The sequence below is a fragment of the Chrysemys picta genome, chromosome 4 (assembly GCF_011386835.1).
Source record: "Chrysemys picta bellii isolate R12L10 chromosome 4, ASM1138683v2, whole genome shotgun sequence".
NCBI lineage: Eukaryota > Metazoa > Chordata > Testudines > Emydidae > Chrysemys > Chrysemys picta.
In genome coordinates this window covers 28240707-28312795 of record NC_088794.1, presented here as the reverse complement: position 1 = coordinate 28312795, position 72089 = coordinate 28240707, and the positions used below count along the sequence as shown (strand labels likewise).

The window sequence follows — 72089 nt, the reverse complement described above, 5'->3', positions numbered from 1 at the left end:
CTCCATCTCTCTCTTGTGGGCCTCCTCTTTGGCTTTCTCCTCTCTGTCTCTCAGCTCTATCTCTCTCTTGTGGGCCTCCTCTTTGGCTTTTTCTTCTTTGGTAGTCATTTTCCTGTTTTCTTGTGCTGGGTCACCCCCTTTGCAGTTGACAAACTGGGAAGTTCTCAGCTCTGGCTGCTGCAGAGTTAACAGTAACTTTCTAACTAGCTACTCCCGAGGATGTAAAAAGAAAAAAAAAAAACAATTCAGCTTGTAAATACCTTTTACCAGTCATTTGCTAATTGAACCCTTCTCTTAACAAAGGACCTGTAAAAAAAACTTAACACCTCTGCCTTCAGGCAAGGAGAGATAAGATATGCATCTATCTACTTCCAGCTCGGCTTTCCAAGCAGCTAGAAGGAAAAAAAAAATCTCACTGGCTTTTGGGTTTAAAATGATCCCACCGCTATTCACCATGTCAGGACTGAGATCCCCACTTTGAACTTTAGGGTACAAATGTAGGGGCCTGCATGAAAAACTTCTAAGCTTAACTACCAGCTTAGCTCTGGTTCGGCTGCCACCATCAATGGATTCCCTCCCTGGGAAGCCTTGAAAAACCCTCACCAAATCCCTGGTGAAAACAAATCCAAAACCCCTTGGATCTTAAAACAAGGAGAAATTAACCATTCCCCTCCTTCCTCCCACCAACTCCTGGTGAATCAAGATCCAAAACCCCTTTGGATCTAAAACAAGGAAAAATCAATCAGGTTCTTAAAAAGAAGGTTTTTAATTAAAGAAAAAGGTAAAAATCATCTCTGTAAAATCAGTATGGAAATTAACCTTACAGGGTAATCAAACTTAAAGAGCTCAGAGGACTCCCCTCTAGTCTCAGGTTCAAAGTACAGCAAACAAAGATAAACACTCTAGTAAAAGGTACATTCACAAGTTGAGAAAAACAAAGGAAAACTAACACGCCTTGCCTGGCTATTTACTTACAAGTTTGAAATAGGAGAGACTTGCTTAGAAAGATGTGGAGAACCTGGATTGATGTCTGGTCCCTCTCAGTCCCCGAGAACGAACACACTCCCAAAAAACAAAGAACACAAACAAAAGCCTTCCCCCCCCAAGATTTGAAAGTATCTTGTCCCCTTATTGGTCCTTTAGGTCAGATGCCAGCCAGGTTACCTGAGCTTCTTAACCCTTTACAGGGAAAAGGATTTTGGAGTCTCTGGCCAGGAGGGATTTATAGTACTGTACACAGGACAGCTATTACCCTTCCCTTTATAGTTATGACAGCCCCCGCATGTCTTTATGAAACCCTCCTGTCGAAAACTGCGTAGCAAGGGTGTCATGGCTGTAGTTCAAAATTAGCTCTATCAGGGCTCTGTAAGGGTAACAATTGTTGCTCTGGCTGAAAAGACGGTTGCCTAAAGTGACATCCAGCTGGTTAAAAAGGGTGGTGATGGGGTAGTTTGTTAGAGCCACCCTGGCATCATCATCAAGGTCTGACCCATCTTCTTTTACCACCTTGCAGCACACATATAGCAGCATGTTGTTAAGGTCTAAGTAATGATCCCCATGTCCCGAAATACAAAATTCGAGAGGGGCATTCACCGTTAAAGCGGCCAAAGGCAGCACCTCTACATAAAAGCTATTCTCAATACTGGTTTGTGTGGGGGCTATGTGGTGCTATTTACCACAGGTGACGCATCACTTCCTCTTCTTAGGGCGCCTTTTAGGTTTATGGCTAAGGCGTCTTCTGACAGCTTTTTTTTTTAAAAGGCCTAGGAGGGCCCTTTAAACGGCTGGCGCAATGCTGCTCTTTTTCTCCTCATCACCACTAAACCGGAACATTCCTGTGGTGTGCGTGCTCCTATTTTGTTTATAACGGCGCTAGAGACATGGTATACTACGTCTCTGGTTATATTTTTTGCAGGTGTTTTCATATGGGGTTTCATAATTTCAAAACCCCTTCTCAAAAGCGGCACGGCTTTTCTAAAAAGACTGCGAAATATCCCTCCTAAACCAGCCCTGTACATAACGTATGAACGTATCCTTTAAACGTATACTTGATAAACCCTGTAAGCCATAACCAGCCTGGGCCTTGTAGTAGTTCCTATACAAAAAGGGGTCCCCGTAGTTTTTCATAGTTACCATTCTTCAACTTTTCTGGGGCACAAACGTAGTTCAACAATCACCTTCCCAAAACTAAATGAAACATGTTCATTCTTATCTGTCTTTATTTCAACAATAATGTTCCCGATATGCTGCTTACTCACGGGGACGTAATGCGGTTTGTCATACGTGATGGTAATAAATTCGTTGTTGCTATCGCAGATGGGAACGCAGCGCAACAGCGGCACGTAGTAGTCCCCCACTAACTGATGTTCCGCTATGTCTGTGTACACATATAAAGAGTTAAATCCGCCCGTAATGTCTGAACGGTACGGCGCTATCCTACACGGATAATCCGGAAGCATTCCCAATATTGTTGCCAATTTTCCCCGTTAGGAAAAAAAGTAATTTTCATCATTTGCTTTTAACCAAACCCTTCTAGTCACTAAGCTGTAACTGACGCTGACCTTTGGTTTTTCAGTATCTTTGTCGATATTCTTGTTGATGTTCTCTATTAAATGGTGAATGCTTGAATAATAGCTGGCGTCTATGTTGTAGGTTCGGATTTCTTTTTTCGACGCTAACATAAATGGTATATCGTAAAAGAGTGTGTTCCACGAGTGACAATAATGAATTTCCGATAAAGCGACATCCCACTGACCTATCAAATTTAAAGGCTTGGCTAGTTGTATTGTAAAATTGAAACTAGTATTTTGAGGAAAAGCCCCCACAGAGGAGTTGCTTGGTAAGCTAATGAAAAACTCTGTTCAGTCATTTTTTCCCCGCTTTATTAAAGGTCTTGCACTTGAGACACTTTAACCCAACTGTTAAATTTTTTAGGCCAACCTTTCCATTTCACAAAAAAATATTCGTTCCTTCCCCAGCCTTTTTTCACTAAAATCTTTTCTACCCTGTAAACGCGGCCCTGGTTAGGGTTTACTTTTTGTAATTCTTCAGGGTAAAAAGAGCCTGCGACTTCCTCCTCTCCGTAATCTTGTAATGCGTACACAGGCCTCTGTCCTCGTAATAAAACGCCTGACACGATAAATATTTCATCAGTAAAGCTTTGCTGATATCTCTTTTCAAAAGTACCATTTGTTTTAGATACCCTTACATGATCCCCTTTCTTAAAAATCACACGCGGCACCTTTATTTTAAAACTATCTCCGTATACGGTTTTTCACATGCTCAGCGCATTAATATGTGTCACATCAATCGGGCGTCCTCTAATAGTTCTGTGATAACTTCTGTTGTAGCCATCTATGAAGGCCTGCAGCACATCGATGTAGCGAAAGGTGCTATGGGCAGTAAAATACCTCCACATCTTTGATTTTAAAGTTCTGTTAAACCTCTCCACAACCCCGGCTTTGACTTCATTATTGGTAACAAAATGGTGTACCCCATGTTGCTTAAACAAAGTCTTTAAAGCTTTGTTTAAAAACTCTTTTCCTCGGTCTGTTTGTAATTTTTGAGGCACACGGCCTTGTGTAAAAATAGCTTCAAACGCCTTTGCCACCTCTTCCCCGGTCTTATTCTTTAGGGTTACTGCCCAGGCGTATTTAGACAAAATATCTATCACCGTCAAAATATATTTACGACCATCGTTGTGGTTAGAATAGGAGGCCATGTCAACCAAATCCGCCTGCCATTGCGCGTCCACATCAGACACAACCATTTTATTTCTTTTAAATTTAAGCCTTGCCAGTTTATGTAAAGTGTCAGCATCTTGATCCGCAAGCCAAGTGGCAACCTGCTTTCTGTTTAAAGTTTTATGGTGTCTTTTAGCGGCCTGAAAGAAGGGTGTTACACCCCCAAAACTCCCAACTTCTCTGGGAGAGTAATAAATTTTCTTTAGCAACCTCACCATGTCTAACCCGTCTTGCTTTAAAAAACACAAGATCCAGTTTTTGCTTTTGTTTTTATTTAATACAGAAGCGTCTATACACGTCTTACTTTTTTTTAAAAAAAAAAAGACAAGCTTTTAATGCAGCAGCAAAGTAATATACGGTACAACTAAATACATTTATTTAATGCATAAACAAAATAATATAGAAAATAGTAATACACACTTTTTTATTTTATTTTACAATACATCTTAATCAATATATTTTTTTAAGCCTTTAGGGTAAGAAGATGGCATGTAAAAAGTTTTATAATCCATTTTATGAACCCTGCTACACGATCGGCCAATATTGGCTGCCACCTCGTTTGACAGGTCTCTACAACCTCCCTAAGAATTTTAACAACTTCAGTTATAGTTTCAGTGGTTATGTTAAGCTTTTTCAGTTTGTAGCCTTCGGCTATAATTATACTTAGGAGCTGGGCCATATTCAGTTTAGAAGAAATAAGTCTAATCTGATGAAATACTTCTGAGCGACCCCAAGAGATACAAGGGTGACTAAAAGGGTTGGGCTCGTTTACCGTGCAGGCTGCACAGTTTTCCAAAAGTTGTTTTTTCTAACAGTGGTAAATGGCTGTTACTACAACGGCCCTAATAATATCGGCCATAACATCATCTTTGCAGCTCTGTTGGTCACCCTCCTTACTTTTTACAGACTTTTAAAAAAAAATCTTGCTTCATGCAAAAACAACAGGTGCATATCACGGTTATTCTGCTCAAAGGCCGCCTCTCTTTATCCTCTTCATCCTCTGAAGATGTCTGTCAAAAACAAAGTAAAAACATGTTTTAAATTCTTTGTTGCAAACCTTTAAAAATAAAAAAGACCTACACTTTATTCGTGCTACCTCAATCGTACCCTCATCTGATTCTGAATTATCATCATTATCATCCCTGGCTGACGCACCGTCGGGCCCCGTGGCACCTTCCTGTTATTAAACACAAACATATAGCTTTGTTTAACCTCCCTTATATAAGTTTATGTTTATATTTCTTTCAAGATTTTCTAAGTAACTTTTACCTCATCATGTTCTTTTGGTTTTACAGTTGACAACCGCTCGCTGCACACCCTGTTTGTATCATTTGTTTATGAATCACCACTGGTGGGGGCTCCATCGATCATTGTTTCAGCAACCTATTATTAGCACAACCGTATAGTAACGTTTAACCAGTGGCTTACATAGATATATTTCTTTTCTTTCAAATAATTTAAGATGTTTTTACCTCATCATGTGCTTCTGGCTCTGCACTTGTTGACCACTCATCACATACCAGAGCAGTAATCTTGTACGGACCCGGCTTGGTTATCTGTCCAAAAAACAAAAAAATCATTTTTAAGCACGTAAATGTAATAATTTTTTTCACAACTGGTAAAGCTTTTGCTTGCTTTTACCGTAACAATGTCGCCGTCTTTCCATGACTCGGGGTCTATCGGGTGATTCTCGACATCGCTATCCTCCAATGGTCCCTCAGTTGCCATGTCCTCATATACAGGCTCTTCTTCCATTCCTACCTATTAAAAAACAAAAAAATATTTAACCATCAATATTTATAAAACATTTGTAATATTTCATTAATTTGTTATAACAACAGTCTTACCTTTGCCTTCGAGTCAGCTTTCTCCAAATCCGAAAACAATTTATTTCCGCACTTTATCCTTTTTCTCTTTTACAAATGGCCATGGCTCCATAAAGTCTTCCTCTTTCTTGGGTTCAATTTCATGATGAAACACAGGGTTCGGCAACGAGCCTTTCTCATTAGCAAAATAAGCGTAAAGAGGCCTTCTCTTCTGAACACGTACTGGTGCATCCAGGGGCAATTCCGGCTCCTTGGCTTCTGTAAGCGTCTTGTACATGGACATGTCTTTGTGTCTAGGCTCCCAGTTTTAAAACCCCACTCGCAAAAATACGTGTTTTTATATACACTTGGCCAAATGTTCATTGGTTAGAGTTTTTCAAATAACCCACCATGCAGTAGTTCATTTCTAAAAGGCTCTTGTTTAAAATCTTGGTACTACAGGATTGGTTTAACAAGTGCATTCTGTGACCTAGCTGTAAAACAACCACTGATTGGTCCACTGAAAGGAGGGGCTAGCTCGCTAGGCTCACCACCCAGAACAGCTATCATTTCACTACCGACAGTCGCTGGGGTAGGATGTTTCGCTCTGCATGTGTTCAGTAACACAGATTCTCTTACTGCTTTATTTTCTCCTCTCTTTCTATTCTTGAATAACCTGCCTTTACCATCCTCTCTCCTTTCTTGAATAACTTACCTCTCTTCTTTCAAATTTACTTTTTTTCTCTAAACTTTACTCAAACTTTCTTTTTTCATCTTTAAACTCTCTCACTCTCTTCTTTCAACCTTTTTCTCTCACTTTACCCAAGCACAAACACACACAACACTTCCCCTAGTCAAACACACACACACCCACATTTTTTTTTCAAAATGTCTGACGGCGCCAAACTTTGGCGCCAACAGAAACGGTGTGGGAAGGCCGGATATAAACCCTAAACGGGGCGTGGAAACCTGTCAAAAAATGCATGGTGATGAATGCTATTGAGTGGCATACTACTGGTACTAGCTCAAGCAAGGCTAGCACATATCTGACTACCCATGTTGGGAATTATACTTCCCAGCTGTAGTATAGACTTGCCCAAAATGTGTTTCTTTTCGGCTAGTTGTACACCTTTGGTCGCTAACTTAAGCTTTTGTGCTTTCAGTTCAGTGACGCGGTGCAGTCAGACAGTGTGAGCTGCTGTGCTAGTGAAAAAGGACCAGGGAGAGTGAAAAAAGAGAAGCGCAAAACTGCAACGGTTGACCCTGACTTGGCCAGGGTATGGTCTTAAATGTGCCAAATGGCTTCAAACACAAACAGGAAGTGGGCCAAGCACCTGCCTGCATCATCTCTCAGACTCATAGACTTTGAGGGCAGAAGGGGCCATTATAATCATCTAGTCTGATCTGCACATCGCAGGCCACAGAACCTCACCCACCCACTCCTATCATAGACCCCTAACCTCTGGCTGAGTTACTGAAGTCCTCAAATCATGATATAAAGACTTCAAGTTAAATAGAACCCACCATTTACATTAGTTTAAACCTGAAAGTGACCTGAAGCAGGAATGAATGTTACAAAGCCATTCAGTGTGGTGTGCACACAATGTTTGCGTGGGGAATGGAGGGAGTAGAAACAGGTTTGAAAAAGTATAGAACATGGCAGCTTGTTATAGTTTGCCATAGACACACAGCAGTGACAAACAGCACTAGAGAGCCAGCATTCCAGATGGAGGCACACTACGGCCCTTGTTCTGAACAGTCTTACTTATAGTTTGAATATAAGCATCAGGTGGAAGCTGAGAGCAGAGCTTATTTAGACACCAATCCTGTAAAGGTTTATGTACATACTTAACTTTATGCTGTGTAAGTAGTGCCATCAATGGGGCTACTGTTGGAATAATTTTTATTTATGCAGGATATTACCACGACACTAATTTAACCATAAATTCCTTTATTAAATACAAAGGTTGAATGGTATTGATACAATTTCTCTCATCATGCCTCAAAAGCCTAAATAATAAGCAATTTATGGCATCCAAACAGTAAACAAAACATTTATAAGCATTTGATCAAGATACTTACAAATGGGCTAAACCCAGAGTGCTTAACCCATATTGGTCTGCTCCAACTTGCTTAGGCAGGTATTAGCAATGAACCCTTTAAGAGTTTAAATTTTTATATCCTTTAACCAGTGATGTCATTGCCTTAGCTAAGGGCAGATGAAGGAATTTCTTATCTAGTCACTTATTTACTGCACCTGTTAATCATGTTTTATTTCTATGGCTTCGTCTCAAACCATAAATAAAGAAAATGCTGGTATTTGAAAAAGTCACTACAAGTTTAACACAACAACTCTTCTTTCTCATGATCCCATTCTTTTTGGTAATATGCTGGGCCTATGGCTATGCTAATATTCCAGCTTAATTTAAAACCATAGTTCACCCTAATCTAACGCTGGCCTATATTCCTACATTTACTTGCAATGCCTCAAGTTAAAGCATGCATGTAAGTCTTTGCGGGACTGGGCCTAAGAGAGCTCTGCTTTCAGCTTCCAACAGATAATTGTATTTAAGATTATTTTTTGTTCTAATGGAAATGTCGTTCCACCATATATACACCTTGTATAATATAATAAATACTGTATAGTATCATAATATAATATATTCTTTACAAGTTGCTTGGTTATAGAAATGGAACCAGGTTACCATTCTGTAGACATGGCTGCTCAGTAGAGAATTCTGCCAGCCCCTTATGCTGTATGAAGGTTCTAGGTGAAAGTCTCTGAAAGGCAGGACCCGAAAAAGTTTGATGTTGGCAGCAAGAAAACACTTCACAGTGTGTTACTGGAACATACTCAATAAACATAAAAGATCTCACAGATCATGAGGGAGATGGACAGGTATGGATTTGAAATCCTGGGCATCAGTGAGAGCAGACTGACTGGTTTTGATGAGAAGCACTTCCAGCAAGACAAGAAACATCTAATCTATTCAGGTAGTAGTGACAATGTACACTCAGAGGGACTAGCACTCATTATGACAGATTCTATGGAAAAAGCACTTAAGAACTGGGAACCTGTCAACCAATGTATCATATATGTCAGATTCCAAACCAAATTCCCAAAGATGTCTATCATACAGTGCAATGCTCTGACAGAGGAACCTAGTGACAAAAATAAAGATAAGTTCTACAACTGCCTCCTAAGTTTTTCTTCCAAATCAGGAAGACTAGGTGGAAGAGACATTTATACAATAAATAACAAATAAAAGAAGTATCCAAAACAAAAGGCCTGATAGAAATGGGGGACTTAAATTACCCAGACATCTGTTGGAAAAGTAATATGGTAAAACACAAAATTTCCAGTAATTTCTTGGAATGTATTGGGGACAAGTTTTTGTTTCAGAGAGTGGAGAAAGTAACCAGGAGGGCAGCCATTTGAGACTTGGTTCTGACCAACAGGGTGGAACTGTTAGCGAATCTAAAGGTGGAAAGGGCAATTTTGGTGAAATGATAGATTTCATGTCTGTAAGAAAAGGAAAGGACAACAGCAGCAGAATAAAGAGAATAGACTTTAAAAAAGCAGACTTTAACCAACTCAGAGAACTGGTAGTTAAGGTCTTATGGAGAGACAGTCTAAGGGAAAAGTTTTCCAGGAGAGCTGTCAGTTTCTGAAAGACACATTATTAAAGACACAACTGCATATTATCCCACTGTAAAGAAAGATAGGTAGAATAGTAGGAGGTCAATATGGCTCCATTAGGAGCTCATTAATGACCTGAAAATCAAAAAAGAATCCTACAAAAAGTGGAAAGATGGACAAATTGCTAAGGAGGAGTACAGAAGAATAGCAGAAGCATGTAGGGACAAAATCTAAGGCTAAAGCATAAAATGAGTGACACCTAGCAAGTGATATAGAAGACAAGAAGAAGTGATTCTATAAATACATTAAGATCAAGAGAAAGATGAAGGAAAGTGCAGGTCCTCTACTTAGCAGGGAAGGACAGCTAATAACTGATGACGTGAAGAAGACTAAGATGTTTAATGCTTATTTTGCTTCAGTCTTCACTAAAAAGGTTAATGGTGAGCAGACACTCAACACAATTAATATTAACAACAAGGAGGAAGGAAAATAAGCCAAAATAGGGAAAGAACAGGTTAAAGGATGTTCAGATCTGTTAGATGTATTCAAGTCAGCAGGGCCTGATGAAATTCATCCTAATGTACTTAACAAACTAGCTGATCCAAACTTGAAACGGTTAGCAATTATCTTCAACTCAAGGAGGACAGTTGAGGTCCCAGCAGGGCCGGCTTCAGGCACCAGCCAAGCAAGCTCGTGCTTGGGGCGGCAGATTGTACGAGGCGGCATTCTGCCCAATCCTAGGGCGGCACGACCGCATTTTTTTTGTTGTTGTTCCACTCCGGCTGCCCTGTAGGGGGCGGTGGCGCGGAGGACGGGATATCCCTGCAGCAAGCCCGGCAGGGCAGTCCTCGTCCTTCCCTCCCAGCCAACTGGAGCGGCGTGGAGCCCACGCAGCAGGCGGCGCGGCGGGAGGGGCCACGTGGCAGCGCCCCGCTGAAGCCCTGGCCTCCCTCCTTCTCTCTCCTCCCTCCTCCCCCCCAGTAGCCGGGGCACATCTGCAGCACTGCAGGGTTGTTTTTGTTTGTTTTTTTGCTTTGTCGTTCTGGCCGCACCATTTTTTTGTTTGGCTGGGTTTTTTTTTGCTTGGGGCAGCAAAAAAGCCAGAGCCCGCCCTGGGTCCCAGATGACAGGAGAAGGAACACACAGTACCTGTCTTTAAAAGGGGGAACAAAGATGACCCAGGGAATTATAGACCATTCCACCTAACTTCAATACCTGAAAAGATATTAGAACAAATTATGAAAGAATCAATATGTAAGCACCTGAGAGATGATAGGGTTATAGGTAATAGCCAACATGGATTTGTCAAGCAGAAATCATGTCAAACCAATCTAATTTCCTTCTTTGATGGGTTACTGGTCATGGGGATGGGGAGAAGCAGTAGACAGGATATATCTTGATTTTAGTAAGGCTTTTGACTCAGTCCCATATGACATTCTCATAAGCAAATTACAGAAATATGATCTAGATGAAATTACTTACAGGTGGGCGCATAACTGATTGAAAGTCTACATTTAAAGAGTAGTTATCAATGGTTGGCTATCAAATGTGAAGGGCATTCTAGTGGGGTTCCACATAAATAAATCGTGGGTCCAGGACTGTTCAATATTTTCATTATGACTTGGATAATGGAGTGGAGAGTCCCCTTATAAAATGTGCATATGACACCAAGCTGGGTGGGGATGCCAGCACACTGGAGGACAGGATTAGAATTCAAAACTATCTTGACAAATCGGTCTGAATTCATCAAGATGAAATTCAATAAAGATAAATCCAAACTACTTTGTTTTGGAAGGTATCAAATGCACAACTACAAAATGAGGAATAACTGGCTAAGTAGCAGTACTACTGAAAAGGATCTGGTGGTTATAGTGGATCACAAACTGAAAAGCACTGAAAGGAAATCTGAATGCTAAGACCAAGGAAATAGTGGAGAAAAAAAAATAGAACAAGAATGCAGACAAAGCAGCGAAAAGCAATGCAAGGAAAGATTAATGGAGATGTGCTGCAGACCAGGCAGCTGAAGCTTCTGCTCTTCTATGAAACCAAAGAGTCAGTAAAGTCAGTAAAATAGTGTGTGGAAATCTCAAAACAGGAAATGGGCCAATAAAAATCCAAGATTGAGAAATGCTTACAACTGAGGTAGGAAAAAAGAAACAGATTGGAATAGCATTTCAAAGACAGACCTACATGCAAATCTGATCAACTTGATATTAACATTGGTCCAATAGAGATGTCAGAAGCACAAGCTGCAATCAAGAAGCTGAAAAACAAAAAGTGGTGGGAGATAATCAAACCACAGCACAAATGCCCATGGGCCATGTCTCCTGGCTGCAGTACAGATGCTCCCCGGGTTACGCAAGACCCGAGTTACACAAATCCGCACTTATGGAAAAAGTTGGAGGGTGGTTGTGGGGTTGGTTTTTTTTTTTTTTTGCGTAATGGCGGGTATACATTTCCAACTTACGCAAGACGTTCCAGAATGGAACGATTGCATAAGTCGGGGAGTCTCTGTACTCCAACCCCCTCCCCTACCCCCACCGGGAGATATAAAATACTGTTGAGGACCTTCCTTTTGAGGGACCCAAGTCGTTTCCTGGAAGTTAGCTAATGTAACGCCAATATTTAAAAAGGGCTCTAGAGGTGATCCCGGCAATTACAGACCGGTAAGTCTAACGTCGGTACTGGGCAAATTAGTCGAAACAATAGTAAAGAATAAAATTGTCAGACACATAGAAGAACATAAACTGTTGAGCAATAGTCAACATGGTTTCTGTAAAGGGAAATCGTGTCTTACTAATCTATTAGAGTTCTTTGAAGGGGTCAACAAACATGTGGACAAGGTGGATCCAGTGGACATAGCGTACTTAGATTTCCAGAAAGCCTTTGACAAGGTCCCTCACCAAAGGCTCTTACTTAAATTAAGTTGTCAAGGGATAAAAGGGAAGGTCCTTTCATGGATTGAGAACTGGTTAAAAGACCAGGAACCTTTGTAGGAATTAATGGTAAATTCTCAGAATGGAGAGGGGTAACTAGTGGTGTTCCCCAAGGGTCAGTCCTCGGACCAATCCTATTCAACTTATTTATAAATGATCTGTAGAAAGGGGTAAACAGTGAGGTGGCAAAGTTTGCAGATGATACTAAACTGCTCAAGATAGTTAAGACCAAAGCAGACTGTGATGAACTTCAAAAAGATCTCACAAAACTAAGTGATTGGGCAACAAAATGGCAAATGAAATGTAATGTGGATAAATATAAAGTAATGCACATTGGAAAAAATAACCCCAACTATACATACAATATGATGGGGGCTAATTTAGCTACAATGAGTCAGGAAAAAGATCTTGGAGACATCGTGGATAGTTCTCTGAAGATGTCCGCGCAGTGTGCAGAGGCAGTCAAAAAAGCAAACAGGATGTTAGGGATCACTAAAAAGGGGATAGAGAATAAGACTGAGAATATATTATTGCCCTTATATAAATCGATGGTACGCCCACATCTCGAATACTGCGTACAGATGTGGTCTCCTCATCTAAAAAAAGATATACTGGCATTAGAAAAGGTTCAGAAAAGGGCAACCAAAATGATTAGGGATTTGGAATGGGTCCCATATGAGGAGAGATTAAAGAGGCTAGGACTCTTCAGCTTGGAAAAGAGGAGACTAAGGGGGGATATGATAGAGGTATATAAAATCATGAGTGATGTGGAGAAAGTGGATAAGGAAAAGTTATTTACTTATTCCCATAATACAAGAACTAGGGGTCACCAAATGAAATTAATAGGCAGCAGGTTTAAAACAAATACAAGGAAGTTCTTCTTCACGCAGCGCACAGTCAACTTGTGGAACTCCTTACCTGAGGAGGTTGTGAAGGCTAGGACTATAACAGCATTTAAAAGAGAACTGGATACATTCATGGTGGTTAAGTCCATTAATGGCTATTAGCCAGGATGGGTAAGGAATGGTGTCCCTAGCCTCTGTTTGTCAGAGGATGGAGATGGATGGCAGGAGAGAGATCACTTGATCATTGCCTGTTGGTCCACTCCCTCTGGGACACCTGGCATTGGCCACTGTTGGTAGACAGGATATTGGGCTAGATGGACCTTTGGTCTGACCCGGTATGGCTGTTCTTATGTTCTTATGTTTAGTTCTCTCCAAGACACTACAATCTCTGGGCAGTTATACACCTGAAGCAAAAGGAAAATACAGAAGGCTGCAGATGGCTCAATGATCTCTTCTGGTCCACTACAAGCTGTGCCACCAGGAGAAAACCCAGACTCCCTAAGAAAGGATCCATCTCTTCAGGAACCTCACAACCACCAACAGCCTCAAAATGTCAATTTTGACCCCCTGGTCAAGGGTCACAAACTACCTGCTCCAGATCTTATGTTGTACCAGTGCCCTGCTTTCATCTGTATGAAGATCGTCTTTCCCATTTTCTACCTTCCTAGGAGCCCATCACCTCAGACAGATGGTTGCTGACGCTGTTTTCCACAGGCTATTCCATCCAATTCAGCTCTTACCACCCCCTCCACCTCCTTCCTGTCCCTCTTCAGGGACCCTTCTCACAAGGATCTCTTGAAACAGGAGGTACAATCCCTCCTAACACTGAGGTGATTGAACCCGTTCTACTGGACTTCATCCGAAAAGGGTGCTATTCTTGTTACTTCTTGGTCCCTAAGAAAAATGGGGGGAGAGAAAGAAGGGAAGACCAATTCTGGACCTCAGGACTTTAAACACCTTTGTCCGCTCTCACCAGTTCAGAATGGTCACCCTAGCAACAATAATTCCCTCTCAGATCCAGGAGATTGGTTTGTTTCCCTCGAACTTCAGGATGCTTATTTTCACGTTGCCAATCATTCTCTGGGTCTCCACCTCAGTGTGGGAAAGTCTACCCTAAAACTCTCACAATGTATAGATTTTTATCATGGCCACACTAGATTCCTCTTCCATCAGAGTGTACTTACCCAGGGACAGATTTACCACTTTTTACTTATTAATTAACCCAAAGTATGTATTAATACCTGGGGGGGGGGGGCAAACCGCTGTGCATATCTCTCTATCAGTGTTATAGAGGGCGAACGATTTATGAGTTTATCCTGTATAAGCTTTATACAGAGTACAACAGATTTATTTGGGGTTTGGACCCCACTGGGAACTGGGTACCTAGGTGTTGGAGACAGGAACACTTCTTAAGCTGTTTTCAGTTAAGGCTACAGCTTTTAGGGGACATGGTTCAGACCTGGGTCTGTGTTTGCAGCAGGCAAGCGTGTCTGGCTCAAACAAGGCTGTTACCAGCTTTGCCCATTACTTTGGGGTATGCTCATTTATTTGGGTTACTCTTCTGGGGGGAGGCCAGGGTGTTCTGTAATTCTATCAATGTACTGCTTGTGTCACTTGTGTTTTTATGTGGAGCTTTACTTCTCCCTTCTGCAAGTCCCCTCCCAATGGAGCTATCCTGCAGGACCTAGGTTCCCTCGGGCTGGGTTCCTCCAGCCCCAGAACCGGATGAACACACCCACATCCACACATACATTAACAGAGCAAGTCTGAGCGGACTGGGTCAATCAGCACTGTCAAGCTGACCCCTTATATGTCTTTGGACTCACTGGGCTGGAGGAAGCAGCACTTTCAAGCTGCCTCTCCTTATATGCCTTTGGGCTCCATGGATTGGGTCAAGCAGCACTTTCAAGCTGTTACCCTTATGCGTCCAAGATTCAGCACATCCCTATCCCCACTCTCACATCACAATTGTACTGGCAGTAACCTACTTGATGAGCAAACCCACAGTATTTTGGGCGCTGCAGGGATCTTTAGCTTAGGTAAAAGAAGTGTTGCTGTAGAGTGAATGGGGGAAACTAAAAACACAAAAGAGTAGAGTTCAGCAAGTGAGAGGGAAGCAACCAACTTAACCATAAAAGTTATTTATTGAATAATAGTGATAACTACACAAGGAGGGCTAAACCAACAAAACATACATTATTAAAGGTTAATACCTAAGGTAGAAAGGAAAACAGAGAGAGAGAGAGAGAGAAGGGGATCTCACCACTCCCTGAAGCTTAAACTGGTCGGGGTTCCCAGGTTATGGTGGTAGCTGAGGGCAGGAGACAGGCAGAGTCCCCAGCATGATCAATCAGGAGAATATGGAGTCCCAGTGGAACTCATGCATAGTTTGGATCTAAGCATCAGAACCCTGACTAGAGGGTGAGCAGGGATTTTTGTAGAGAAAATACAATGGTTCAAGGGAGAACACTAGATTTGTTTATGGGTAAACTGATGACTCAAGGTGTTTCTTTAGGCTAGACAATAGGATCTGATCACTCTTGGCTATGGGTGGTGTTTTCTTCCAGGGAGCTCACAATGCAACTAGGCTGCTTCAGTGTTTTGGATATCAATCAAGGATTCATTACTAGAATTGGTCTGATAATTGCTGAGCTGGGTTGTGCAGGCGTAGGTTCATTAGCATCTGCAGCAGAGATTCCCATGATGCAGTACTTTTCTGCTTTTTCTGGTCCCAGAGTTTAGTGCGGTTCTGTGTTCTCCATTCTGTATGCAAATTGATATGTCTCCCTGTCCCATCTTGCATGCAGATGAGGCTAGGGGAGTTGTCTCTGTTCTTCATTCTGTATGCTAATGGAGATGTCTTAATCTTGTCACGCTTGTCAGGAGGGGTCTAGGTGTGTCTCCCACTGCCCTTCACTGTTCTCTGCAAATTTTTTCCTCTGATGGGTTTTGGTTTAAGCAGAGGCTGGGCGGGGGGTGTCTTTCATGAGTCAGGCTGGTTACTGCACGCTGGTTCCCCAAGAACACAGAGCTGACTGGTAACAAGGCAAGGTACTGGAGTCCCAAGCTGGCAGGGAAAATGGGCTTAGGGGTAGTCTCAGCACATCAGTTGGCAGTCCCAAGGGGGTTTCTGTGATCCAACCCATCACAGCGTGACAAAGCATCACTCTTAATATGAGACATACATGGACCAGGATATAAAAAACAATATTCTGTGGTTAATATTTTCAATTCTTCATCCACAAAATGTAAAAAGGACAATCTCTTCTTCAAATTTATGATTAGAAGGGATGATTGAGGCTGGCTATCCTAGAGGGAAAGAATCAACATTGCCTGGGCCAGCCTGTGCTTTCCCATAATTTCTATTTGATGCTTTTTAAAGTGGAATTTTAACTTTGAATTTTCATGTTGTCAAAAATTTGTCAAGGGGGGTGGCTTCTTTTAAAGAAGAAGTTGCTGGTATATTTGCAGACTCTTAAATATGTTTTACAGATGTCTGTTTCCTTGCAATATGAAACAATTTTACATAAGATGCACACCAAATATTTTTCTAAATGTTAATTACGTTTTCCAGTATTACAGTACATTTCACCAAGTTGCAGGTGAAGGGTTTGCTTGTGTTCATTTTGGATAAAATGTGGTTTGCAGCGTGCTTATGCATAGGGAAGCATGCTGTGGCTCACCACCCTAGGAACATTCTAGAGAGGTCAGGGGGAGGGGGTGAGCTCAACATGTGGAGTGAAGAAGTATAAGCATGTGATGAACAAATCCATATATAGAAATGTTAAATCTGATTGGTTAGAGGTTTGTGTTATGGAACTTGTTATGTAAGTGCCATGTGCTATAAAATAGCAATGGGAGGGGCTCCTTGCTGGAGGGACTCTGCCTGATTTTTGTACCAGGGGCTCTCTCTTTGTGCACATTGAATAAAGCCTTGTTGAATTGAATCGCATCGAATTGAATCGCATCACATCGAATCGAAGTCCCTTGATTCTGCCCAGCATCTGACTCATTGGGAACCACAAAATCCCAACACAGGACAAAACATAAGATCTTGGTAGACTTTTTGTCTCCAGGATCTCAGCTGGAAATATTTTCCAAGAGAGAGACTGAGATTATAAAAAGGAGGAATAAACACCACAAGCCACGTCCACCCCCTCTCCATGCCCATCACATTCACCGCACCTGAAGCGACAAGACAAAGGAAGCATTTGCTGGATTCTTGGGAGAAGGGGTCCTGACCTAAGAAGTCTGGTCAGTGAGACTGCTGAAGCATGTGGTGAGAGGACTTGACTTTGAATCTAATGTAGCTTCTTAAGTAAGGCAACAGTAAACATTTTATCTCTATTTTTCTTGTAACCATTTCTGACTTTTATGCCTCATTACTCGTACTCATTTAAAATCTTCTTTTATTGTTCTATCTAATCCAGTGTATTTAAATTGAAGTGTTTGGGAAATTCCACTTGGACTGGCAAGATATGAGCATATTATTAATGATTAAGTATTAATTATTATTATTCTACATAATTATTTCTGTGGGAACTTTAGAATTATTAAACAGCTAAAGTGAATTTTAAGCTACTCCATGAATAGGAAGATTTCCTAGAATGGATGAAGCTGAAAGAAATCTGAGCTAGCTCTATTATTGCTATAATACAATGAACTTGTACAGTTCGGTGACTGCTTTGAGATTCAGAAATGTGCCGATCTGCAGCCTGCCCAGGTGCCCGAAGGATTCATTTCTGTCTTTCAAAAGGAGCAGAGACCTGAAAAGAGAAATGTGTCACTTTTAAGAATAAAGAGTTTCAAATATGGTGTTCGATTGCCACTGGTCAACAATAATTTGCTAATACTGCAAAACCTGGGTGAAAATCATTATGCTTTGCTGGTTACACTCCCAATGCCAGTATGGCACAGCGTCAAGAGTGTGCATGGCCCCATGATATTAGCACTTGTGCAACAAACAGACCCGGGAATTGAAGAGGAATTAGATACCTTATTCACAGAAATGAAGTTATGTCCCAGTTTCAGAGACAACTGCAACTTTGATCCTCCTCCTGGTCTTCTTTGAGGGCACCCACTTAAGGTTCAGGCTCCCAGCCATCACCTCCCTCAGGAAGAGACCTGTGTCTCTCTCCCACCAAACTGAGGTTAGGTATTTCAGTGCCACTGCACTTCACTTGATTTCCCCAGCAGGTCTGCCTGGAATCCAGCACTTGTGGTTAACCTTTTTTGAGGGGCAACTACGACATATACCTGTTACCAACCAATCTTCCAAAAGCAAAGCACATTTGTTCCTAGGGTGAAAGCATTACAGAAGAAACGTATACAAAACAATAACAGTCCCTATACACATGCTAAAAGCTTATCAGAGGTCATCCTCAGTCTTATGGGGTCCTAGTAAGCCCAAGTCTTTCCAGCCCTTCTGCAAGGGTCAGTGCCCCCTTGGGCAGAAAGCCCTGTCCATTTGCTGGATCAAAAGAGGACAAAAGAAGGCTGGATTAGTTCAGATTCAGCCTTTTGATGCCAAAAGCCCTTTCCTTGTCTGTTGGTCTCTGGAAAACCCAGTTGGTGACAGCACATTCAGACCTCCCCAGGGGGTGGGACCTCTCTGGATGTTTTTACAGCCTGAGTGATTCACCTCAATGACCCCCAACCCCCCACTGATTATAGTTCCTGGAGCAGCTGAGGTGACCCCTCCCCTCGGAGTTGCAGACAATCCTTGGCCCACAGTGATACATAAACAATTCACAACCTTAATACAATATGGTCCCCAAACATGCTGCATCCATTTGCAATGTTTGTCAAGGTGACGACTGATACTAATAAATGATTTGTTTCCCAACCCTACAAACATTTAGGATTAAGGCCTTAATCCCTCTGCAATGTCTTTGCACTCTTGAATCACTCCCATTACTCCCGGCAAGTCCAGGGGCTCACTAATTCCAGCGCAGGTGTCCTGCTTTTCCTATACTGAAGGAGCATCTCTCTTTGGCTAACTGCTCTTTAATGTCTCTCTAAACCTTCCAAATGCCTGTTGTTACATTCAGCTGCCATATTTTATGTTCCTTTCCATTGACTTCATTGGAGTTGGAAATCGGCTTGTTTAGTTTGAAAAACCTCTTGATTCTTGGCATTTAACCCTTCCTGCTTCCTTTCTGGTTTAGGGCTATGCACGCCTTCTGCACTCAACGGTATAGGTGACTAACCTCCATGCTGAATCTAAGGATTGTAATTCCCTCACTTTTGGCTGTAGGGTCTTTACTGTGAGCTTCCCCATTTTTAACAACCTCACTCCCTCCAAATGTCAGTGTCATCAGGATAGTTCTGGCAGAATCTCTCCCCTAAAGATGTTACATGCAGTGTTGTAGTCACTGAACCAACTTCTTTCAGTCAGCTAGGACTAAATTGAGAACAGCCTCTCCACTCATGTCTCCTGGAACTGGCATTTACGGTTACAGAAATGTCCAATCCCCTCAACCAGGTTGGAGCCTCACCATTCTCTCTGGGACTCTAAGCAAGGACTTGCTATAATGAGCTTCGTATCTCTCTGGTCATTTTAAGTTTAGCTGGGCAAAGAAGAAGCTTTCAGCAAGAGTTGCTTTAACTGATAAATAGAGTCCTCAATGTACAGAGCAGAGATTCTGTTTCAGCATAAACCCCCCATGGATTGGGGGAATTAACCCTTCGTCTCTCATTGACACCTATGGTGTGTCTCAAACTCAGTCTTTAGAAGGGGCTGAATTTCCTTGTTAAATTATGGTCCTTGGGTCAGGAAATAAATGTCAGACTCCACACTCCCCTCGGTCCACAGCAGAGCTCCCACTGATGGCAACAGGAGGTTGGCACAGAGATCCAGGGTAGATGGTGGCCTTTAAGTAGATACCAACCAATGAAAAGTTCTGTTATTATTTCTTCAGTATCTTCCTGTCACATTCAGTATCACTACTGGGTAAATCTCCTCTCCTTTAGGACTAGTTCTTATTTCTGTCCTTTGTTTAGCTCCCCCCTTCACTGTGCGTCTCCTCTTTTTTAACTTGTATATTTCTTTCCCTGTATTAACTCCCTGTGACACTCTGTACCTCAAAATAGCACCCTGGAACCCCTGTATGCACAACTGTGATATGATTATACTATACTTTGTACAAAGTATGCTTTGTGAGGTATTATTTAAAAAGTCTTGATCTGTTGAGCATTACTATCCTGTTAAAGGTATGTACTATCATTGCATGCGTAGAAAACTCATGCCTCCTGAGACTGTGTGGGCACAATGTAAAGGGGAGGACATATGACCACTCTATATGTCTCCTGTGGGAGTACCTTCCAGCCTTCCCTGGGCAATTCCTGGGGTCACAGGAGCAGGGAGCATGTGCCTCTGGCCCCAGCTAGGCAGAAGCCTGGGAACCTGCTTCCAGCACCTTCCCCAGCAACCTCCCAGCATGCGACCAGCCGGGGACTGCTGCTCTCTCCCCACCCCACTAGAGTTACCTACAGGGAGGGGTCTCTGTCCTGCTCCCACTATGCCTCCCCTGAGCACATTTGGCACATTGAATAAAGCCTTGTTGAATTGAATTGCATCAAATTGAATCGCATCACATCGAATCGAAGTCCCTTGATTCTGCCCAGCATCTGACTCATTGGGAACCACAAAATCCCAACACAGGACAAAACATAAGATCTTGATAGACTTTTTGTCTCCAGGATCTCAGCTGGAAATCTTTTCCAAGAGAGAGACTGATATTATAAAAAGGAGGAATAAACACCACAAGCCATGTCCACCCCCTCTCCATGCCCATCACATTCACTGCACCTGAAGCGACAAGACAAAGGAAGCATTTGCTGGATTCTTGGGAGAACGGGTCCTGACCTAAGAAGTCTGGTCAGTGAGACTGCTGAAGCATGTGGTGAGAAGACTTGACTTTGAATCTAATGTAGCTTCATTTTGCTTGTTCCCAGCAACCAGGCCCAGGCGGGAAGCACAGAGCACTGGAGCGGCTGGCATGAAAAGTGGCTGGTCCTGCCCCTTCCACTCCCTGCCGTCCCCACTGCCAGGGGCCAAGCATGCTGGGGGGCAGGCAGAGCCCCTCTCCCTACCTCCCCAGCACACCAAGCAGAAATCTGAGGGGCACTTGACCCCGCATGCCCCTTGTACACATCATCTATGAAATTTGTATGAGAAGTTATGAAGTATTGCTATATGTTTGTTACTGAAATATGTGGTAAGTGGAAAATGCCCACAGCCAGCCTTCCAGTGGCAACAAAGGAGCAACTAACACTGACAAGACAGATTTACATCTAGATTGGCCAGACAGGAGTTGATGGCCCATCAAGAAGAATCCACTCTCCCAGGGACTCCTCAGAGATGGCACGTATGCAATGGGGGCGGCCCAACCTCCATGTCACAGCCAGGATCTTTCTAGCACTTGGAGAGAAAGGCTAAGTGAGGGTTGATGACATCACTGCTTGGCCTCTCTCCTCCCCCATGTCAACACCTGGGAGGTTGTTTGGAAGACAAAGACTTTGAACTGGGGAGATTGGTCCCAGGCTGAGAAGGGAATTCAGCCTGTCTGTTAAGAACTGTAAACTGCCTGGAACAGCCAGTGAGGTGAGAAAAGCTGTTTGCTTCAAATCTTGTTTAGTTTAGTAAAGTTTAGGATTTAGCCTGCAATTCTATTTTTATTTCTTATGTAAGCAACTTTGACCTCTGTGTCTAACACTTAGAAAGATTTGAAGTGTTTATTTCTGTAGCTAAAAAACTTTTTTTAATGTTTTAACCTTACTAATGAGTTTGTCTAAAGTGCTTGGGGAATCTCTTCAGATTACAAAGACTGGTATGTGTCCACTTTCCTTTAATGAAGTGGTGAACTAATTAATGTGCTTGCACTGTTCAAGAGAAGGTCTTGAGCAGTATAAGATGGTATATCACCAGAGTGCAACGCAGGTGGGGCTGGAGAGATTGGCTGGGATCTCTCTGTGTATAATTCATGAGTGGCTTAGAGAAAATTCATGCAACTCAGCTGGGTGTTGACGTCCACGTGTTGATGGCTGAGTGATCACAGCACTTGGAGGGGTTTGCGGCTTATCACTAGCACAGCATGATAAGAAATAGAGCAGGTTAAAGAGATTAAGGGGACTCAGTGGTCCCACAGTTCCAGATTGTGCCCTGGGGGGATGTCACTCACCCCTGCCACACATATAAGCCTGCTTTCAGTGGTGCAAGTAGGGCGGTCCGGTCAGGTACACCGCATACCAGTAACCTATTTATAGCCAGTACGACATACCGGAAAGACACAGGAGGAGCTGCCCATGCTGGCACTCCTCCAGCATGGCTGTACCACCCCCAGCCCTACCACAAAGCTGCAGGCCTGCGCCTCTTGTCTGGGGTCTGTACAGCAGTCCAACCAGAGGACAGGGCTGGGAGGGGCGGAGCTGGGGGTGGTAAAGCCGCACTGGAGCAGCTGCCAGCGTGGGGCTGCCTGGGAACCACAATAGCGAAAAGAGCAGAACCCCACGCCGGCAGCTCCTCCGGCACAGCCATACCAACCCAGCTCCGTCCCCAGCCCTGTCCTCTTGCGGGGCTGCTGTACAGACCCTGGACAGGACTCAGCAGATGCAGCTGTCTGGAAGGGCTGGGGGCGGGGCGCTACACTCCAGAGAAGCTGCCGGTGTGGGGCTCGGTTGCCAGCATGTCTGAAAAAAATATTCTCTGCTGTCAGAGGGAGCTGGTTTGAAGCTCTTCTGCTGGCAATTCCCAAAGCAGGTGTGACTGTGACCCGGCTATTGTTCAGACAGCAAGCCCTCCTCTCCTTTTACCAGCCCACACAGCAGCTGTGCCATGTCCACCGACTGGGAACGCTCCCCACTCCCCCCAGGGGTCACTTGAGGCAGCCACATACCGCTCCCTCCTTTAGCTGGTGCAGCGTACCAGTAAGAAATGATTTCTACTTGCATCACTGCCTGCTTCCCACCTGTTTCCCCATTTCATCCCCTAAAATGATCAGCAATGAAATAGTTCACGTTGACATTGAATTGGGGATTAAGAACTAACACCCCAGAGAGATTAATGAGGGGGAGGGTTAGCATTAGTATTCACACCTCCCAAGGTCCTCAGGCCATCTGCAGACTTAATCAGACATCACTGCTTCAGTGACACTAGTTTCACATACAGGAAATTCTTGGCCTCACAGTTATGAAGAAAATGTTATTTTTAAAAAGTCAATAAAGAAAAGCTAAGATACCATAGAATCTGAGTATGTGATGCAGCAACAAAAATACATCACATGGGCCAGGAGTTTAACACCCCAGCTTTAAAAGGGAAATCAATTCCCCCTTAAAATCTTTTACACCATTAAGATTCCTTTAAGGGAATCAAAAACTGTCTCAAGATTTGTTAATCCTCTATATGGCCTTTTATCAATCAGTGAAGCCAATATGTAGCAATGATTAACAGCAGAACAAGTCCAACCTCCTGACAGTGCATCACAAAAATATTCCACATCATTTCTGAACTCAAAGACGTTAGTCTACAGATGAATGTATGACACTGAGATAGAAGACATTGCATCCTCCTTGTCTTTGTACCTGGGTTCTGAAGGCTGGATACTGCATTATGCACAATTGACAAACCAGGTTTTATCTGCAGCAAAACTTCCAATTCTTTGGTTGTTTTTTCATCTATATAGATTTCTGACAAGCTGTGAAAACAAAAATAAACCATGACAAACAACTAGCAACCTAAGTTCAAGCTTGTAAATATTTATCAACAACTTAATGGAAATGAAGCTTAATAGAGCATTGCAATTTTAACCACAGATGCCACAAAAGTCAGTGTTAAAGTTACAATAAGACAAGACAGCTTTAGAAAGTATAGAAATGCAGAATTAAGGTCCCCCAACAACACTAACCCTGCCCTCCTAACCCCTGCCATCCTGTGCACCCTCCATGTCAGGGAGATGTGTGTCTAAAAGCATCACAGAGTAACGTGTTAAATCTCAGACAGCTCAGCAGTTCAACCAGAAATATCTCAAACCCCACGTTACTGTGGAGTTTTCTCCGCAGGCATCTTAAAGGAATCTGACCTTATGTGGCATAAATATTGATAACTTTGAAGACATAGCCAAGGATAGACATGAAGGGAGAGCTACTGTCAATAACGGTTGTGAACAGTTTGAGGAAGACAGACAAGAAAAACTGATTGAAAAAAGGGCCAAGCATCATGCAAAGTCTTCCATGGGAGCCTGCATGTTTGTGTGTGACGTGTTTGCGGTCTTGCTCCTCATGGGTCATGCTATACAACCACTTGAGTACACGTGCAATGCTGCGACATCATCGGATAGGACAGACAGCCATACATGAGTTCCTAATATATTTAGCAACAATTGACTAGTTTGGTGTTAGGAAGGAGATAACATTGCTACTGTGTGCAGTACTCTTTGGAGGGGTGGGGGAAGGGCAACCCAATTGCACCCTTGTATTATTTGGTGAATAGTTTAGAAATCTAGATAAATAGGGTTTTTAATTGTTTTGTAACGGGTTCACTAGCCAAATATTAACCAAAATTCTACAAATTGGCAGAGAATACTTCAACTAGAACTGGTTAGAAAATGTTTCCCTCCATCCATCCCCTCATCCCCCAAATGTTCACCTGTTAAGTTGGGGGAAGAAACCCTGAAAAAAAACAAAACAAAAATATTTTGGTTTTCAGCTGAAAGTTCTTGAGTTTTGAGTGTGCTGTTTCCTGAAGGAAAGTTGAGAATTTGATAAGAAAGCAGATACTATATGTGAAAATTTCCATTTAGTTCTAAACTCAATTTTCTGTCAAACGAACTTTTGACAAAAAAATTTCAACCAGCCCTAATTTCAACCAGTTCTGCTGCTGACTTCTACTTGTTAAGCAGGGAACTTGCCCACAGGAGCCGCTGTGTCTCTTGGAAAGCTCCTGCCTCCTTTTGCCCTGCTGGGGTGGGCGCCATGGCCTGACTGTCTCCCATGATGCACCACAGTCTCTTCCTGTGACTGAGCTCTGCAGTGCAGGCCCATCATGGGGGACATATGCTGGAAGGGAAATGCAGCTGATAAGTGAAAATAGGGGGATGAGGGACCCAAACTACAATTCCCACGGGGCACTACAGCAGTTCAGATAGACACAAAGATTAATGTCGACCTGCCCTGAAATGAAATGTTTTTTAACCAAAAAAAAAAAAAAAAAAAAAGTTGAAAATAAGTTGAAAGAGCTTGAAAAAGACCAACATTTTCCCATGGAAAATTTCATTTCTGAAGAAACCAAAATTTTCTGTCGAAAAAATACCTGTGGGAACTTCCAGACCAGCTCTACTAGCTGTTGTGCAAACACTTGGGGAGACACTATCCCTGCCCTGAAAATCACACACACGGGGGAGAATTCTCCCTCCTTCTACAGCCCCTGCACATTGCTGCAGCAGCATACCGGGCAGTAACTGCCCCTTAGCTGGTGTTCATGTGTATGTGGAGGGGAAATTCCCCCAGTACTAGCACTGTGCCGGACAGTCACAGGCTGCTTTGTGCAAGCCATGGTGTAGGAGGTTGGAGGATTCAACATCGATTCACCAAGGGCAAGTCATGCCTTATCCAGGGCCGGCTCTAGGTTTTTTGCTGCCCCAAGCAAAAAAATTTTTGGCTGCCCCCCACCCCAGCCATGGGCTCTCCCCCTCCCTCCCCACAACTGCACCCTCCTGCGGCCCCAGCCCTGGGTCACTGGTAACTCGCTCCCAGGGCGGGTCATTCAGCAGGAATTTTGGATGTGCACAGAACACAGACAGGATTGGTTCCCATATGATTACAGAACTGCAGTAAAGTAGAACAATTTTCAGCCTGTGTGACTGGAGGATATCTGGATGCATATTATAAGACTGTCCTACATAAATGAGAAAAAGTTGAGGTGCCTTTATTATTCTTTCGTTCCATTCTTTGTTTCTATGGGGAATGCACTATCACGGTCTTCCTTTTAAACAAATAAAACTAAAACTTAAAAAAGCAATGGCTGTTGAAAATAGCAATTCCAGTCCTAATAACCACTGGGAAGCTTTTCTTGCTCAATTTATTCTACGTTTTCTACAGCAAGTTACAGTGGATCAGTATATTTGATTTGGGGGCAATGAAGTAACAGCTGCCCAAATTGAGCTTGAGCACTCCTGAATTTTGAGGGTGTTCAAATCTGGAAGGCAGGTGCTAGATTCCCTTTCTGAATATTAGCTATATCTGGAAAGGAAAAGTCATTTTCTGCTTCCATGGCTCAGAAGTGGAAATTCTCTTAAGTGCCTGGTACTGTATCTAAAGCTGCCCAGGTCCAGAGCCTCCCCTCCCTTACTTTTCATTTTAAATTCTAGTGGGATCCACATACCTCCCTTGCTAGGCTTCAGATAGAGAGGTGCACCGTCCATTTAGTCCCCCCAATTCCTTCTTTGGGGGAGAGCCCAGGGCTGGGGCGGCAGGAGGTGCGGGGGGGGGGGGGGAAGAGCCAAGGCCTGGGGCGGCAGGGGGTGCGGGTGGGCGGGGGGGAAGAGCCCAGGACTGGGGCAGCAGGAGGTGCGAGTGGGGGGAGAGCCCAGGGCTGGGGGAGCAGGGGAGTGCAGGTGGGGGCCAGAGCAGGGGCAGCAGGGGGTGCGGGCGGGGGAGAGTCCAGGGCTGGGGCAATACAGGGGTGCGGGGGGAGCCCAGGGCGGCAAAAAACCTAGAGCTGGCTCTGTTCCTACCATTCACAGCAAGCTGCAGATTTTACTTCCATACTCCTTCCCCCACCCTTTCCTGTTGCTAGTGGCCAAGGGAATGTTGGGAAATGTAGTTCTTTCCCTGCTCTAGGGCTGGCTCTATAGGCAGGGAGCTAACCAAGGAACTACAGCTCCCAGGGCCCCCTGTTGGTTCTCAGCTCCCATGCTGGATTCTTGCGCCCCTTGCAAATCTGCCGCCCCAAGCAACTGCTTGCTTTGCTGGTGCCTAGAGGCGGCCCTGGCCTGATCAACCTAATTGCCTTCTATGATGAGATAACTGGCCTGTTGATATGGGGAAAGCGGTGGATGTGATATATCTTGATTTTAGCAAAGCTTTTGATACGGTCTCACTCAGTATTCTTGCCAGCAAGTTAAAAAAGTATGAATTGGATGAATGGACTATAAGGTGGATAGAAACCTGGCTAGATTGTCGGGCTCAATGGGTAGTGATCAACGTCTCAATGTCTAGTTGGCAGATGGTATCAAGCAGAGTGTCCCAGGGATCGGTCCTGGGGCCGGTTTTGTTCAAAACCTTTATTAATGATTGGGGTGATGGGATTAATTGCACCCTCAGCAAGTTCGCAGATGACACTAAGCAGAGGGGAGAGGCAGATACAATGGAGTGTAGGGATAGGGTCCAGAGTGACCTAGACAAATTGGAGGATTGGGCCAAAAAAAATCTGACAAGGTTCAACAAGGAAAAGTGCAGAGTCCTGCATATAGGACAGAAGAATCCCATGCACCGCTACAGGCTGGGGACCAAATGGCTAAACAGCAGCTCTGCAGAAAAGGATCTGAGGATTACAGTGGATGAGAATCTGGATATGAGTCAGCAGTGTGCCCTTGTTGCCAAGAAGGCCAATGGCATATTGAGTTGCGTTAGTAGGAGCATTGCCAGCAGATCAAGGGAAGTAATTATTCCTCTCTATTCAGCACTGGTGAGGCCACACCTGGAGTACTGCGTCCAGTTTTGGTCCTCCCACTACAGAAGGGATGTGGACAAATTGGATAGAGTCCAGTGGAGGGCAGCAAAAATGATTAGGGGCTGGGGCACATTACTTATGAGGAGAGCCTGAGGGAACTGGGGTTATTTAGTCTGCAGAAGAGAAGAGTGAGGGGGGATTTGATAACAGCCTTCAACTACCTGAAGGGGGATTCCAAAAAGGATGGAGCTCGGCTGTTCTCAGTGGTGGCAGATGACAGAACAAGAAGCAATGGTCTCAAGTTGCAGTGGGGGAGGTCTAGGTTGGATATTCGGAAACACTGTTTCACTAGGAGGGTGGTGAAGCACTGGAATGGGTTACCTAGGGAGGTGGTGGAATCTCCATCCTTAGAGGTTTTTAAGGCCTGGCTCAACATAGCCCTGGCTGGAATGTTTTAGCTGGTGTTGGTCCTGCTTTGAGCAGAGGATTGGACTAGATGACCTCCTGAGGTCTCTTCCAAACCTAATATTCTATGATTCTATGATTCTAGGAGGCAGGTTGCCTAAGTTAATTGTTGGCTGTTTGAGGCCCTGACCAGCCTGGAGTCAGAATGGCACAAAGGAAGGTTAAAGCCACTTTGGCCCCCTCCTCTGTGTTGCACTTGTGTGCGCAGCGCCTCCTGGAGGCACAGAACACACTCAGCCCATACAGATCAGCCCAATTCACCTCATTGGGCCATGCAGTCCATACACAGCTAGGTGACTGGAAGCCCAGCACACACTGCAACACGTTCTTTTCATATAGAAAGCAGAAGTCACTTACTCAAGCTTCTCTAACTTGCAGTTTGGATGTTTCAGTCCTTCACACAAAAGCTTCACTCCTGAATAACTCAGCTTATTACCACTCAGGTTCAATTCTCTCAGGGACTGGTTTGAGCTGAGAAGAGAGGAGAGATCTCCACAGCAAGCATCAGTCAGATGGCAATCCCAAACCCTGCAGAGATGGAGATGGGCACAGTGAACAGACAGTAGGCTGACCAGATGTCCTGATTTTATAGGGACAGGCCCAATATTTGAGGCTTGGACCAGTAGAAAATGGATTTTCATGTGGCTATTATGAATGTTTGTGTACAACCAAAAGATGTAATGTACAAAACCCACATTTACCTGCCCAAATGTCTGTGCACACAATTTAGTAATTGTATATCCAGGTGCTCCTGCAAATGCAGGTGATTTCGTAAGTGAAAATAGGACCTCAAAAAATTATCAGTGCAAAATTCAGCACTTTTGCAAAGGCTGGTGTAACAAGGAAAGTATCAAGGAACCGAGCAATGACTTACACTAATTTCTGCAGTTTACAGCTGGGATGTTTCAGTCCTTCACACAGAAGTTTAATTCCTGAATCTCCCAGTTTATTCCCACTCAGCTCCAGCTCGGTCAGGGACTGGTTTGTACTGAGGGCAGCAGAGAGATCCCCACAGCAAGCAGCTGTGAGACTGCACTGCCACAACCTGCAAAGTGAACAGAGAGAACAATAATCATCTCCTTAAATAAAGGGGTCAGTATTTGCTTCTCTTAGTGCAGTGACACTTCCTTCTTTCCGGTAACTTGGTAGTTCCAGTGTCTATAAAGCCTGTATGCATGTCATCCAATGCATTTTAATTATTAAAATTCATTACATGATGAATTCTTGACTCATATTTTATTTGTGCACACTGCAAGAAGATTTTCAGAATATTTCAGATAGCGTCTGGCTCATCATCCGAGACTGCTATAACACCAAATATATGGCAGAATGTGGATAAAACACAGAGCAGGGGACATACAATTCTCCCTCAAGGAGTTCAGTCACAAATTTAATTAACGCATTATTTTTAATGAGCGTCATCAGCATGGAAGCATGTCCTCTGGAATGGTGGCCAAAACATGAAGGGGCATATGAAGGTTTAGCACATCTGGCATGTAAATACCTTGCAATGCCAGCTACAACAGTGCCATGCAAACGTCTGTTCTCACTTTCAGGTGACATTGTAAATAAAACGTGAGCAGCATTATCTCCAGTAAACGTAAACAAACTTGTTTCTCTGAGCGATTGGCTGAATAAGAAGTAGGACTGAGTAGACTTGTAGGCTCTAAAGTTTTTAATTGTTACAATGTACATTTGTAAGTTGTGCTTTCACAATAAAGAGATTGCACTATGGTACTTGTATGAGGTGAATTGAAAACTACTATATTTTAATCATTTTTACAGTGCAAATATTTGTAATAATAATAATATAAAGTGAGTATTGTACACTTTGTATTCTGTGTTGTCATTGAAATCAACTTATTTGAAAATGTAGAAAAACATCCAAAAATATGTAATAAATGTCAATTGGGATTCTATTGTTTAACAGTTTGATTAAAACTGTGATTAATTTTTTTAAGCGTGATTTTTTTTTCAGTTAATCACGTGAGTTAACTGCGATTAATCGACAGCCCTACCATCAAGCACGTTTACACCTGTATGACTGCGTCCACCCTTGGGGGAAATGTGTCTGTCTTGGTAAGGTGGAGAGTGACCTGGGGACAAGCAGGGAGAGGGAGGAGGCAGGTCACACTGGATTTTAAGGAAGGGTTACAAGGCGCCTGAGTTTGTGGTTATGGGATTACATGAGAACGGAGAAGTCGAGCCGCTTGGTTAAGATGATGGCAGAACTGAAGGATGTCAGCACAGTGGCAGGACTCCCACCACAGATGCTCAGTGAAGGATCCATCAACACCACTTCCTGCCCTGCATGTGTTGACACATCCTTCTCCTGCTGAGTTTGCAAGACTGGTTGGATCTCAGCACATGGTATTTATTACGGATTAATAAATATTTGCATTGCAGTAACATGTAGAGCAGGGGCAGGCAAACTTTTTGGCCTGAGAGCCACATCGGGTTTCCAAAATTGTATGGAGGGCCGGTTAGGGGAGGCTGTGCCTCCCCAATCAGTCAGGCTTGGCCCGGCCCCCACCCCCTATCCGACCCCTCCTGCTTCTTGCCCCCTGGGATTCCTGTCCCATCCAACCCCCCCTGTTCCCTGTCCCCTGCAGTCCCCGGAACCCCTGCCCCTGACTGCCCCCTGCTGCCCCATCCAACCTCTCCTCTCCTTCCTGGATGCCCCCTGGAAACCCCTACCCCCATTCAATCCCCCTGTTCCCCACCCTCTGACTGCCCTGAACCCTATCCACACCCCCGCCCCACGACTACCACTCCAAACTCCCCTGCCCTCTATCCAACTCCCCTGCTCCCTGCCCCCTTACCGCGCTGCCTGGAGCACCGGTGGCTGGCGGCACTACAGCTACGCTGCCCAGAGCACAAGGACAGGCAGCTGCGCCACCAGCCACGCCACCGTGCAGCACAGAGCACCGGGTCAGGCCATGGCTCTGCAGCTGTGCTGCCTGGCAAGAACTCGCAGCCCCACCGCCCAGAGCATTGCACCGGCAGCGGGACAAGCTGAGGCTGCGGGGGAGGGGCAACAGCAGGGGAGGGACAGAGGCTAGCCTCCCAGGGCAGGCCCTCAGGGGCCAGGCAGGAGGGTCCCGCAGGCCGTAGTTTGCCCACCTCTGATGTACAGGCTTCAACCAGGTCTAGGCCCCAGTGTCCCAGGTGCTGTACAAAAATATGACAATCTCTGCCTCAGAGAACTATTAGGACAAAGCAGGTGGGTGAAACAACACAGAGATTAGCGAAAAAGTCACGTACTAACAAAATACGGCACTGGGTCACTTACAGCAGTGTCTGCAGTTTACAGTGTGGATGTTTCAGTCCCTCACACAGATGTTTCAGTCCTGAGTCTCCCAGTGTGTTAGCACTCAGATCCAGCTTTTCCAGGGACTGGTTTGTAAAGAGAGTCTTAGGGGAGAGGTCCTCAGGGAAAGCAGATGAGAGTTTGCAGCTGGACAAGCTGAAGGGAAGAAATGAACAGATCAAAGTTACCTCTGCACTGTATGAAACAGTTACTAACCTTGCATGGTGGGTGAACTCTGCATTTGGAGAGGCTAGCCCTCTGCCCCACCTGAGGCCTGCGCCTACCTCACCCCACCAGAGCCAGAGTAGCCCCGAGCCCCTCATTGCAGCTTGAGCCCCCCCATTCCCCCATTGCAGCCTAAGCCCCTTTCCCCCCCTTCCAAACCGCATCCCCGTCTGCCTGGGTCCCGAGCCGCTGGCCAGCCCAGGCACGAAGCTCTGGGCCACTGGCCCGAGCCAAGCCCACACCGGCTTCAGGGGAGAGGCGGAGCAAGGGCGGGGCCTCGGGGCACAGCGTGGGTGGGGCCAGGTCCTGGGTTTAGGGAGGCTTAGCGTCCCCTGGTCTATTATATCTGCCATCCATGTTACTAACAGTTCTGTAACTGTTGTTCTTCAAGGTGTATTGCACATGCCTCTTCCACGTTAGAAACATTTGCAGGCCCAGTGCACAATTGTCAGAGATTTTTCCACCAGCAGGGGCAGTGCATGTGTCCTCCACTGGCACGCGCTGCCATGTGATGGTATAAAGGCTGGAGCTGCCCCCGACCCTACTCAGTTCCTTCTAACCAAAAAGACTCAATATGGAGAGAGAGGAGGGTGGGATGTGGAATAGACACATGCAACACATCTTGCAGAAGAGTTACAGAACAGGTTAGTAATTTTTCTTCTTCTTCTTCTTCGAAATAAAATGGAAACCTAAAGTGGAACGCACATGTGCTGTCGCTTGAAGAAGAAATGCTGGATGATGGATTCCATCATTTCATAGGGTTTAAGGCCAGAAGGGACCACCCGATCATCTACTCTGATCTCCTGTAGATCACAAACCACTACACAGCATCAGGTCACCCCTATATTAAAATCAAAGACTTTAGTTAGCCCAAAACATTTCAGTCCTCAGGAAACTAAACTGTTGTGCACCAGCAGCAGAGAACAAGAGAGACTGAGGTGCCACCAATGGCTGAGGTCCCTGCAAAGGCAGGGAAGTGATTTGGTGAGATACACACAGATAATATCAGCAGGAGATCTGAGCCCCACACTGCAGAAGATGACAACCTCCCTCCCCCGCCCAAGTCCCTGCCAATCTGACATGGGGGAAATTCCTTCCCAACCCCAAATCTGGAGATCAGTGTATGACTGAGCATGTGAGCAAGACATCCCAGCCAGGCATTTTAGACAGATGGGTTATCTGTACCATCTCAGAGCACTGGTCCACTCCATCCAGTGTCCCATCTCCAGCTCTGCCTAATCTGATGCTACAGAGGAAGGCAGAATAACTCCAGACTATGCCAAACCAGTTGTGCATTGAGAAAAAAATCCCTCTTGCCCCCTGCAGCATGAGATTTGATTTGATTATCGTCGATATAAACTGTTCAGGAAGGACAGGCAGGGCAGAAAAGGCGGGGGAGTTTGTATGTAAGAGAGGAGTATGACTGCTCAGAGCTCCGGTATGAAACTGCAGAAAAACCTGAGAGTCTCTGGATAAAGTTGAGAAGTGTGAGCAACAAGGGTGATGTCATGGTTGGAGTCTGCTATAGACCACCAGACCGGGGGGATGAGGTGGACGAGGCTTTCTTCCGGCAACTAACAGAAGTTGCTAGATCGCAGGCCCTGGTTCTCATGGGAGACTTTAATCACCCTGATACCTGCTGGGAGAGCAATACAGCGGTGCACAGACAATCCAGGAAGTTTTTGGAAAGTGTAGGGGACAATTTCCTGGTGCAAGTGCTGGAGGAACCAACTAGGGGCAGAGCTCTTCTTGACCTGCTGCTCACAAACAGGGAAGAATTAGTAGGGGAAGCAAAAGTGGATGGGAACCTGGGAGGCAGTGACCATGAGATGGTTGAGTTCAGGATCCTGACACAAGGAAGAAAGGAGAGCAGCAGAATATGGACCCTGGACTTTAGAAAAGCAGACTTTGACTCCCTCAGGGAACTGATGGGCAGGATCCCCTGGGAGAATAACATGAAGGGCAAAGGGGTCCAGGAGAGCTGGCTGTATTTTAAAGAATCCTTATTGCGGTTGCAGGAACAAACCATCCCAATGTGTAGAAAGACTAGTAAATATGGCAGGCGACCAGCTTGGCTAAACAGTGAAATCCTTGCTGATCTTAAACGCAAAAAAGAAGCTTACAAGAAGTGGAAGATTGGACAAATGACCAGGGAGGAGTATAAAAATATTGCTCAGGCATGTAGGAGTGAAATCAGGAAGGCCAAATCACACTTGGAGTTGCAGCTCGCAAGAGATGTTAAAAGTAACAAGAAGGGTTTCTTCAGGTATGTTAGCAACAAGAAGAAAGTCAAGGAAAGTGTGGGCCCCTTACTGAATGAGGGAGGCAACCTAGTGACCGAGGATGTGGAAAAAGCTAATGTACTCAATGATTTTTTTGCCTCTGTCTTCATGAACAAGGTCAGCTCCCAGACTGCTGCACTGGGCAGCACAGTATGGGGAGAAGGTGACCAGCCCTCTGTGGAGAAAGAAGTGGTTCGGGACTATTTAGAAAAACTGGACGTGCACAAGTCCATGGGGCCGGATGCGCTGCATCCGAGGGTGCTAAAGGAGTTGCCGGATGAGATTGCAGAGCCATTGGCCATTATTTTTGAAAACTCATGGCGATCGGGGGAGGTCTCGGATGACTGGAAAAAGGCTAATGTAATGCCCATCTTTAAAAAAGGGAAGAAGGAGGATCCAGGGAACTACAGGCCAGTCAGCCTCACCTCAGTCCCTGGAAAAATCATGGAACAGGTCCTCAAGGAATCAATTATGAAACACTTAGAGGAGAGGAAAGTGATCAGGAACAGTCAGCATGGATTCACCAAGGGGAAGTCGTGCCTGACTAACCTAATTGCCTTCTATGATGAGATAACTGGCTCTGTGGATGAGGGGAAAGCAGTGGATGTGTTATTCCTTGACTTTAGCAAAGCTTTTGATACGGTTTCCCACAGTATCCCCGCCAAGTTAAAGAAGTATGGCTGGATGAATGGACTGTAAGGTGGATAGAAAGCTGGCTAAATCGTCGGGCTCAACAGGTAGTGATCAATGGCTCCATGTCTAGTTGGAAGCCGGTTTCAAGCGGAGTGCCCCAAGGGTCGGTCCTGGGGCCGGTTTTGTTTAATATCTTTATTAATGATCTGGAGGATAGTATGGACTGCACTCTCAGCAAGTTTGCAGATGACACTAAACTGGGAGGCATGGTAGATACACTGGAGCGTAGGGATCGGATACAGAGGGACCTAGACAAATTAGAGGATTGGGCCAAAAAAAACTGATGGGGTTCAACAAGGATAAGTGCAGAGTCCTGCACTTAGGACGGAAGAATCCTATGCACTGCTACAGACTAGGGACCGAATGGCTAGGTAGCAGTTCTGCAGAAAAGGACCTAGGGATCACAGTGGACGAGAAGCTGGATATGAATCAACAGTGTGCTCTTGTTGCCAAGAAGGCTAACAGCCTTTTGGGCTGTATAAGTAGGGACATTGCCAGCAGATCGAGGAACGTAATCATTCCCCTTTATTCGACATTGGTGAGGCCTCATCTGGAGTACTGTGTCCAGTTTTGGGCCCCACACTACAAGAAGGATGTGGAAAAATTGGAAAGAGTCCAGCGGAGGGCAACAAAAATGATTAGGGGTCTGGAGCACATGACTTATGAGGAGAGGCTGAGGGAACTGGGATTGTTTAGTCTCCAGAAGAGAAAAATGAGGGGGGATTTGATAACTGCTTTCAACTACCTGAAGAGGGGTTCCAAAGAGGATGGAGCTTGGCTGTTCTCAGTGGTGGCAGATGACAGAACAAGGAGCAATGGTCTCACGTTGCAGTGGGGGAAGTCTATGTTGGATATTAGGAAACACTATTTCACTAGGAGGGTGGTGAAGCACTGGAATGCGTTACCTAGGGAGGTGGTGGAATCTCCTTCCTTGGAGGTCTTTAAGGCCCGGCTCGTCAAAGCCCTGGCTGGGATGATTTAGCTGGGAATTGTTCCTGCTTTGAGCAGGGGGTTGGACTAGATGACCTCCTGAGGTCCCTTCCAACCCTGATATTCTATGATTCTATGATATGTGAATGCAGAGCTGCAAGCAGCATTATGGGCATGTTGAGGCAATGCAGGCACAGAATCAGTGAAGCATGTGATCTGGTCTGGAGGAGCTCTGACCATCTGGTCAATCCAGAGGTTTACAGCTGAGGCAGCCAGACCCCCCAGAGATTTCTTTTGATGCACCCATCCCAAGCGTATCAGAGAGCAGGAGCCTTCTCCCACTTCTAGGGAGCCTAAAATTTAATTCTGGAGGACTAAAAGCTATGGATAAAACTTCACAGTACAGTTACACTAGGGAGACAGGACAGTTTAACAACACTTCAGGAAATACAGGCCTGCTAACAGGGGCCTAATCCTGCCTCACACAAATAGTTCTTCCTACTAAATAATTAATTACTAAGTAAAGCAGTGTCCCCTTTACTTCCCGGAGACTAATCACATGACGACGGTATTACAGGATCAGATTCTAGCAGCATTCTCACACCAGAATTCATAAAAGAATAATCTTGATGATTTACAGTTTTTTGCCTAGAAAACAATATACCCTTCCTACAAAATACTTGTCTACCTTACCTTCAGAAACATGAAAAATATGGACATGATTGATTAGTAATTGTGACTGTAATTTATCCTTCTCCTCTCTTTCCCGCCCCCTTCCCTTTCTGTTCCCCTACCCGCGATCTGTTTGTTATGCCCACTTGTAGTGCCTTGTCTTCTCCTAGGTCACTGTTCCCTTGGCACACAGTAGGATGTTCAGGGGAATGGGGTGGAAGGGTGTCAAGTGGCTTAGAAGGACGCACAGCTGGGCTGGTCCTGAGAGAGGACAGAACAGACAGAGGTGGGGATGAAATGAAAAGCAAAAACAGAGCAAGTGTGATTAACTTTTGTTCAGCAAAGGACAAAACACGTATCACATTGGAAAGACATTAAAATAAATAACAGGACAATCTTGAGTGGGAGAGTCAAAGTGTGCTAAGGAAATTTAGTGTGCAGCAGCAGGTCCCACACAGCCAGTTGGGTGTACGGTTCCCCAGCTCACTGTACATTAAGCCCTAAGTAAGAACTGTAGCTTTTGTAGTACCTGGACAGAGCCATAGTTTAGACAGGCTACTAGGGGGCCATACGTGAGCTGCATACAAGTTCTCAGCTAGCAGGAAATGAAGGTCACTAGGTCACTTACCCTAGTGTCCAAAGTCTCTGCACATTCAACAATCGCCCCACTGTCCCCAGGAGACAATTTAAGGAAGAGAACATTTGGGCAAATCCAGCAAATTTCTCAATGGCCACAGAGCAACCCTTTATTCCTCTGTGCAGGGGTAGGCTGGATGTGTGAGATGCTCTGCAGAGGGTGGGTCTCTCTGTCTCTCACAATTAGCATTAGGATGAATTAGTTTCTGTGAAGAAACTCCACCGTCGCTCTCTGCCCTGGGTGAGGAGGAGTCCTCCACCTTGTGCATCAGCCCAGCACCTGGCCTACTTACTGGGCGGGGGCAGAGACAAGGGTTTGCCACACGGTTAGTTTAGTGTTTTCATGGAGTTGATTCTTTAGATGTTTACTATGATTTGCAGCTCAGAGATACATTTCAAACAGAATATAGAGTTTACCAGGCAATGTGCAGAAATGCATTGCTGCCAAACTCCTGGCATAGCAGCAGTAACAAAAGGGCTGTAAGAGAGGAGTTTGCTTACGATATGGTCTTTAGTTTACAGTTTGGATCCTTCAGTCCTTGCAACAATGCGTATGCAGCTGAAGTTCTTGGATCTTTCATCAGTGGGTTCCTAGAAGAGAGAATGCGAGTTTTAAATATCATTTCCTAAATGCAGATTTCCCATCGCTTTTCCCGAAGATGATGGGGTAGGTTTTATTCCACAGCAGACATTTATTATCCTCTTTAAAAAGAAAACAAAGGGAAGCATATGAAGACTCCACAGTCCATTGTTCTGGTGTCATGTTAGTTATTCATGCCTAAGAGTGGCGTAACCCACAATAATCCTGTGTAGCATTTGCTCCATCTAGTGGCTCGGCCATATAAAAGAGGGTTATGGGTGAGCTGCTTCTTTCAGTGAAAATCCTGCTATGCCTTTTCAGTTTGGCAAGGGAGAAGGAATATATCCCAGAAGAATGGGAAAGAGGGTTCTTAATCAAACTCCCTTACAAAGAAGATTTGAGTGATTGTGACAAATGGCACAAGAATACACTTCTTTCAGGCCCAGGGAAAGTTTTCTGTGCAATCATCCTAAATCAGAATTAACTAAAATTGTGAATTTGAAGTGGCTAAATTAAACCACATTAAATCCCTGTGTGGACACTGTTATTCAGAATTTAAATGGCTTTTGGAAGTGAATTAAACTAAAGCTAATTAAGGCCACTTTAATTCTGCATAGCAGCATCCCCGCAGGGATTTAACATAGTATAATTAATCCACTTCAAATTTATGTCTTTAGTTCATTCAAATTAACTTTCCTGGATGTCTTCATGTAGACAAGCTTTAAAAGCCATATATAGCAGATTTAGAGAACGGTAAGCTGGTTTTTGGCCAGGTAGAAATTGTGTAGACCGTAGAACAGGGGTGGCCAACCTGTGGCTCCGGAGCCACATGCAGCTCTTCAGAAGTTAATATGAGGCTCCTTGTATAGGCACCGACTCTGGGGCTGGAGCTTCAGATGCCAACTTTCCAATGTGCAGGGGGGTGCTCACTGCTCAACCCCTGGCTCTGTCACAATCTCTGCCCCCACTCCACCCCTTCCCCTGAGCCTACTGTGACCTCGCTCCTCCCCCTCTGAGCCTCCTGCACGCCACAAAACAGCTGATTGGGAGGTGTGGGGAAGGCGCTAATTGGAGGGGCTGCCAGTGGGCAGGAGGCACTGGGAGCAGGGGCTGAGGGTGATGGAGGGCTGCTGACATATTACTGTAGCTTTTTGGCAATGTACATTGGTAAATTCTGGCCCCTTCTCAGGCTCAGGTTGGCCATCCCTGCTTTAGAACCAAATAATAAATGGCAGTTGCCATTAGTCTTGAGTATTGTTCCCAAAAGACATTTGACAGTGTAAATAGGGAACCCAAGTGACAGACAAAATCATTCAAATTATTATAAATTTGTATCAGAATGCTCTGTGCACAATAAAGATAAACCAAGAGTTAGCAGACTGGTTTAATGTTAATTCTGGTGTCAGGCAAGGTTGTATCTTGTGCCTCTTTTTTTTTTTGGAGTTGCTATTGACTTTGACTGACTGTCAGTACGGAAATAGGCAGTGTGTGGATACATGGGGAGCTTGGAGACCTTGACTTTGCAGGTGACATTTTTCTTATAAATAAATGAGTTGAAGATATGCAGTGAAAGACAGGTCTTGCAAATTCTGCCAAGCAATTAGGTCTTATTATTAATCAGTTAAAAACAGAAGTTATCAAAATAAATGTATGTACCAATAGTTTTATCTATTTGAGAGATGAAGCCTTGAAAAACGGAATAAATTTACTTATCTTGGCAGCCTCATTCATGATAATGGTGATTGTGTTTCATGTAAAGCCCAGAATAGGTGAAGCGAGTGCTGTATTTCCATCAATACCAACAATATGGAAGTCCAATGTGATTAGCAAAATTATCAAAACTGAAATCCATCAATATGGAAGTCCATTCAATGGAAATTAAACAGAGTTCATTGCTAGTGTCTGAATAGACTATTCAACATAAAAGAGATGGACAGAATAAGTAGTGAACAGGTCCTAGAATGGGCACAGCTACCTACTGTACAACAATACAATATGGAAAAAGAGACACACTTGGGGCTTCTTTTAAGAATGTTCATAAGAGGCTTCCAAAATAAGCCTCTCTTTGTCGACTCCAGGGCAAGTGACAGAGAGACTGACCTAGAGGCACATTCTGTAGCTCAATAAAGACTGAAGTGTAATTATTACAGCTGAATATAAAAGACATGGAAAAGAAGCCCAGCACAGGGAGGATTGGCATTGTTCGATGTCTGCCTTCTGCCCTGATGGCATGGGAAGAATCATGAAGATGATGCTGATGCTTTCAGGCTAATGGACCTAATTTGGAGTCAAGGGGACTCATCTCTAGTGGCACAGAGATTTTGCAATCCCCTTCCACACACACAGCTGTTACCAGTAGCACTGGATGAAAAAAAGGGTAGACCTTTCCATGGAAAATTTCACTTTTTCAGACAATTTTTTGCCCCAAATCAGGATAAAACATCAAAACAACAGGCCTGTCCATCCCCCAAAGCTAGGTGAGAGGTGGGGATGCATTGCAGGTCCTCTGCCTTTCTCTGCCCCAGAGCTAGGGGGTGGCAGAACAACCCTGCACACTGCCAAAGCAGCCCTCTGGGAAAGCTTTTGTCGATTTCACTAACAGAAAATGAAACTCACAAGAGCCTTTCAGGGAGGCAGCCACTTTATATTTCCTCAAAATAAAATCTTTTTTTTTTTTTTGACAAAACTAAAATCCCCATGGAAAATTTCAGTTTTACAAACAGAGCATTTTTCATCAGAAAAAAACCTTTTCTTCCAGATCTAGTTACCAGGACCCAGTGGGTGGGACACAGATTCCCATATACTACACTGATCCTTGTCTGTAGTTTTGGCCTCTTGGATCCATTAGGAGCTGGAGTGAGTTAATGCGCTATTTGGTGGATCTTTGGATCCTCAGGTCTGAGAGCAGCACTGGAAAGACCCTAAAGCTTTGTAGTAGTGACAGCAGCCTGTGAATTGCTCATTGCTGCCAGCACCTGCCCCTGACTCAGGAGTAGGATCTATGCAGGAGGAGACTATCCCAAATAATGCCCCTTTCCCATTGTCCCATAACTAAGATGAGGGAAGGGGGTGGGCAGGAGACATCTCGCAGTTGGGTGCTGCACACATTACAGAGAAGGAATTAAGGATACTGCCCAGCAGAGCCCATACACAGAGCGATTTCTCTCCTCTCCAGGAGGGAGAATGCAGAAGCACTACTGCCATCAGCAGCAAGGTGGAGCTGTATTGTAAGATGTTGACTAATGGCTGGGGAACACCCGTGACATGGCCAGTAACTGGGCAATGCAGGAAACAGCATGGCTTGGCTTGTCGCCTTCGGGAAGATGCTAAGGCTAGTGGAGAGGGAACAAGGGTTGATTGCTTAAGGGCTTCAGGGAGCTAGCTTGGTGCCAGTGCAGAGTCCAGGAGCAGCAGGAGCTGAGCTACAGTCAGCTTCCATTTGAGAATCTTCTGAATTGTTTGTGGCTGTGAGGGACTGGGACGTAGGTGGTCTGGCCTAGTGGTCACAGCTGGGCTGAGATCTGCTCTCTAGGGACAGTAGTTGCTAGGCAGGAGTTGGATGAATCACAAGAGCCAGGTTCTGTAGGCAAGGGTCAGGGTCAGAATCAGGCTAGAGTCAGAGGCCGGAGATCAGGAGACCAAGCAAAGTCTGGCACTGCAGCAGGCCAAATTCTGTGTGGCAGCCCAGACAGCTTCCTGGGGCAACCCCTGGGGTTAAATAGTGCACTTGGCCAATCAGAGGGCCACACGGTACCTCACTCTGGATCTCTTGGGCAGTACTTCCTGCAGCACCTATTCTCCATAGAACTGAGCCTCTGCATGGCCTCCTGATGGTACTGTGGGAATATCAGTTGTCCCAGGCTCTGCAGACCCAGCTTCTAGCCCTTATACCTTTTCCTTTTGCTATTCAGGTGCTCAAGGACCTGGGCAGGTCTAACTCATTTGCTACTGTGACTAGGCTGTAGGACAGGACAGGTCACTTATATTGAGCTCTCTGGATCTCTAGGTAAACTGGTCCACACAAACACCATGCCTTTTGACAGGTCAAATGGAAGGAGTAAAGAATATGGGCATACTTATAATATGGAACTGTAGTTTTGAAAGCAGTGACTCTGAAAAGGACTTGGAGTTATGATGGAGAACCAATTGACCATGATCTCCCAGTGCAATGCTGCAGCTGAAAGGGCTAATGGGATCATTGGATGTATAAACAGGAGTATATATAATAGGAACAAGGAGGTTACATTTCTCCTCTATACAGCACTGGTAAAACTGGCAAAGCTAAAATGTTTGCTCCAGTTCTGGTGTCCAGCTCCTTCAATGCAGACAGGTACTTAGCTAAACACTCCAGCCCAGAGCAGCTAACTTCCTCATCCATCTATCTGTTCCAAGCTAGTTTCCCAGGAAGCTAATTGGTCCCAGCTGTTTCTGGGTCCTTCTGCTTAACCCTCGCTTCCCTATTCCTGCCTAACCTTCAATCCTGAGGTTTTCTGACTCAGCTACCTCGACCCGACCAGGCCCAGAGGGACAGTTTAACCTCATTTTACAGGAAAAGACCAAGACAAATCTGCAAATATCTTATAATCCATTGAAAAAATGGGGCATTATAATGGTGATACGATGAGATGTCACTCTAAGGATTTACTGATTAATATTAAATAAACTGTGATACTTACAGAGGAAATAACCATTTCCGTAGCTTTGCTATCCATCCTTCTTCTCGTTCTCCAATCCCAAGAGTACAATTACACAGGTAAAGTGACTGCTTACTACAACAGTTCTTTACACAGAATGAAAGAGCAATTTCATCCATTGTTGTAAGCCTGATGTGTTCCAATCTAATTTCTTGGAAATTATCCATTGCGCTTTTCGCAAACTCTTCTTCCTGACTCTCATACAAACAATGAAACAACTCAAACTGGTCACGTAGTTCCCCATAGGTCTTGTAAGGCAGAAGGGAGATGTTTTTAGCTTCTGCTTCAAACCACTTCAACAAATCCAGCTTTATTTTAGATGTTTTACAATGTAATTTTTTCTCCATGTCATTTAGTCTCTCTTTATTTAAGAGACCAAACAAGAAACGTACTGTTAACATCAAATAATTATTTTTAGATGGTCCATAAATTTTTAGCAAGTTGTTCACATCTTTCTTAGAAGACAAAGATTTTGTCATTGTCCCTTTATCTTCCTCTAGCACATAGAAGAGAGCTGCAAAAAACTCTTGGAAACTCAAGTGAATGAAGCTGTAGACACTTTCACATTCTGTATCTTTCTGAAAAATATTTTTATTCAGAAAGAGAGACTGAATGTTAGACAAGGATAAATTGTGTTTCTTCAGGTCACCTTCTTCAAACAGTATTTTTCGTTCTAAAATTCCATCTGCAGCCAACGAGCAAAGGTTCCACAGAGTAGTTTTAGGCTGTTGTATTGAGTCAGCAAAATGATCAGTTAGCAGAGTGGACAGAAAGAGCAAATATACCGAGGTGGTTGTTTTTGAAGTTTGTGAAAGATCTTCCCTTTTTTCCATCTGTTGCTTCATAACTGTGCAGATGATCCAACACACAATGGGGACAAAGCACATGGTGAAGAGCATTTCATTTTCTTTGACAAAATTAAAGGCTTGTGTTGCTTTCTTTTCATCACAAAAAAATTTATAGAAATATTCTTTCCTTTCTTCTCCCGAAAATCCCATTATCTCTGCATAACATGGAAATTTTAAATTCTGCTTTAGTTTCTCCAGAGCAGTTGGTCTTGTAGTGATCAGTAAGAAGGATTTTTGAAGAACTTTCTTTCTCAGTAAACTGCACAGTACAGTTTTCACTGGCTTCTTCTCAAATGGGTCAGTGCACAGACTAACTTCATCAATGTCTAGCAAAGAACTCAATTCATCAAAACCATCTATTAGGAATAGGAGTTTTTCTGGCTTCTCAAAGATTTCTTTAATTGGTCCTTCTCCATTAGGACAATTGTCTAAAACCAAATCAGCAATACTTTGCTCTTCAGTAACATGATTTATCTTTCTACAATTTATATAGAAAACATAATCAAACTTTTTCTGATAGAGTTTTCCAGCTGCCCAGTCCAACATGATCTTTCTTGCTGTCATTGTTTTCCCAATTCCAGCAGCTCCCTGCAGCACAACAGTTTTTGGGCTTTGTTGATTTCTACTAGGATCAAATAAAACATTAATCTTAGTGAGACTGGTCTGGTGAGCCATCAGTTCTGTGTGTTTCCTTCCTCTGGTGATTATTTCATGTTCTTTCTCCTCCCGCTGCCGATGTTCCTTTACAATAAGCAGTTCTGTGTATCTTTTGTCTAGACTTACATGTTCACCCATGCGAGCATTCTTATCTTCTATTACTTGGTATTCTTCTTGTATATGTTCTCTATATTTTTTCTGATAATCTAATTCAATGAAAATGGCATGAAGCATTAGACATACTGAGTACAGTTGTTCAAACAGAGGTCATTTGAACTGCCATTCATCGGTTATATCCAAAGGTTGGACAGGACAAGATATTGGTGACATTCTATTCTTTCTGGCCTCCCAGCATTCCCACCATCATGTGACTTGACATTTTGCTAGAATTTTACATATTAAAATTAGTCTCTTGTCTTTTATCGTTTAATTATTTTGTACATGATCATCTCTCATCTTGGTTCTGATTCAGCAATTCCCTTAAGCACAGATTGAAGTCCCCTTACAATAAATGAGATTTGAGCATGCGCTTAAAGTTAAGAATTTGCTCAAGTGCTTTGCTGAATAAGGATAATTTAGCTCATTCCTTTTTTTTTTGTTCCTTCTGATTTTCTTTTAGTTTTGTCTGATTTTTTCTATTCTCCTCCTTTTCTCCCCGGTAAGTACCGTTTGTCTTCTTTTGTTATTTCTAACTACTTCTCTTCTTGCTTATGTTTTCTCTTCTCTCCTGTTTGCTAGCTCTTTTAATCCCTTTCTGTTTTTCTCACCTCTAGATACCCTTCTCTGCTTCACCCCCATTCCTTGATACTGCCACTCCAACCACTGAAGGACAGGATTTGGACACTGGTATTTAGTTGGGGCCCATCTCTAATCCTGAGTAGTGCAGTATGGGAAGTAGAGTGACAGTGTTTCAGTGGACAGCTGACTTGCTTATGAAGGCCCTTTCTCCTCTATGGTCCAAGAACCCTAGCTTGACTTCATTATGGGAGATGTAGTCCAGAAAGGGAGCCTGGCCCATAGAGAAGAAAGGGGTCATTAGGCACATGAACTATGACTCAAATAGAGCATTCCAGCAGCATTTCAGAATGCTATGTTCAGAGTGTTAAAACATCCTTTAAAATGTTTTAAACCATGGGCACTATTAAACCAGTTTACAGGCTGCGTGCATAGGGCCAGACCATATGAGCACACTTCAGAAAAACAAAAATGTGTTCTAGCCTGAGTACGAGCAAATAGACCAACCAAAATGCATTAAATGATTTATCAGTGGACCATTTCTACAAATTGTCATCGGACATAATTCCTAATACAGTGCAAATTGACCCAATAAGTGCACAGCAAATGGCTTCTTCATAGGAAGGAGTCCTGCCTGTGTCAGTGTGGGATTTGTCCCTCTTTAATATTTTGGCCATAACAGTTTTGTACTTGTTCTTTCTTTGTAGCTCAGTACAGTCCTTTAATTACATTTATTGTTGTTCTCCGAGTTCCCCTTGTTGGAGATGTATCTTTCTATCATAATTGGACTAAGAGGTGGTTGCAGTATTCTAAGTACAGTCTTACCAAAGCCTTTCAGAGACAAATTATCAACTCCCTGCTCCTTGGCGTGATGTATCTCTGCACAGGGTCCCAGATCCCCTTGTCTGTCATTCCTTCTTGTTTCTTCAACTTTTGATGTTTTCACCTTTTCCTGTGGCAAAACTAACAAAGGAGATTAATTGCAATAATACCATCGCGTTTAAGGCCAGAAGGGAACCACCTGACCTCCATTCAATACCCCCCCAGCCCCTGAACACTAAACCCAACAACCAAAATGAGACCAAAGTATTACAGTCCACAGGAGACTAGATTATTATGTGTCCCAGGCAGAGGATAGGAGGGACCGAGGTGCACCAGTGCCTGAGCCCCTCCACAATGGCAGGGAAATGATTAAGTGAGATCTACCCAGATAATCCTGGCTAGCAACCTGCACCCACACACTGCAAAGGAAAGGAGAGAAAAAACACAAGTCACTGCCAATCTGCCCTGCTGCTTTACATGCACAAGTTAGAAAATCCTATCCAGGGGTTTATCGTGGAATTACCACCTCACCCGTAACTACAGTGTCACTTACGCTATTGTTATAACAGGGCTAGATTGTACCTGCTGTTTATGGAGATGTGGAGGGAGAAAACATGGTTCTAATTGCACACCCTTGTAATTCCCACACAAGAATTGGGGATAATTGCAGTACCTGCTCTCAGAGGAGCATGGGAACTGTATCCTTGGGGAAACCCAGCACCCCAAAGGGGCAGTGAGAAGCAGAGAGGAGGTAGAGCCCTGACCCTGTTCCCCTCAACAGACTGCTGAGCAGGAGCAGCACACATGGGAGAATATTAGAGCTGGTTAGAAATTCTCCCTCCCCTGGGAAATTGTTGAGTTTTTGGTAGAAAAAACAAAACAAAACCTTGAAAGCCAAAAAGTTTCAGCTGAAAACCAAAATTTTGATTAAAAAAATGCTGCTGCAATGTGTTATGGGAATTGTGGTTTGTTCCCCCATGCTCCCATTCTCTTCTAGGGGCCAAGATCCCTAGCTTGACTTCATCTTCCATGATGCACCACGGTTTTCTCTCTTGCCGAGCCACCATGGAGCATCATCAGAGATACAGTCCAGAGAGGGAGCCCTGCCCATACAGAAGAAAGGGGTCATGAGACACCTGAACTATGACTCCCATACAGCACTCCAGCAGCATTTCACAACCAATTTTTTTCTGTTTTCATATGAAAAGTTTTTTCCCATAGAAAGCAGATAATTTTCACCAAAAAAAGAAAAAACCCTGTTTGACAAAAACCCAATTTTCTATTGACAATTTGCTGTACTCTGTTGGTCACACTTCCCATGCATGCCAGGGAGCTCATGAAGATTGTGGTTGCTGGGAATAAAGGACTGAATGTCTCTCTGATCATTGCTGGCCAGGAGCAAGGCTGACAAAAGTTTTCTGAGCCTAAAAGCATTTGTTCCAGTCTCTCCAAAGCATTTCTTTGATTCAAGAATTCACAAAACATTGGATATTCAAATGCCGTTGTCACCTAATTTATCTATTATGTTTTTTCAATATTTTTGTTGTTACAATGATGTAAAAGGTCAAAGCTTCACAAATGTAAGCAATAGTTAATATTTGTCCCTTAGCAGTTTCCCTCTTCCAGCAAAATCAGAGTTCTCTGCTGCTGCTGTCACCGCAAAGAATTCCTGTATCTCCATTCAAGAGGTGTCATGCTGGCCCAAGGAGGCCCAATGATGATGATGTTGCAAAAATCTCTGAGACGTGCCCTGTGCCCTCCCACCCTGTCCTGCCCCCCCATTCCCTGGCAGCACAGCTCCAGTGGAGTCACATTGTCCCAGGGTTCCCCCTGCATGGACAGGGCTAGATTGGACCTGGCATTTATGCAGGTGTGGAGGGAGGAGGCAGGGTCCTAATTGCTCTAATAAACAGCCCATACAGCCCCAGGTCAGTTAGTGACGTGTCCAATTGGACTTGGTGGGGAAAACACATTCCCTTCCACATCCCACCCTGGCCTTGCTCTGGCCTTACTCCTACTCCTCAGCTTTCTGCCCTAGCTCATCTCCCCCTCTCTATGGATCCCATGCCCATCACAAATGCAGCAGCATGCACAGAGCTGACCTCCGGGCTATGGGAAGGATTAGCCTGTAGGTACATCTCAAACAGATCCATGTAATTCTGTTGTTAAAGCACACTGGGTGTATTAAGGTCCCTTCAGCCTCCTGCTACAGAAATGCTGACAGCTGCTTCATCCTTTCACCCCTCGTGATGGGTTTGAGGTTTAAAGGCTGTCCTCATGGGAAAAAGTTTTAGAAACTACCACTAACAGGAACAAAAAGACATGAGATCTCCCTTTAGGGGCAGGTGCTTTGCTGTGCATCATATCTGCAGCCATAGCAGTTTCTGGCTGTTCTCCTCTCCCTCCCCTGAGATTGCAGCTCCCTGATTCTGAGGCTGGGGCTAGTTCTCAAATGGTCTGAGCTTGAGGGTTTTTCTAAATTACACCAGCCAGCTGTGATCCCGCGGGGTCAGTAGAGCTGCAGGAATTGTGCTCGTTCCACACCTGCTGTGCTAGGGACTGCACGAGATGGTGACACAGGAGCAGGCTCTGTGCTAGCTGGGGATTCCCCTTCCGCTTTCTGCTACACTTCTTGTGCCATCGCACCAGGCAAAGGAGTAGAACACAGAGGAGTCTGGTCCTGTACTGCCAGTGCCCCAGATCACTTGCTCTCACCCCCATTTCTCATTCTCAGTTTCTCCACTAAGATCCAATCTAAAAACAGTATCCATATAGCAACTTGTATGTTTCCAGAACATCTAATTTCACATGCACACTAGGAAAATCCTGCGGGCCTGCTTTGAATCACTCTGGCTCTCACTGGCTTTCCCTTGTGTCTTGGAACCTACTCGGTACTATTAACCGACTGCAGCTGTTCCTGCTTCTGCTGTATCTTTGTAGGGGGGTTGGTGGGAGGGGGAATATTGAAGAAGAGCTTCCCAGGAGTCATGGCAACTTTAGATTCTTTACCCATCTTTGTTTCCTCCATGACCTTAGCAGCAGACTGTCTCAGGTCGATCTGATTGAGGATTTCTGGGGTTACATCCATCACATGTTCCTCACAGCATTCTAACAGGTTTGAGGCACATCTAACACATTGGCTTTCTCTAGATCACCACGGGGGATGTTATGTTTTCCATCATCATCAGATTGTGAGATTAAAAGACTTAAATACAAACTGAGAGATTGCCCAGTCACTTCACAAGGACGTGCCTTCTTAACAGAGCTCATAGTCAACAACAAATAAATGCTTCCTGCATTGTGCTCTGGGGGATACTAAACTCATACCCTGGGGGACTATCCAGGGCAGTGAATGCCAACGGCCTCTAGGGAGAGCCCCACTGCCAGCCCTGGAGCGTTCCATCCCAGGGACCCCGGGCAGAATCAACCCAGCTGAGCTCCACTGTCACTGTGGGTGAGAGGAACAGGAGAGCACATGGGGTCTAACTAAAGAGTGGATCCCCATAGGCACTGGCTCTTACACTCATGTGGGACACTGAAAAGCAGCTGAGGGACTTTGGAACTGCAGCTCTCCAGGTTTGCTGGTCCTTGGCTGTTTGTATTACACTGGATTTGTTTTGCTTGTTTTCAGTGAAAAATAACCTCGAAGATAAAGTTCCTGCTTGGAATTCCAGAAGGGTCTCCTGGGGCCAGTCAGCTGTTTGGCGAGAATCTACTGGGCCAGACTCTCTGCTGTGATCAGTTTCCAATTACTCATCCTTGATTCTATGTCCCAGGTGCAGCACAGGTTACAGCAGCCTGGGACCTGTTCTAACTTGCCAGCTCCCAATGGTCCCCAAAGGACAGTCCCCCAGCTGGGGATGCACTCTAGTTACTCCTCCTCCCCACCTCTGTCCATGACACTCCCTCTGCACCGCTTTGTTGGATCTACACCCACTGGGGATGCCCCCCAACTGGGATTTCCTCAGATGGAGAGTTACAGGCTGACTCTGCTCCCCTTGTGCCAGCTGAGTGGTGAAAAGGGAGGGGTTCAGGTCAGAAAATCTGCTGTGGGCATCTCGGCTTTGAGTCCCCCTCATTTCCAGCTGGGATTCAGAATTTGTCATTCCTGCCATCAGCCTGTTTTTCCTTCTGCTCCCGTTGCTGCTGCCCTGGGGGAGACTCCCAGGTTTTAGAGTAACTTTAGATTTCTTACCTTTCTCTCTGTCTTTTTTGAGCTTAGCAGCAGACCCTCTGACATTGATCTTAGCTAAAATTTCTATGGTTACATCAACTGCAGCATCTCCACCATAGAATGCGATCAGGATGTTCTTAGTATCTATCCTGTCAGCCTTCTCCAGCCGACATCGGGGGATGGTACCTTTTTCCTTAAAGCCAGAATGTGATAGTTTGTCTTTAAATCTTTTGAAGTCTTCCTCAAGAAGATCCTCAAGGGCACTTTGAAGCAGGTCATTGATTCTGCTTTGGTTTTCCATCACCAGTATCAGGGGAAAAACTAAAATACAGTGAAAAGTCTCATTATTAATAGTTAATATGGAATAACAACTCTTATTCCTATCTAGAGGGAAGAAGGGTAGCCTAGTGGTGAGAGCAGGTCACTGGGGCTTATAACTCCTCAGTGCTTTTCCTCACAAGTAACTCACTGGATAGCTCGTTTTGTCTTCCTGTGCCTCAGTTTCCCTATCTGTAAAATGGGGACAGTTGTGCTCCTCTAACTCACAGGGGTGTCATGCAGCTTAGTTACTGTTTGTAAAGCCAGCTGGCGTTTTAGGATGAAATGTGCTAGAATAGTATTTATCATCTGAAGGGATTTCCAAACACTGGGGTGGGATACCTAATTCAGAAAGTATCCTAGCACAATCTGGAATCTGTGCATCAGTGTCCTGGAGTAAATGTGTCCTGAGAACCAGTGCTAGCTTGGAAAGCCTCAGGGGTATTTTGAACATTTATGACATACTGATCAGCCCCCATAAATCGAATGGATAAACTATAATGACATCAGATTGTAATTAGCCCATCTGAAGGCAAAATGCACAAAATGCAGAGAGTGATGAACTTACCATTAGCCAGAAAGCTACAAAGTAGATCTGGAGGCCTTTGTTTGATTTATTTCTCTCAGTTTTCTCGGTGCTCAAACACAGATGCACAAAACAAAAATCTAAGAGGAAGAACAGAAAAGCTTTGAGCAAATGGCTATTTCCTCAGCAAAGAAACTAAAACATCTCCAATTAAAACTGATCTTCAATGCTTCCTTGATTTTTATAACAGCCCTCATACGACAGCATATTGCCCAGTCACTGCACAAGGACATCAGTTAGCGACTTCCCTCCACTCATCATGGGATATTAGGAAGGATCTCAAATGGCAAATTAGAGGATTTAAGCTAAGATGGGGATCATTTATTTTATTTTTTCTTTGTTGAAAAATTAATAGCATGCACAGAGAGCAGACACAGCCCCATGCACCTACTGGTATCATAAAGTTGCAGGAACAGCTATAAGGAAACATCCAGTAATTATACAAACAAATAATATTCTCATGTAACCGGTTAAATGGGGGTCTGTTCCGAAGATTGCACAATCTCAGGACTGTAGGCCACAAAGAGGAAGGAGCTGTGGGAACTCTACAAATATATAACCAGAGGTGAGATTTTCAGGGGCCCTCTCCCATAAAAGTTTGAAATACCGTGGGCAAAAGCCTGTGTTTTAGGTGATTTTAAGGCAAGGCCAAGTCTCATGTCACCTCTGGACATGTCTGCCCCACTCACACTCTCTCTCTCTCTCTCCCCATCTCTCAGGTGCATTGTGGAGAGATTGGATTCAGAGTAGCAGCCGTGTTAGTCTGTATCCACAAAGAGAACAGGATACAGCATCAGACACCATCAGATCAGGATTAAAAAAAGACTGTGAATGGCTAGCTAACTACAAAAGCAGTTTCTCCTCCCTTGGTGTTCACACCTCAACTGCTAGCAGAGGACCTCACCCTCCCTGATTGAACTAACCTTATTACCTCCAGACTGATTCTTGCCTGCATATTTATACCTGCCTCTGGAAATTTCCATTACATGCGTTTGATGAAGTGGGTATTCACCCACGAAAGCTTATGCTCCAATACATCTGTCAGTCTTAAAGGTGCCACAGGACTCTCTGTTGCTTTTTACAGATCCAGACTAACATGGCTATCCCTCTGATAAAACGAACAGGAGTACTTGTAGCACCTTAAAGACTAACACATTTATTTAAGCATAAGCTTTCGTGGGCTACAGCCCACTTCATCGGATGCATAGAATGGAACATATATTGAGGATATATATATATATATATATATATATATACACATACACATACAGAGAACATGAAAAGTTGGGAGTTCCCCTACCAACTCTAAGAGGCTAATTACTTAAGATGAGCTATTGTCAGCAGGAGAAAAAAAATCTTTTGTAGTGATAATCAAGTTAGCCCATTTAAGACAGTTTGACAAGAAGGTGTGAGCTTACTTAATATGGGGAAATAGATTCAATGTGTGTAATGGCTCAGCCATTCCCAGTCTTTATTTAAGCCTAAATTGAAAGTATCTAGTTTGCATATTAATTCACGTTCAACAGTTTCTCGTTGGAGTCAGTTTTTGAAGCCTTTGTGTTGCAAAATTGCCACCTTTAAATCTGGTCCTAATCACATCAGCCACGCCATCAGGGGCTCATTCACCTGCACATCTACCAATGTGATATATGCCATCATGTGCCAGCAATGCCCCTCTGCCATGTACATTGGCCAAACCAGACCGTCTCTACGCAAAAGAATAAATGGACACAAATCTGAGATCAGGAATCATAACATTCAAAAACCAGTAGGAGAATACTTCAACCTCTCTGGCCATTCAGTAACAGATTTAAAGGTGGCAATTTTGCAACACAAAGGCTTCAAAAACTGACTCCAACGAGAAACTGTTGAACGTGAATTAATATGCAAACTAGATACTTTCAATTTAGGCTTAAATAAAGACTGGGAATGGCTGAGCCATTACACACATTGAATCTATTTCCCCATGTTAAGTATCCTCACACCTTCTTGTCAAACTGTCTTAAATGGGCTATCATGATTATCACTACAAAGGTTTTTTTTCTCCTGCTGACAATAGCTCATCTTAATTAATTAGCCTCTTAGAGTTGGTAGGGGAACTCCCACCTTTTTATGTTCTCTGTATGTATGTATATATCCTCACTATATGTTCCATTCTATGCATCCGATGAAGTGGGCTGTAGCCCACAAAAGCTTATGCTCAAATAAATTTGTTAGTCTCTAAGGTGCCACAAGTACTCCTGTTCTTTTTGTGGAGAGATTCTGTCCCCTCTTGCATCCCTGACATGCTGCTCAGACTCTCACCACCACAGAAAAGGAGAGAAAACAAACAAATGGAGTGCTTATACGTAATAAGGAAACTGGCCACATTAGTGGAGGGGAGCAATAGACAAAGGATAGGGAGCAGGGGGAAACTGGGGAGGGAACGGTGCCTGCCTAGGGCTTAAAACAGGGGGAAGGGACTGGCTGAGTGTCCTGAGAGCAGAGCTGGCAGAGAGCAGAGCTAAATAAACCCCAGGGCTGATGAAAATCATCTCAGCGCTGTGTAAATCTTTACACTTCTGGGGGAGAAAGTGTTAACTGACGTCCAGACTTTCTGGGCTGACACGCAAAGCTTTTTAGACAAGTTTTCACATCAAACACCAGCAAGAGGCAGGTTCAGGTTGTGTCCTTTGCACTTTACCCATCAGTGATAATACGGAGCAGCCACATGGGCACCGTCGGTTCCAAATAATGGTTCTGATCCAGGGGCTAACTTGAAAAAAAAAATGTTATTTTTGGAGGAGTGTGTGAAAGAGAGCAGTTTGGTCACTGGCAGGTAGCCCTGTCAGAAATCAGGCAAGCCCCGGCCATTACCGCCTCTGTGGCACTCCACAGTCGCCATTATGAGCACTGGTGCAGTGAAGTGCCTCGGCTGAGTTGGAACAAACCCTTGTATCCCAGAAGGGCGGCTGCTGCTGAGAGGTTATTCACCAGCCTTTGCTGGAACATACATTTTCAGTTATGATCAACAATGGGAAATAAACTTTAAAATGCCTTTTTTAAAACATTGAAATTGACCTAGGTCTGAGAGATTGCTGTAAATGTGTGAGCGAGTTGGGCGTTTGTGGCATCTGCAATTCATTAGCCAGAGAGGTAAAACAAAAGTTGGGTCAAAACTTCCAAAAGAAGCTTTTTAAAATGTTTCCCCTGAACACGTTACTAAAGAGTTTATGGTGCAGAGGGGATTATAGAACATTCCAATTGCTTAGGGAAAGTCACTGAGTTTTGTTTGGAGAGGGAATTCAAACAATAAAGTGCACAGCAAAGGGACTAAAGTCCTCCTTTAAGTGATTTTTCTCAATGCCAACTTCCTCCATCTGAAGAAGTGGTTTTTTTACCCATGAAAGCTTATGCCCAAATAAATCAGTTAGTCTTTAAGGTGCCACTGGATTCCTTGTTGTTTTTGTGGATACAGACTAACACAGCTACCCCCTGATACTTAACTTCCTCCATATGTTTACATTAGAACTACAATGTTCTCTATGTTCTCTTTCCATATGTAGATCTGCAAAGATGTCTGCAAACTACAGCAAAAAATTTCTTCCTTAAAGTTTAACTACAAGACATGTACCTGGATATTAAATAAAGACAATTATGAGATTACAGCCACTCTATTTCTAGGAGAAAAACAAACAACTCAGACCTCCTCTTCTCTCCTAATAAGAGATTTAGAATCTCTTCGTAAAGCTGTATCTAATATGATTTAGTTCAATTGAAATATAACTCAGTCTGTGCTTACCTTGCATTGCTGAAGAGAGCTGGTTTAGGTTGAATTAGGCTTTTAAAATTCACCCCAAAAAAGGAAGCTCACAATTGTTGCAATGGAAACCACATTCACATTTACAAGCTGCCCCTGTTTCCTGTCTGCTCATTCACCTTGAAATAAACTCACCTCATTTTTATCGATAAGCTGTGAAAGGAGAAAACATCTTACAGTGTTCTGTTCCTCTTCTGTGTTTTCTATAAGGTGCTCCTTCTGCACTGGGGTGAATTTCACTGCCAAGATCCTTTTGGACTGTGCTCGTGGAGGGAAACTAAGGGAGGGTGGGGGTAATTAGCTTGTGATACAGGATGTGTCAACACGGCAGCTGGGGACATGCTTCCCAATGCAGGTAAACAGACAGCACAAGCTCTGCTCAAGCTAGCGTGCTAAAATAGCCATGTGGCCGTGGTAACAGACAGCAGCTTGGGCTAGTCACACAAATATGTACCCAGGTTCTTGGGCAGGACTGTACTGGGGTACTAGCTCAAGCAGAGCTAGCACATGTCTGAATACCCACGTGGGGAATGACACCTCCCAGCTGCTGTGTAGACATGCCCAAAGTGTGTTTCTTTTGGGCTAGTTATACACGTTGACCCCACTTCCCTCCCAGAGCCAGGATAGAACCCAGGAGTTCTGGCTGTCAGCGCCCACCCCCAGCCATAGCTACAACAGTCCCGTCCTCCTGGCTCTGTCTGCAGAGCTCCGAGCTCTGGGCAGGAGGTGCTGGACTTGGGATGATAGCGGTGGGAGGGGTGGGGCTGTGATCGGCAATAGGACCCATCGCCCAGTGGGCTCTGCCCCCCACCCCAACACAAACAAGGACCCCGCCTCCCGGGCCAGCCAGCCAATGGGAGCGCTGCTTTCATTTCACCGTATATGGACTGGCACAGCACGTGGTGGGGGAAGGGACAAGGGCCAGGGCAGGATGGTGGAGGGGGTCATGGGGTGCAGGGAGAGTGGGGGAAATGGCGCAGCTGGGGGCAGGGGGTAGGGATGGCTGGGCTAGATTGGAAGAATGTGGGCGCACAGTGGGGATGAGAATACAGGGAGGAAGGGATGTGGGGGTTCACACAGTGGGGATGGGGACACAGGAGTCAGGGGGCGCGCACAGGGAGGATGTGGGGCTGCACACAGTGGAGATGAGGGAAGGGGTGGAGAGTTATGGGCTGCACACAGCAGTCAGCAGGGATAGGAGCATGGGAGATGTGTGTGTGGGGGTGCACACAGCAGGGATGGATCCATAGGGGAGAAGGGATGGGGGGGGATATGTGGGGTGCACACAACGGGAATGGAGGCATGGGGGGAAGGGTGGAGGGTTATGCGGGTCACACAGCAGCAATGGGCACATGGGGGGTGTGCACATAGGGAGGAAGGAATGGGGGAGGGGGAGCACACACAGCAGGGATGGGAGCACAGGGGGGAAGAGATGGATGTTATGGGGGGGCGCACAAAGCAGGGGTGGAGACATGGGCGTACACAGCAAGGATTGGCCCACAGAGAGGAAGGGATCATAGAAGATTAGGGTTGGAAGAGACCTCAAGAGGTCATCTAGTCCAATCCCCTGCTCAAAGCAGGACCAACACCAACTAAATCATCCCAGCCAAGGCTTTGTCAAGCCAGGCCTTACAAACTTCTAAGGATGGAGATTCCACCACCTCCCTAGGTAACCCATTCCAGTGCTTCACCACCGTCCTAGTGAAATAGTGTTTCCTAATATCCAACCTAGACCTCCCCAACTGCAACTTGAGACCATTGCTCCTTGTTCTTTCATCTGCCACCACTGAGAACAGCCGAGCTCCATCCTCTTTGGAACCTCCCATCAAGTAGTTGAAGGCTGGTATCAAATCCCTGCTCACTCTTTACTTCTGCAGATTAAATAACCCCAGTTTCCTCAGCCTCTCCTCGTAAGTCATCTGCCTCAGCCCCCTAATCATTTCTGTTGCCCTCCACTGGACTCTCCAATTTGTTCACATCCTTTCTGTAGTGGGGGGGCCCACAATTGGACGCAATACTCCAGATGTGGCCTCACCAGTGCTGAATAGAGGGGAATAATCACTTCCCTCAATCTGCTGGTAATGCTCCTACTAATGCAGCTCAATATGCTGTTAGCCTTGTTGGCACTGTTGACTCATATCCAGCTTCTCGTCCACTGTAATCCCCAGGTCCTTTTCTGCAGAACTGCTGCTTAGCCAGTCAGTCCCCAGCCAGTAGCAGTGCATGGGATTCTTCCATCCTAAGTGCAAGACTCTGCACTTGTCCTTGTTTAACCTCATCAGATTTCTTTTGGCCCAATCCTCCAATTTCTCTTGCTCACTCTGGACCTTATCCCTACTGTGATGAGTTCAGTCACAGAGATCCCCTTGAGACTGTCACCCGATGAGCTGAAATTACCTCTGAGCCCATTTTCCCTGCCAGCTTGGGCCTCCAGAACCTTGTCTTGTTGAGTGAGACACGCTAGCCTGCTGCAGCACAGACCCAAGGTCTGAGCCATGCCCCCAAAGCTGCAGACTAACTGAAAACAGCTTAGCAGGTTACCCATCTCCAGCACTCACACACCCAGCTCCCAATGGGATCTAAACCTCAAATGAATCAGTTTTACTCCATATAAAGCTCATACAGGGTAAATTCATAAATTGTCCGCCCTCTATATCACTGATAGATATGCACAGCTGTTTGCCCCCCTTCCCCCAGTGGTAATCACTTACTCTGGGTTTATTAATAAACAAAAGTGAATTTATGAAGCATGAAAAGTAGGATTTAAGCGGTTTCAAGTAATAAAAGACAGAACAAAGTAAATCACAAAGCAAAATTAAACAAAACATGCAAGTCTAAGCCTAATACATTAAGAAACTGATTACAGGAAATATCTCACCCTCAAAGATGTTCCAATAAGCTTCTTTCACAGACTAGACTCCTTCCTAGTTTGGGCCCAATCCTTTCCTCTGGTACAATCCTTGTTAGTTCCAGCAGACATCTCAGGTGGTAAACAGGGGTTCTCTCATGACTGGCCAACTCCTTTGTCCTGCTCCACCCTCTTTTATAGCTTTGGCACAAGGCTGGAGTCTTGTCTGTGCTTGGTCCCCACCCCTCCTTCTAAATGGAAAAGTACAAGGATTAAGATGGATTCCAGTATCCTGTGACATGGTCACATGTCACTGTAAAACCCTAGTCTCCATTCTTTCTGGGTTGGCCCACACATACACAGGAAGGTTTGCAAGTAAACAGAGCCATTTACAGTTCATTGATTCTGAAGCACCCTTAATGGATTCCACTTAATATAGTTACATCAGTAATACAAGTTTATATCTTATTCTCCTAATGCCAGACATAGAAATAATACATGCAAACAAATAGTATGAACACACTTAGTAGATTATAAGCTAATATGTTACAAGAGATCTTTTGCATAAAGCATATTCCAGTTTCATCATATTCACATTAATAAGCATATTTTCATAAAGCACATGAAGTGCAACGTCACACCTACCCTCCAGCGTATCTACTTCTCCCCCGCTGCTTAATGTCATCTGCAAACTTGCTGAGGGTGAAATCCAACCCATCATCCAGATCATTAATGAAGATGTTGAACGAAACTGGCCCCAGCACTGACCTCTGGGGCACTCCACTTGATACAGTCTGCCAACTAGACATCGAGCCGTTTATCACTACTCGTGTTGAGCCCGATGATCTAGCCAGCTTTCTATCCACCTTATAGTCCATTCATCCAATCCATACTACTTTAACTTGCTGGCAAGAATACTGTGGAAGACCATATCAAAAGCTTTGCTAAAGTCAAGATATATCATGTCCACTGCTTTCCCCATATCCACAGAGACAGTTATCTCATCATAGAAGGCAATCATGTTGGTCAAGCATGACTTGCCCTTGGTGAATCCATGTTGACTATTCCTGATCACCTTCCTCTCCTCCAAGAGCTTCAAAATAGATTCCTTGAGGACCTGCTCCATGATTTTTCCAGGGACGAGGTGAGTCTGACCAGTCTGTAGTTCCCCGGATTCTCCTTCTTCCTTTTTTTAAAGGTGGGCACTATATTTGCCTTTTTCCAATCATCTGGGACCTCCCCTGATCACCATGAGTTTTCAAAGGTAATGGCCAATGGCTCTGCAATCATATCAGGCAAATTTCTCAGCACCCTCAGATGCATTAGATCTGGCCCCATGGACTTGTGCGTGTCCAGCTTTTCTAAATAGTTCTTAACCTGTTCTTTCACCACTGAGGGCCACTCACCTCATCCCCATACTGTGCTGCCCAGTGCAGCAATCTGGGAGCTGACCTTGTCTGTGAAGACTGAGGCAAAAACAAGCAATTGAGTACTTCAGCTTTTTCCACATCATCTGTCACTAGGTTGCCTCTCCCATTCAGTAAGGGTCCCCCACTTTCCCTGACCTTCTTATTGTTGCTAATATGCCTGTAGAAATCCTTCTTGTTACCCTTCACATCCCTTTCTAGCTGCAACTCCAATTGTGCTTTAGCCTTCCTGATTACACCCCTGCATGCTTGAGCAATATTTTTATACTCCTCCATAGTCATCTGTCCACGTTTCCTCTTCTTGTAAGCTTCCTTTTTTATTTAAGTTCACCAAAGATTTCTCTGTTAAGCCAAGCTGGTCACCTGCCATATTTGCTATTCTTTCTGCACATCATGATGGTTTGTTCCTGTGCCCTCAATAAGTCTTCTTTAAAATACAGCCAGCTCTCCTGGACTACTTTCCCCCTCATATTAGCCTCTCGGAGGATCCTGCCCATCAGTTCCCTAAGGGAGTCTAAGTCTTCTTTTCTGAAGTCCAGGGTCCGTATTTTGCTGCTCTCCTTTCTTCCTTTTGTCAGGATCCTGAATTCAACCATCTCATGGTCACTGCTGTCCAGGTTGCCACCCACTTCTACTTCCACTACCAATTCTTCCCTGTTTGTGAGGAGCAGGTCAAGAGGAGCACGGCCCCTAGTTGGTTCCTCCAACACTTGCACCAGGAAGTTGTCCACAACACACTCCAAAAACTTCCTGGATTGTCTGCACTGCTGTATTGCTCAGATGTCAGGGTGAGTGAAGTTCTCCATGAGAACCAGGGCCTGTGATCTGGAAAACTTCTGTTAGTTGTCTGAAGAAAGCCTCATCTACCTCATCCTCCTGGTCCAGTGGTGTATAGCACACACCCACCATGACATCATCCTTGTTGCTCTCGCCTCTAATCTTAACCCAAAGACTCTCAACAGGCTTTTCTCCAGGTCTTCCAAATCTTCCTGCTTGTTTCCCAGTTTTCCTGCATTCGTGTACAGGCACCTAACATAACTAGCTGATTGCTCTCCTTTCTCAGTATGAATCAGGAGGCCTCCCCTGTTGCACCCTCTTCCTTGTGTTTCCTCCCAGTATCCCACTTACCTCAGGGCTTAGGTTTCCATCCTCCAGCAAACCTAGTTTAAAGCCCTCCTCACTAGCTTTGCAAGCCTGCCTGCGAAGATGCTCTTTCCTCTCTTTGTTAGGTGGATCTTATCTCTTCCTAGCAATCCTTCTTCCTGGAAGAACATCCCATGGTCGAGGAATCAAAAGCCCTCTCTCTGACACCACCTGTGTATCCATGCATTTACCTCCACAATTCGACAGTCCCTTCATTGTCTTTTTCCTTCAATGGGGAAGATGGACAAGAACACAACGTGCACCTCAAACTCCTTATTCCTTCTTCCCAGAGCCATGTAGTCTCGTTTGATCACTAACACAAGCTTTTGTGCTTTCAGTTCAGTGAAGCGTGTCATCTGCTGTGCAAGAGCCAGAGAGGGTGAAAAAAGAGAAGGGCCAAACTTCCATGGTTGCCCCTGACTTGGCCAGGATCTGGTCTTAAATGAGCCAAATATCTTCAACCACAAACAGGAAGTCTGCCAAGCCCCTGCCTGCATCATCTTTAAGGCCAGAAGGGACCATCATGATCATCCAGTCTGACCTCCTGCAGATTACAGGCCAGAGAATCTCATCCACCCTCTCCTGTCAAAGACCCCAAACTGAAGTTACTGAAGTCCTCAAATCATCATTTAAAGATGTCAAGTTACAGAGAACCCACCATTTACACTAGTTTAAACCTGCAAGTGCCTGGACACTGGGATGAGTGTTACAAAGCCATCAGCGTGATGTGCACACAATGTTCATGTGGGGAACAGGGGGAGTAGAAACAGGTTTGAAAAATTATAGAAAATGGCAGCTTGTCATAATTTGCCATAAACACACAGCACTGACAAGCAGCACTAGAAAGCCAACGTTCCTGACGGAGGCACACTACAGCCCTGGTTCTGCGAAGTCTTATTTATATTTTAAATATAAGCATCAGGTGGAAGCTGAGAGCAGAGCTCATTTAGACCCCAATCCTGCAAAGATTTATGTACATCCTTAACTTTAGGCACTATAAGTAGTGCCAGCAATGGGGCTACTGTTGGAATAATTATTATATATGCAGGGTATTACCATGACACTAATTTAACCATAAATTCCTTTACTGATTCCAAAGGCTGAATTGTATTTATACAATTACTCTAATCATGTCTCAAAAGCTTAAAAAATAAGCAATTTGCTACATCCAAACAGTAAACAAAACATTTATAAGAATTTGACCAAGATACTTACAAACAGGCTAAACCCAGAGTGCTTAATCCACATTTGTCAGCTCCAACTTGCTTAGGCAGGTGTTAGCAAAGAACCCATTCAGAGTTTACTTTTTTATACCCTTTAACCAGTGATGTCATTGCTAATTATTAGACATTAGCTAAGCCCAGATGAAGGAGTTTCTTATCTAGCCAATTATTTCCTGCACCTGGTTCCCAGTTAACCGAGTTTTATTTCTCTTACTTCAGCCCAAACCATAAAGATAACATTTGTATTTCAAAAGGTCACTGCAAGTTTAACACAACAACTCTTCTTTCTCATTATCTTATTCTTTTTGGTCACATGCTTTGGGCCTATGACTCATGCTAATACCCCAGCTCAATTTAAAACCATAGTTCACCCAAATGTAAAGTGGGCCTATATTTAGGCTATTTACAGTGCCTAACGTTAAAGCCTGCCTGTAGGTCTTTGCAGGACTGGGCCTAAGAAAGCTGTTTTCAGCTTCCACCAGATAATTGTATTATAAATTATTTTTCGTTCTAATGGAAATATCACTCCATGGCTCTACGTGCTTTTCCAAATGTAAAATATACCATATGAAATAATTTACCCTATACACACCTTGTATAATGTAATAAATATTGTGTAATGTCATAATAGAATGTATTCTTTAAACGTTCCTTGGCTATAGAAATGGAGCCTGGCTACCGTTCTGGCAGACATTGCTGCTCAGTGGAGAACTCTGCTGACCCCTTATGCTGCATGGAGGTTCTAGGTGAATGTCTCTGGAAGACAGGACCCGAAAAAGCTTGATGTTGGCAGCAAGAAAACACTTCAGAGTCTGTTACTGGAACATAAGCGATAAACATAAAAGATCTCGCAGATGATGAGGGAGATGGACAAGTATGGACTTGAAATCCTGGGCATCGGTGAGAGCAGACTGACTTGTGCGGAATTGCGGATAAGAACAGGTCCATGAATGGTGGGGAGGGGGACAAAGGAGGCAATTGCCCAGGGGCTCGGGAGATTTCAGAGGGACCAGGGCCTCCAGCCACCGCTGTTGCCATGGTAGTGGTGGCAGCAGCTGGGAACCCTGGGCCCTTTGAAATTGCCCAAGCAGGCTGCAGGGCTCCTAGGCACACACCCTGGATGTGTGGAGTGACAGATTAGGGGAAGGAGAAATCCCGGATGCTGACAGGAGCTGCACTGGGTGGGGTCAGAGGGAAGGAAAAGCTCTGGACCCTGACAGAAACTGAGTTGGGCTGCAGGGGAGCCTTGGACCCTGGCAGGAGCCATACTGGGCAGGAGGAGCCCCAGGCCCCAGCAGAAGATGTGGGGCTGAAGCTCAGACCCTCCTTTGTGCAGAGCTGGCCTGAGTCCTTCTGTCTCCCATGCCCTGTGCATGGAGCTGGCTCTCACTCTCAGGCTATGAAGAAATTCAGCCCAAATCTATCCACCTTGGTAGCTCCATTTCCCACATCATGACACAGCTATGAATGGATTTAGCCTAGGAGGCAGGGTCAGTATTAGCCCCATTTGGCAGGTTGGATCTAGGGCACACAGAGGTGAAGTGACTTTCCCAAGGCTAAGCAAGGAATCTGTGGCAGAGCAGAAAATCAAACCCAGCACATCTGAGCCCCAGACCTGTGTCTTAACCACTAAGCTACCCTCCTATCCGAGGAGGGGGAGCCTCCTCTGCTCCTTTGAGTATGGGGTGGGAGCAGGCACTAGACCGAGCCACCAGGAAGTGGGGAGCAGAGAGAGATGGGGAAAAGGACATGGGTGGGAAACAACAAGAGGGAAACATCAGGAAGGGGAGCAAGGACTTAGAAAAGAAAAGAGAGAGGGAAAGGGGCAGGGAGAATGATAGGAAGTGAGAGGAGAAAGAGGAAGGGACAGGGGAAAGACTCCCCACTGCCTGTCCCTCCCATCCACCTTCTTCCCACAGCCATCAGTGGCCATCAGCTCCCAAACAGGCCCTAAGCAGGGTTGAAGCCAAGGCCGTCTCTAGAGGGGCGTGTGGGGCCTGGGACATAGGTGCAGTTTCTAATCTGCCGGGGGGTGTTCCCCCGGCTCCGCCCGGGCCTTGCCCCCCTGCATCCCTTCCCTCAAAGACCCACCCTCACCCCACATCTTCCCACCCCCCATCCCACCCCTACCCCATCTCTTCACAGCCCAGTTCTGCCCCCTCTCCTGAGCACACTGCAGCCTCGCTCCTCTCCTCTCCCCCGAGCGCCTCCTGACACTGCAAAACAGCTGATCCGCAGCAAGTGGTAGGTGCTGGGAGGGAGGGGGAGGCACTGATTGGCAGGGCCTGCTGGTGGGCAGGAGGCTTTGGTGGGAGGGGGAGGTTCTGGGAGGGGGGCTGCCGCTGGGTGCTCCAGTCCCAGAGCGTGGGGCCTCCCAAAGCCCGGGGCCCGGGACGGTCACCCTGATTTGCCGTACCCACGGGACAGCTCTGGGTGAAGCACAGTGAACACAATGTCTTTAAACTGGGATGTTAGTGAAGAGAGCTTGTAGCGGAGTGTAATGATTTTAATATACTGTATTTCATGATTATGTAATGATGAAGTTCATTACTATTTTAATAATGATTACATTGTTATGATACCAATGACAGACACACATTCAATAACTAGAATATGAACAAAGTGTATAAATATGCTGAACATTGTCAGTTTTGGAGGGAGGCTGAGCCTTAAGGCAGGAGGATACAGAAAGGAGTGAGCAGTGGGAAGGAGGCACTCAGGGAAGGGGATCTAGGGGGAGGGGGAAGAGCAGGGGCAGGAAGAGGTGGAGTGGGGGCAAAGTGGGGGCTTGGCCTTGGGGAAGGGGGCAGAGCTGGGATGGGGCACCCACTGGCAAAACCAAAGTGAGCACCTATGGCAGTTGGGGTGGTATTAATGACGGCAAAGGCAGCCGGGCAGGCATGTAGAAGCCCTAGCCATGCTGAAAGAGTGCACCCAGCAGCGTAGCCAGCAGTTCACTGGGCATCAGCCAGCACAGGCGCAGCACTGCCCAAATGTCAGGCGGACTGTGTTCGCACGGGTATGGCTTGTGCGTGCGTGCACCACCGGGGCCCACTGCCTGTTCTGCCCTGGGGCCCAGAATTGCTGTTGGTGGGTCTGGATAAGAAGCAATTCCAGCAAGAGAAGAAACATCTAATCTATTCAGGTCATAGTGACAATGTACTCTCAGACGGAGTACTGCCCATTATGATAAATTCTGCAGAAAAAGAACTTATCAGCTGGGAATCTATCGACCAATGTCGATATATGTCAGATTCCAAATCAAATTCCTAAAGATGTCAATCATACAGTGAACTGCTCTGACAGAGGAACATAGTGACAAGGATAAAGATACATTCTACAATTGCCTCCAAAGTTTTTCTTCCAAATCAGGAAGACTAAGTGGAAGAGGCATTTCTACAATAAATAACAAATAAAAGAATTATCCCAAAGAAAAGGCCTGGTAGTAATAGGAGACTTTAACTACCCAGACATCTCTTGGAAAAGTAATATGGTAAAACACAAAATTTCCAGTTAATTTCTTGGAATGTATTGGGGACAACTTTTTATTTCAGAAAGTGGAGAAAGTAACCATGGAGAGAACTATTTTAGACTTGGTTCTGACCAACAGGGAGGAATTGGTAGCGAATCTGAAGGTGGAAGGCAATTTTGGTGAAAGTAAGCATGAAATAATACATTTTCTGTTTCTAAGGAAAGGACAGAATGACAGCAGCAGAATAAGGAGAATAGACTTCAAAAAAGCAGACCTTAACCAACTCAGAGAACTGGTAGCTAAGGTCTTATGGGGAGACAATCTAAGGGGAAAAGATTTTCCAGGACAGCTGTCCGTTTCTCAAAGAGACAATATTAAAGGCACAACTTCATATTATCCCGATGTGAAAGAAAGATAGGAAGAACAGTAACAGGCCAATATGGCTCTATCAGCAGCTCTTTAATGACCTGAAAAATCAAAAAGGAATCCTACAAACAGTGGAAAGATCGACAAATTGCAACGGAGGAGTACAGACGTATAGCACAAGCATATAGGGACAAAATCAGAAAGCCTAAGGCATAAAATGAGTGACACCTAGTAAGGGACATAAAAGACAATAAGAAGTGATTCTATAAAAATATTAGGAGCAAAAGAAAGATGAAGGAAAGGACAGTCCTCTACTTAGTGGGGAAGGAGAGCTAATAATCGGTGACATTAAGAAGGCTTAGATGTTTAATGCCTATTTTGCTTCAGTCTTCACTAAAAAGGTTAACGGGGACCAGGTACTCAACACAATTAATATTTAACAACAAGGAGAAAGGAACATAAGCCAAAATAGAGAAAGAACAGGCTAAATAATGTTTAGACCTGTTAGATGTATCCAAGTGGGCAGGGCTTGATGAAATCCATCATAGGGTACTTAAACTACCTGACCCAATCTCGAAACAGTTAGCAATTCTCTTCAAGAACTCATGGAGGACAGGTGAAGTCCCAGAGGACAGGAGAAGTGAAACACAGTACCTGTCTTTAAAAAGGGAAACAAAGATAACCCATGGAATTATAGACCATTCAGCCTTACTTCAGTACCTCAAAAGATACTGGAACAAATTATTAAATAATCAATAGGTAAGCACCTGAGAGATAATAGGATAATAACTGATAGCAAGTGTCATAAACAGACAGTTAAGGGTTAAGAAGTTCCCATAGCCTAGCTGACACCTGACCAGAGGAACCAATGCGGGGGACAAGATGTTTCAAGAGGAAGGAGGGAAGTTCTTCCTTTGGTTTTGTTTTTTAAGTGTGTGTGCCGGAGTGAAAAGATCCAGGAATCAACCAGGGTAGTGAGTATTAGAGAAGGAATGTACTAGATTATGTTTATTTTCTTTTGTGACTTCGTTTTGCATAAGAGGGCGAATTAAATTGGGGTTTTCTTTTGTGTAACTTTAAGTTTTTGCCCAGGGGGGACTCCTCTGTGTTTTGAATCTGTTCTCTGTGAGATTTCCTTGCATGTTAATCTCACAGAGGTTTTCATTTCACTTTTCTTTAATTAAAAGTCTTTTTTAAAGAACCTGATTGATTTTTTCCTTGTTTTAAGATCCAAGGGGTTTGGATCTAGACCAGGGGTCGGCAACCTCTGGCACGCGGCTCGCCAGGGTAAGCTCCCTGGCGGGCCGGGCCAGTTTATTTACCTGCCGACATGGCAGGTTCAGCCGATCGCAGCCCCCACTGGCCGCGGTTCGCCATCCCAGGCCAATGGGGGCGGCAGGAAGCTGCGGCCAGCACATCCCTCGGCCCGCGCCGCTTCCAGCCGCTCCCATTGGCCTGGGACAGCAAACCGCAGCCAGTGGGGGCCTTGATCGGCCGAACCTGCCACATCAGCAGGTGAATAAACTGGCCCAGCCCACCAGGGTGCTTACCCTGGTGAGCCGCGTGCCAGAGGTTGCCAACCCCTGATCTAGACTCACCAGGAATGGTGGGGGGAGATAAATCAGTCCTAATACTGCCAGGAAAGGGGGGGGGGTAAAGACTGGGGAAATATTTGGGGGAAGACAGAGTTTCCAAATGACTCATAAATGTTTGTTTAAACCATTTGGTGGTGGCAGCAACCAGATCTAAGCTGGTAATTAAGCTTAGGGGTTCTCATGCAGGTCCCCACATCTATATCCTAAAGTTCAGAATGGGGGTGAAACCTATGACTGCAAGCATGGATTTGTCAAGCAAAAATCATGCTAAACCAACCTAATTTCCTTCTTTGACTGCCCTAGGGAATAGGGGAGAAGCAGTGGACATGATATATCTTGATTTTAGTAAGGCTTTTGATTCAGTCCCACATGATACTCTCATAAGCAAACTACAGAACTATGGTCTAGATGAAATCACTAAAAGGTGGGTGTGTAACTGGTTTAAAGAGCATTCAAAGTCTCATTCAAAGAGTAGTTATCAATTGTTGGCTGTCAAATGGGAAGGGCATTCTAGTGGGGTCCCACAGGCATAAGTCCTGCATCTAGTAGTATTCAATATTTTCAGTATGACTTGGATAATGGAATGGAGAGTATGCTTATAAAATGTGCAGATGACACCAAGCTGGGTGGGGCTGCCAGTACACTGGAGGACAAGATTAGAATTCAAAACTACCTTGACAAATTGAAGAACTGGTCTGAATTCATCAAGATGAAATTCAGTAAAGATAAGTCCAAAGTACTTTACTTAGGAAGGAAAAAAAATCAAAATGCACAGCTACAAAATGGGGAATAACTGGCTAGGTGGCAGTAGGGTTCTGGTGGTTCTAGTGGATCACAAATTGAATAGGCATCAACAATGGGATGAAGTTGCGGAAAAGGTTAATCTCATTCTGGGGTGCATTAACAGGAATGTCGTATGTAAGATACAGGAGGTGATTGTCTCATTCTACTCAGCACTGGCGAGGCGTCAGCTGGAGCACTGTGTCCCAATCTGGGTGCCATGCTTTAGGAGAGATGTGGACAAATTGGAGAGGGTCCAGGGGAGAGCAACAAAAATGATAAAAGGTTTAGAAAACCTGAGCAATGAAGAAAGGTTAAAAAAAATAACATGTTTAGTCTTGAGAAAAGAAGACTCTGAACTCTGCTCCCTCCCACATCTTGGCCCCCTCTTCTCTGTTCCATGCAGTAAAAATGCCCCTTTCCCATGCCCCCCCAAGGAAAGGGAACCCAGCAGCAACATTTGCCTGACCCCTCACCTGTTCCCAGGACACCATCCTATGGCATAACCTGTGAAAGGAGGTTATCTCCAGCCCAGGGGCACAGACGCCTAGGCTTTCCACAAACATGACCAAACAATAGCTCTGTTCTCTAGCTACTCCCTCCCCAATGCCTCCTGGGCCAACCTGGAATTTTGGAGGGGAAAGGGAGTGAAAGCCCCCCCCCCCTAGTTTGTGGGGGAAAGGAATCTAGCTCAGGGTTTGACCCACCTCAACTCAGCCTCATGTGGAGCCTGTTTCCTACCCTGGATGATTATTAAACCCCACGTAAAAACAGTCACCCAAAACATAAGCAGAGACATGGTGGACCATGTATCCTGGGCTGTTCTGGCAAAGGTGGGCAATCTGCCTACATAGCAGGGATCGGGGTTGATGTTCATTAAAAGGAGGAAGAGAAAGAGAAATGTGTCATACCTGCGATGCAAAGGTCCTCTGAAATTCTTCAAAGAAGGGCTTTGAGACACAGGGCCAGCCATAAGTGAAAGACCAAGAGGAAGCCTGAAAGATTATCTTTTAATCACCATGGCTTTTGTCCATGCAGGTCTGAAGACTGCACCAAATCCGAGCTGGACTTGTTCCAAATAGCCCCTATGCACACCAACATTGAGAAAAGCATCTACATCAAGGTACTGGTTCTATTGACTATTACAGAGGCTGCCCCCAATGACTTTTTTATAGCAGGGAATGACATAGATTATAGGAATTAAAACAACACACTGCTGTACCTGTGTTGGAAGATTGTAAAAGACGACAGAACCTCGCTCAGAGAGTCTAAGGTGGGCCTTGTGAGTTACCCCGTGGTGTCTATTTTCAGTCATTTGGATGTCACTCCGTGAGGCTGCCTCATAATCCAAAGCAACAGCTGTTACTTTTACAAGGCTTTGATAGAATCGGTGCTCAATTACAGCAACCTGCCCTCACCACACAATTTTCTACTGGCCTGTTTTACAGACACTCCCAGACAACACGAAGCAACGGAGCTGTATGGCAATAATCAAGGGTTTGTGAGGTGGGCAAACCTGACGATCCAGAGCAGGACAATACGGTTGTTGGGTCACCTACACAGGGATCTGTTTTTTCAAGAGAAACTTTTGTTGTGAAAATTAAGCTGACATACCGTAACGACACTTTCTGCTTAATGGGTGATTTGAATGAAGGCTTTAAACTGTGGATTATCTCAGTCCCTTTTTTGTGAAGCAAGTATTAGAGCCCCTACAGACTAAGGTAAATTCTTTCCAAAATTGGCCTGTCCCTAAGTCAAAGAAGGTCCAATCCTTCTTGGGCTTGACCGGGTATTACCAACAATTTGTACCGCACTACAACCAAATTGCCACCCCACTGAGAGACCTAACCAGAAAATAACAGCCAAATGCAGTTCAGTGGACTGAGAAGTGTCAGAAAGCCTTGAACCAATTTAAGCGGCCCTTACATCTGATCCTGTACTAAGGGCCCCAAACTTTGACCAACCTTTCGTCGTAACCACAGATGTGTCCGAGTGTGGTTTAGGAGCAGTTTTAATGCACGAAGGACCAGATCAACTATTCCATCCTGTCGTGTTTCTCAGCAAAAAAACTTTCTGAGAAAGCCACTGATCAGTCTCAGAAAAAAAAATGTTACGCCATTCTGTATGCTCTGGAGAAGCTACGCCCATACATTTGGGGACAGTGTTTCCAACTGCAGACTGACTGTGCCACACTGAAGTGGCTTCACACAGTCAAAGAGACTAACAAAAAACTTCTTCGGTGGAGTTTAGCTCTTCAAGACTTTGACTTTGAGATACAACACATTTCAGACTAACAGACGTATTGGAGCATAAGCTTTCGTGGGTGAATACCCACTTCATCAGACACATTCACCCACGAAAGCTTATGCTCCAATACATCTGTTAGTCTTAAAGGTGCCACAGGACTCTCTGTTGCTTTTTACAGATCCAGACTAACACGGCTACCCCTCTGATACTTAACACATTTCAGGAGCCTCTAACAAAGTGGCTGATGCACTCTCCCAGGAAGGTTTCCCAGAATCAGCTGGGTGAAAATGTCCCTATATTCTAAGTCATTTTAGTCCTTAAAATGTGGAAAATACTGTTTAGTTCTTCATGTAATTAGTAGTAAAATTATAGGTGCATGTATCTTATTAACTCCGTGTTCTTAAACCTCCAGGAAGAAATCCCAGCCAGTGTGGACCCAATCTAAACCAGGCTGGCCAGCACCGGCTGTAATTTGGGGGGCATGTGATAAATGAGGGGGAGGGGGTGGCTCCCTTGTGTAACTCCCCAACCATTCAGTTAGCTGTAGAATCCTCCTTAGCAGCTGTACCTTAACTGCCTTACCTGTAAAGGGTTAAGAGGTAAGTTTAAAATGAGTTGGCACCTGACCTGGGGAAACAATAGGAAGCTGTACCTTTTCAAATTGGGAAAAACTGCTGGGTGTCTGTGTCTGTTCTCTCAGACACAGAGGGACAAGACAGCAAGGTATGTTGTAAAGCTCAAGACAGGTATGAGAAATCAACTATATCATACCTAGAAAATACTCATTTGAAACCCCAGATATGTTAGTAAACTAGGAAATGTTAGAAAAACATGATCAGGGATTTTTTTGTTGTTGTTGGTAGATTCCTCTGTGCTAACCCCAAGTGCTTTTGCTTTGCTTGTAACCTTTAAACTGAACCCCAAGAAAGTTATTTTTGGTGTTTAATCCCTAAAAGCCTGAGTTTTCAGATATTTTCTTTCTTTTTCCAATAAAATTTACCTTTTTTAAGAATCTGATTGGATTTCTGTGCCTTAGGAGGTTTGCGCCCATGTTTTTTAGTTATATGGTGGCAACAGCTGATTTTTTTTTCTTTTCCTTCTCAGCTCTTCCCTGGGACGGGGTGTGTGTGTGTGTGTGAAAGGGCTTGAGAGTACCCCCACAGGAAGGAATTCCCAAGTGTGCCTTCCTGGGCTCTCAAAGGGGTTCTGCACTTGTGTGGTGGCAGCGTCTACCAATCCAAGGTCAGAGAAAAGCTGAACCTTGGGAGTTTAACACAAGCATGGAGTGGCCAGTATTAATTTTGAAAGTCCTTGTAGGCCCCCACATTCTGCACTCGGAGTGCCAGAGTGGGGAAATCAGCCTATGACAGAGGGCTTTCAGATTTATGATGCACTGTGTTCAATTCTGTACTGAACTGTACTACAAATCAAAGAAATCCAATTTTTTGGATGTATTTTTCTGTACTGGGATGCACATGTAACCAAGTTGTTTCCTTATGCTCAACCTATTTGCAAAGGCCAACACAACTTTGTACTTTTAAGTGGTTGAAAAAGCACTGGAGGAAGCTCAACACACAATGTTGCAGGTTTCTCTCTCCCCACGCTCTTCTTCAAGCTATGAGAGAAAGACTGGCTGAATAGTCTAAAACAGGGTTCTGGCCATTCGGCTGGGTCTCTAGAAGTTCAATCCATCATAAAAGTACCTCACATTTGATTTCTTTTGTTTCAGTCCAAAAACTTAAAGCTAAATAAACCTGAAGTTAGTCCTCATTTTTCTGCCCCAACTCAAACTAGCTTCTTTCCGAAGTGGAAAATGTGGGGTAAGCATGGAATGACTGTGATTCGAGAAGGGAATGAGAACAAAGGCCAATTCCTGTTGACAGTTACACCTTTGTAGCCTTATTGACTTCAGGCCAGGGTCCAGGAGAATAGATTTTTGCACAAGAATTGATTTTGGTCCCTTCTGCTTTTTCACACTTGGTTAAGCAGAATCTCATTCACTTTCCTCCCCTAAACTGAGCACTTTAAGGGAAAAAAATAAGCAAGGTCTGCAGTCTACTTGATCCTTCATTCTACACCAGCCTAGTAAACAAACACCAGATATGATGGGTGTCACTACAGTAGCCTTGGTTGCACTGTTCTTTTGAAAGATGGTGATTTTCAATGAAGTCTTTCTGTGCAGGGGGGCAGAGAACACAACAAGGAATAGCTCGGTTTCATACAACTCCTAGTCATTCAAAAGCTGAAAGCCTTTAGATTAAGTTTGTTTAATGTTTGTACACTAATTTTGAAGAGCTAACATAGTACAAAAAGGCTAAATATTATGACCTGGGCAACCATCTATAGATCTGTGTCACTTCTAGCTGTTACCTTTTTCTTACAGAAAGCTTAAAACAAACAAATGCAAACCATAGCTGGTGTACTGCACACAGAACTCATGCTTAAACCTCGTGTCATGTCAGAGCTGCTGATCACACAGTCTAGGATACATAGTCCTGCCATGAGTACAGGGGACCGGACTAGATGACCTTTCGAAGTCCCTTCCAGTCCTATGATTCTATTCTATGTTCTAATTGTGGAAGAGCTTGGTGACAGAATGGTTAGATGTGTGAATCACTGGAGATGAACTATACTGTAGCAGGTTGGGACTCACCACTGCTGGCACCTCCTGCTGGTCACTCCAAGAATTAGCTCTAATCTAGCGCTGGAGAACTCTCCTCTGGCAGTGGCTTGCCTGTCGTTATCTGCCCTTTCCAAGGCTCCACCACGTTAGGCCCCGCATCTCTCCCAGACCACGTCACCCTGCTCCAGGGTATAGCCCTCTACAGCCCTAGTTGAGGCCCTGTATCAGCCGTCAGCCTGGGAGTTGGTTAGGCCAGAGCTCCCCTGGCTCCTCCTGAAGTTCCCCAGCATTGCTCTGCCCAA

General features: G+C 44.7%; 1 protein-coding gene across 3 annotated transcripts; it reads right to left on the bottom strand.

The window, feature by feature from the left end:
• Nucleotides 1-15129: 15129 nt before the first annotated feature.
• Nucleotides 15130-54740, bottom strand: LOC101941180 (NACHT, LRR and PYD domains-containing protein 3-like). Of its 3 annotated transcripts, XM_065591892.1 has the most exons (11): nucleotides 54199-54740; nucleotides 50247-50344; nucleotides 49382-49681; nucleotides 45190-45327; nucleotides 42107-43835; nucleotides 37352-37441; nucleotides 31395-31568; nucleotides 28977-29147; nucleotides 28460-28630; nucleotides 23551-23663; nucleotides 15130-17735 (listed from the first exon to the last, which is right to left on the bottom strand). In XM_065591892.1, the coding sequence occupies exons 3-11, from the start codon at nucleotides 49659-49661 to the stop codon at nucleotides 17719-17721; spliced, it is 2883 nt and encodes a 960-aa protein (XP_065447964.1). In that variant the 5' UTR covers nucleotides 49662-49681; nucleotides 50247-50344; nucleotides 54199-54740; the 3' UTR covers nucleotides 15130-17718. The 3 variants fall into 3 exon arrangements, with proteins under 3 accessions (XP_065447964.1, XP_065447962.1, XP_065447963.1); XM_065591890.1 differs by lacking the exon at nucleotides 15130-17735 and having other exon boundaries at nucleotides 22939-23663; XM_065591891.1 differs by lacking the exons at nucleotides 15130-17735; nucleotides 54199-54740 and adding an exon at nucleotides 54046-54165 and having other exon boundaries at nucleotides 22939-23663.
• Between the last annotated feature and the right edge of the window lie 17349 nt (nucleotides 54741-72089).

Bases quoted from the DNA above. Each gene is read 5' to 3' on its own strand.
- LOC101941180 (XM_065591890.1), bottom strand. From the start codon at position 49,661: ATGGAAAACCAAAGCAGAATCAATGACCTGCTTCAAAGTGCCCTTGAG. The intron at 43,836-45,189 runs GTAAGACTGTAC...TCATTGAATTAG, and splicing joins TTTGTCTCTGAAAGGCTTTG to ATTATCAGAAAAAATATAGA. The intron at 31,569-37,351 runs GTAAGCAAACTC...TCTTCCCTTCAG, and splicing joins TGTAAACTAAAGACCATATC to CTTGTCCAGCTGCAAACTCT.